We start from the raw sequence: 72,089 nt of genomic DNA, 5'->3' as shown, positions 1-72,089 counted from the left end.
CTGTGGCACGGGCTGATACATAACGTGTCTGCCCAGCACATATGCTAGCTGAGCGAATTGCAGGAAGATATGATCAGGTGCTGGTCGTGTTCCACTTCACTATTCAATCCTGCCAATAGTTGAGTGACTCCATCTTGATCTGCATCACGGTGAGAACTCCGAGAAACACGTCAATCTGCAAGAGAGACTCAGTAGACCGTTATATCTTCTACGCCCCATGCTCTCCCCCTCCCTTAGACGATTGAGCTATGAGCGCATTTAACGACCGTCTGTCCCTGGCTAGTGTGAGGGATACCGTGGCTCATTGCATGGAGATAGCTGGTCTGTCCATGACCCCCCCGGGCAGCCTGCTCCACTGTTTTTAATAACTCAAATTTTACTAACAAGCATCAGACCTCCATAATCAGCAGCAAAGCTAGCGTGTTTATAGGACTTCTAATTGGTCCTTTCTCTAAAAGGCAGCTGTAGTTTTCTGTGATAAGCCTTGCAGTTTCACACGCTGTCCCAGCCTCCTCCCTGCCCGAAGCTGCTATCTCGTATGCATTTTTGCTTCTTTGTTTCTCACAGTCGAGAGCAGCTCAAGGACAATCTGCACATTAGTTTAGCAGCTCATACCTGGTAAGTTTCTTCTTATCCACTGAAAAAAAAAAAGCACAGCTGACAAACAAAGTTATTATACTCGTGCTAAAGGGAAAATCCCTAGCAAGTCTATGTTGCAAAGTTGTATGGCTAATACTACTTAGATTACTAATGAAGTCTTTTAATGTCATTGAGGTTTGGTTAGTTTGTTTGCTAGGTCAGGATCCTGTGACTCTGTTGTCATTATTTGCAACCATGAAATGATCAAATCCCAGCTGTCAACTTTGCCATTACCCTTAACTAAGGGATTTGGTTTTAATGCATTTGGTACAGGCCATTGTGTCACATCTGATGGAACTCCAAAAAAATAGGTACAAAAAGAATTATCTGGAGTGGCCATTGATAAACATATTGTAGACTGATTGATTGCTTTGGCCATTGTAAGCCACATGTTTTGCTTGGTTTGTTGAAATTGCCTAAAACCATTTACCACAATCATTTGAAGCATCAACAGTATGACAAAATCCATTTTTTCACTCCTGTTTAAAAAAAGAATCCTTCACCAATGAGTCTAAAATACAAACCACCTTTTAACTTCTCAATGTCAAAATGTTCTGTTCTTCCAAGTTCCGTTCCTGACACCTAAAACAACTTAGGAAGTTTCCACTGTAAGAAAACCACTCTTCATCATCACCTTTACAGCAAAATGCATAACATCACGACCAACAGTTTTTATACTCGTTGAGGCAAGGGCCTGAGGATGGAAAGGACGAGCCCAGCGGTCCGTGAGGGCTGGGGCCGGTCGTGTCGGCGCGTGGTATGTGTGTGGGGGGGCACTCCGGAGACACTGACCGGGCGCGGGAAGCGGTTGCGCTGTGGCGGCGGCGGCTGCGGATGGAAGGGGCGGGGGGGGTCTGGCTCACTCTGTGCCGTCCCCGGCGCCGGCGACGCAGTTGGTATTAGTCTCTCCTGTGTTTTCTTTGTCTCCCCTCGCGTGTCCGATGGTGTCCAGTCTAACACGGGGTCGCGCTCCCCCACTCCTCTGATCGTCCTGCGCTGCAGCCCCGCCCGACTCTGCCCACTTGACATTCCCCTGCAAGTCGTCCCAGGGGTAACTCGGCGGGCTGGGCTCGAACGGGAAGCAGCTCTCCCGCGGGGGCTCTGCTCCGACGCCCCTTCGCCTCTCTGACTTTGTAAAAACTCTTGTGTAGAGAAGAACGTTTTTCTTTACTCCGCGTTACCGCACCACCCCCCGTCTCCTCAACAGACTCCATCTTCTAGCTCTCATTTCTGCCACTCCTCCACGTAGATCACTCATCTTCAGTGGCCAACGAGGTGGCTGACTTTTCCCCTTTGTCCCGTCTCCATTAATCAGGTCTCTCCAAAGGAGACCTAAATATTTACTGATCTTACTATTGTCCTTATTACCACTAATAGTGGCTTCATAAAGAAGGTTTCCAATTTCTCGCCACTCACCAGAAAAGGGAGGTGAGACATAATTAGTCCCGATAACAAACAGTCCAGCTGTTGACTCGGCTGCAGTCTCAGGCATATAAAGCCGCTGAGTAACAGCAGCAGCCAAATCCTTTTCCATCTTATATATCTTCAGAAATTTAATGACCTCTCTCCACTGTTTCATCAGTTTCTGAGCAGTCTTGTCTTCGTCTATAACCAAGTCTCAAAGACAAGTCTTATATACTCTCCACTCCTCCTCATCAAAATATTTCTCAGAGTCCTTAAAAAAGCCTTTAGAATTACCATATACAAGTAGACCAGACAAATCGGTCAATTTAAAGTCCACCCCCCGCTTTTCTAAAAAGCGATGTAAAAGTGAGAATGCTATCTCCTTATGCATGTTGCCGACTCCTCGTCTCACCGCAACCTATAGTCACTCCCCCGGGTACAGCAACCTCTGCTTGGTATCCGACAGGCTTCCTCCTCCTATGACTGCCTCTGCCTCCGAATTTTCAAGTCTCAACTCCCAGCAGGCAGGCTCTTTACCCGGTAACACACAGTGATGGTCCTGTTCGGGCGCCATTTGGGGCGAAGTTTTCTGCTCTTGGCCTAAAAACCAGACTCGAAGTCTGCAAACCAGGCTCGAAGCCTGAAACCAGGCTTGAAGCCTGAAAAATGAACCAGACTCGAAGTCTGAAAACCAGGCTCGAAGCCTGAAACCAGTCTTGAAGCCTGAAATATGAACCAGACTCGAAGTCTGAAAAACCTAGGCTCGAAGCCTGAAAAACCAGCTCCAAGCCTACTTCATGCGGCGATCAACCCAGGGTCCGATTCTCAGCTGGGTGGGAAGAAATCAGTCCTACTCAATGTTAGTGATAGCAGAAATCTTCTGCTTTATTGAGAGCATGCTCTAACTTATATACACAGCAGCTTCAAAGCTAGCTCAGCAACAGCAGCTAATAGATTACATTTTCTTGTTCATCCTACTTGCAGTTTCTGCAATAAGTAAGCTCCCTCACATTTTCCCATCTTGTTTTTCCCCAAAGTTGTTTACCACTTTTAGCCGAAAACAGTCCGACCTTGAGGGAACAGAAAGCGGCCTGCTGTCTACATGACAGTAACTGCTTTAACCATGGCTCTGACTCTGGTCTTCATTGTGCATTAAATTCATATAATTGGAGCTCAGGCTGCCTTGCCCCAACAGGCCTAACATTATACCCCGGGATCCATGTCCATGCTCTTTCATTTTTTCTCCACACCCATAGGAAAGCAGGTGCAAATATGACAGAGTGCTGGCTGATAGACTACATGAGGACCAACTTAGTACTGTAGATGGGGTCTGACTTCCTGCTTTCTTGTTGTTCCCATACGCAGTACTATAACTTAACGGAAAGCATTTATTTTTTCAATCAGACCTGAGCAGTCCAAGTGAGTGGGATTGGATATAGCTCCCACAGGAAAGCAGCTGCAAATTAGACACAGTGCTGGCTGATAGACTACATGGGAACCTACTTACTACTGTAGGTTTGGTCTGCCTTTCTTTTTTCTTGTACCTCCCATACGCAGTGTTATAACTTCATATGACAGCATATTTTTTTTCAGTTGGAGTAGAGCAGTCCAAGTGAGTGGGATGTGAGATAGCGCCAACAGGAAAGCAGCTGCAAATGTGATACCGTGCTGGCTGACAGACTACATGGGGACCTACTTACTACTGTAGGTGGGGTCTCCCTTCCTGCTTTCTTTTAAGTCCCATACTTGCTGAAGACGACGGGAGACAGTCATAACCTGTAGTGCTGAGCAAGTCTGAACTTTATTTGGAAAGATACAACTCTTTTAAAGATACAATAATCAGGCTCATACATATTGCAAAAGCTAAGCTCATCATTGGTTTCCAGTTAAATGTCAATCCTTCCCCTGTTTCAACATACTTCGGATGCTTGTGACTGCTCAACCCAAACTAAGTTCCTGTTTTCTCATCCTGTTATCATACAACTATCTTGTTCTCACGTCCCTGAGCAGGAGTCCAATATCTTATCGCTTAATGCTTACTGACTAACCAGCTGGATTCTATTATGTCCTCTTTCCTCTAGCCGAGTCTCCACAAAACTCCCCGCATTTCCCCCGTTTTCTTTTTGGAAAATGATATTAGTCTGCCACATCCTCTCAAGAGTTCTTTCTATTGTCCGTTGAATATAATTTATAAAACAGTGAAACACTTACAATACAAATAAAACAATACCCATAAAGCCAATTCCATACATTATTACATTTCGCAACCAAGGGCCTATTGCGAAAGGGTGGCAACTATGACTTGCTTCAGTTCACTCAAAAATCGTGGGGGACCAATATCAGTACTATCAAACTCATAATAACTACATTTTTTGCGAGAGCTATTATTATGGTCAGCAAGCTGCATTAGCGTGGTTAAGTTAGGGTGGAATAAAGAGTTTCCCCAAATAACAGGGTCAACCCGGGAGATTTACTGGTATTCTGTTCCAGGCCCTTTCTCCACAGATAAAAAATAAACCCGTGGGCAGTTTCTTGGGTGATGTAATACTAGAGACATTACAGCTGGAATACTTACATCTGACTTCAGAGTCTAAGGTGGCCCAATACCTTCGATTTCTATTAAAGTCTTGGATATCCTGTGACATAAAACTTATCCTATTTCCCCCAGTTCAATTAGTACCGAAGCTTGCATTGGCACTTCCAAACATGTCTATTTCCTCAGCGGGTGAGGCTAATGTGGCATTAAGGGACTTAATTATCTCACATTGACGTTTCCCGTCCAAATGATCGTGATCATCGCTAACTGTGTTCAGCCCCGTCCTATTACACAAGGTGTTATTGTCTACTAGTCCACAAAATTCCTCCGGATTCCACACGGGCAATCCTATGAAACATGTTTTAAAAGGATTAGTAACCCCTCCCAAACTAAGACAAAGAGATGATTGACCAGTTTGATTAGCAAAGGTTATCCAAATATTATCTCTAGGCTGATTAAAATGCATCAAGCTGTTAGCAATTATAGTTACACTAAAAGCTATGGTTATAACAAAACACCTAATTATTATTCATTAAACAGTCTTTTTGTTGCATAACCTTCAGTCTTTTGATTGTTAGTCAGTCCTCTAATGACCGCAAGACGAGGGTGTATTTATTCTTCAATCTCTTCTTGTCCTTTTTTGTCAGATGGTTTGATCTTCGCAGCTTCAAGGACAGCTGTTGTCCACCTGGCTGGCACCCAAATGGATCCTGTGAGAGAATCAACACACAAATACCCACGTCCACAGTATTATACTTTGGCCGGAGGCTGCCATATCCCTGTTTTAGGGTCACGATATTTAACCCATATTTATTTCTTTCTTCCGCTCCTTTTGTACCTTTGGATTATGATGCATTATTACAGGTGGTAGCTTCTGTTCCCCAAACACACACAGGTGGTTCATAACAAATAAAGCCTTCAACAATTTCATATGTGGGTCTTTAACATCCCCATATTTACCAAGATATCTTTTTAGAGGCCCATTAGCTCTTTCTATTATGGCCGTCCTGTGGGGGAATGGGGAATTCCTTTTACATATTCAACTCCCCATTGACTCGTGAACTGTTCTATGCTTTTACTTATATAGGCCGGCCCATGCTCTGTCTTTATTTTCTGAGGAATTCCCATTACCGCAAAACTACTATATAAATGACACTCCACATGTATGGCCCTCTCCCATGTCTGTGCTTTTGCCCAAACGAATTTGCTCCATGTGTCTATGGTTACATGCACATATTTTAGTCTTCCAAACTCTGCCACATGAGTGACATCCATCTGCCAAACTTCATTTGCAGATAATCCTCTAGTGTTCATCCCCAAGCCTAAGCCAACACCTCCATTTTGATGGCTACATATGGGACAAGCTCTAACAATAGCCTTTGCATCCTTTAGCGATAATTGAAACTCTCGGTGTAAGCCCCGTGCATTGTGATGAAAAAGGGAGTGCGCTTCTCTGGCTAGTATCTGTTTGGACAGATACGTGTTATGTGTCACTGTGACCAGCTTATCTGCCCTAGCATTACCTTCTCCCAGCCCAATGTCCCATTTATGGCTCCTGATATGTATAATGGCATAAACATGCTCCCTAAGCTTTCTTGCCTTCTGCAGCTGTATTAATAATTCAAATATTCTGGGATTCTGCACTTCCTTAATGGAGGCGTCCTCGATTCTCTCTACGATACCCGTGGCATAGAACGAGTCTGTAACCACATTCAGGGGCCCTTTCAGGTTCATCATGGCCCATACTACTGCCAACAGTTCCAAGGTTTGTAATGTGTCTTTCTCTTCTGCTTTTATTAGTTGGTGCTTCCACTCCCCTTCCTCTTGCCAGGTTATTGCCGCCGTTCTAGACTTTCTTCCTGCATTCATGTATGCTGTCAACGCATCCGCGATGGGGGCTGGCTCTTGTTTGGGTCGTACTAGCCAATTGCATTTTCCTAGCCATTGTAATGGTGCTTTTATTATTTTGTCTGTTGCTACTATACTGCCGTCACCTAAGAGCGCCTCCTGAAGATCTTCTGTATTGTCTAAATACCATGGTAAAGAGTCCTTTTTCATTGGTATCCTTATCGTATGCGGCTCAGCACCAGTTACTTGTAATGCTCTTTCACGACTCTTTTTTATTAGTCCCGCCAACATCTCGATTTTTTGAAAAAGGGTTTTTGTTTGTTGTAAGGCTGGGGAAATCCATTCTGGAACCCATACCTCCCCCATTTTCTTTTGAGATTGTGTCAAGGCCCCAAGCAAATACTTTGTGCTATACCAGATGGTTAAGTCAATAGGTAAGTCAACATCGTGACGTCGGACCTGCCCTTGTATGACACGGTCCATAATTTGTTGAAGCACATCCTGAAGCTCTGGTGTTACTTGTATTTGACGTATGGGGTTGCTTCCTTTCAAAAGTGGTCATAGTTTTTCTAACAACTCGTTGGGTATTCCCACTATTGTTTTTAGCCATTGCAGATCCCCTAAAAGCGTCTGAGCATCATTCGGGGTCTTTATTTGTAGTTGGAGCTGTAGCTTCTGTGGTACTACGAGCTGTTCTGATAAAGACCATCCAAGATATTTCCATGGAGCTGTACGCTGAACCTTTCCTGGAGCTAGCAAAAGGTGGCATTGAGCCAGTGCCTGTCGAATCTCCTTCACCTGTTGTTCCGTAAATGGTGCAGGATGAGAAAAGAGGATATCATCCATGTAGCTGATAGACTACATGTGGACCTTCTTACTTCTGTAGTTAGTGTCTGCGTTCCTGCTTTCTTGTAGCTCCCATAAGCAGTGGTATAACTTCTACCGACAGTCTGTATTTTTCCAATGGGAGCTAAGCAGTCCAAGTGAGTGGGATTGGAGATAGCGCCCACAGGAAAGTAGCTTCAAAGGTGACACAGTGCTGGCTGATAGACTGCACGGGGGACCTGAGACTACATGGGGATCTACTTAGTACTGTAGGTGGGGTCTGCCTTCCTGCTTTTTTGTAGCTCTCATCCACAGTAATATAACTTCTACCGAAATAATGTTTTTTTAAAGGGAGGTGACAAACCCAAGAGCGTGGGATTGGAGATAACTCCCAGGGGAAAGCTGCTGCAAATGTGACACAGTGCTGGCTGACAAACTGCACGGGGGCCTACTTACTACTTTAGGTAGGGTCTGCCTTCCTGCTTTCTTGTACCTCCCATATGCTGTGGTATCACTTAAGCGACAGCATATATTTTTTCAATGGCACCTGAGCAGTACAAGTGAGTGTTTTTGGAGATAGCTCCCACAGGAAAGCCGCTGAAAATGTGACACAGTGCTGGCTAATAGACTACATGGGAACCTACTTACTACTGTAGATGGGGTCTGCCTTCCTGCTTTCTTGTAGCTCCCATACGCAGTGCTATAACTTCTACCGAATGCATATATTTTTTCAATGGGAGTTGAGCAGTCCAAGTGACTGGGATTGGAGATAGCTCCCACAGGAAAGCAGCTGCAAAAGTGACACAGTTCTGGTTGATAGACTACATGGGGACGTACTTAACACTGTATTTCGGGTCTGCCTTCCTGCTTTCTTGTACTGTCCATACGCACTGGAATAACTTCTACCGACAGAATGTATTTTTAAAGGGAGCTGACGAGGACAAGACCGTGGGATTGGAAATAGCGTCTACAAGAAAGCAGGCGCAAATGTGACACAGTGCTGGCTAAGAGACTACATGGGGACCTACTTGCTACAGTAGATGGGGTCTACCTTCCTGCTTTCTTGTAGCTCCCATACGCAGTAGTATAACTTCTACCAACAGAATGTATTTTTAAAGGGAGATTATGAATCGAAGGGCGTGGGATTGGAGATAGCTCCCACAGGAAAACAGCTTCAAAGGTGACACAGTGCTGTCTGTCAGAGAATACATGGGGACCTACTTACTACTGTAGGTGGGGTCTGCCTTCATGCTTTCTTGTAGCTCCTATAGGCAGTGGTATAACTTCTACCAACAGCATATATTTTTTGAATGGGAGCTGTGCAGTCCGAGTGAGTGGCATTGGGTACAGCTCCTACAGGAAAGAAGCTGCAAATGTGACACAGTGCTGGCTGATAGACTACATGGGGATCTACTTACTACTTTAGGTCTGTGGAGAAAAAATGCTGGAGCATGGACATGGATCCTAAGATATAATGTTCAACGTGTTGGGGCAAGGCAGCCTGAGGTCTAGTTATATGAATTTAATGCACAATCAAGACCAGAGTCAGAGCCATCGTTAAAGCAGTTGCTGTCGTGTAGACAGCAGGCCGCTTTCTGTTCCCTCAAGGTCAGACAGTTTTCGGCTAAAAGTGGTAAAGAACTTTGGGGAAAAACAAGATAGGAAAATGTGAGGGAGTTTGCTTATGGCAGAAACCGCAAGTAGGATGAACAAGAAAATGTAATCTATTAGCTGCTATTGCTGAGCTAGCTTTGAAGCTGCTGTGTATATAAGTTAGAGCCTGCTCTCAATAAAGATGAAGATTTCTGCTATCACTCACACTGAGTAGGACTGATTTCTTCCCACCGAGCTGAGAATCGGAGCCTGGGTTGATCGCCGCATGAAGTAGGCTTAGAGCTGGTTTTTCAGGCTTCGAGCCCGGGTTTTTCAGACTTACAGTCTGGTTCATTTTTCAGACTTTGAGCCTGGTTTCAGGCTTCGAGCCTGGTTTGCAGACTTCGAGTCTGGTTTTTAGGCCAAGAGCAGAAAACTTTGCCCCAAATGGCGCCCGAACAGGAACCCTCACTGTGTGTTACAGGGTAAACAGCCTGCCTGCGGGGAGCTGAGACTTGAAAATCCAGAGGCAGAGACAGTCGTCGGAGGTGGAAGCCTGCCGGATCCCAAGCAGAGGTTGCTGTACCTGGGGGAGTGACTACAGTTTGCGATGATATGAGGGGCCGGCAACATGGATAATGAGGTAGCACTCTCACTTTTACATCGCTTTTTAGAAAAGCAGGGGGTGGACTTTAAATTGACCGATTTGTCTGGTCTACTTGTATATGGTAATTGCAAAGGCTTTTTAAGGACTCTGAGAAATATTTTGATGAGGAGGAGTGGAGAGCATATGGGGCTTGTCTTTGGGACTTGGTTATAGACGAAGATAAGACTGCTCGGAAACTGATGAAACAGTGGAGAGAAGTAATTAACTGTTTGAAAAAGTATGAGTTGGAAAAGAATTTGACCGCTGCTGTAACTCAGCAGCTTGATATGCCTGAGACTGTAGTCAAGCCAACAGCTGGACTGTTTGGTATCGGGACTAATTATGCCTCACCTCCCTTTTCTGGTGAGTGGCGAGAAATTGGAAACCTTCTCTGGGAAGCAAATATTAGTGATGATAAGGACAATAGTAAGATCAGTAAAGATCAAGGTCTCGTTTGGAGAGACATGATAAATACTTTAAAAGAAATGCCTGCAGCCCAGGCGTTGACGTTTGCACCGAGGCCGAAGGAGACAGACAAGGGAATGGACAGGTTCCTGCAGGAAGTATTAAAGAAACTGGAGCAACAAGAGAGCATCGAAACACAGCTTGTCGCCACTGAAAGCCATCCCGGTGAGCACCCCGTCGTTGAGCGAAGCGTGCTGCGAGGAAAAAAAAAAAAAAAACATTTCTCTACACAAGAGTTTTTACAAAGTCAGTGAGGCGAAGGGGCTTCGGAGCAGACCCCCCGGGGGAGAGCTGCTTCCCATTCGAGTCCAGCCCACCGAGTTACCCCTGGGACGACTTGCAGGGGAATGCCAAGTGGGCAGAGTCGAATGGGGGTGCAGTGCAGGACGATCAAAGGAGTAGGGGAGCGCGACCCCGTGTTAGACTGGGCACCATTGGGCATGCGAGGGAAGAAAAAGAAAACACAGGAGAGACTAATACCGACTGCGTCGCCAGCGACGGGGACGGCACGGAGTGAGTCAGATCCCCCTGTCCCTTCCATCTGCAGCCTCTGCCGTGCAGCCGCTTCCCGCGCCCGGTCAGAGTCTCTGCAGTCCCCCACACACACACCGCGCGCCGACACGGCCGACCCCAGCCCTCATGGACTGCAGGGCTCGTCCTTTTCATCGTCAATCCCTTGCCTCAAAGAGTGTAAAAACTGTTGGTCGTGATGTTATGCATTTTGCTGTAAATGTGATCATGAACAGTGGTTTTCTTACAGTGGAAACTTTCTAAGGTGTTTTAGGTGTCAGGAACAGAACATTTTGGCATTGAGAAGCTAAAAGGTGGTTTGTGTTTTAGACTCATTGGTGAAGGATTTTTTTTTTAATTAGGAGTAAACAAATGGATTTTGTCATGGATGGATTTTGTATGGATTTGATCATTTCATGGTTGCCAATAATGACAACAGAGCCACAGGAGTTAGAATTATTGGGATCTATAAAGATGTATTTTTGTGTTATGTTTAATTTTACCAGCAATACCAAAGCATTTGGGACAGAATGTGAATCCAATCCTGGGCATGTATAAGAACACAACATCTTGGTGCAATTATACTTCACCAAAAAGATCCAGGCCTAGTCTTGTGCCTATGCAGTTACCAAAGGGAATTTTTCTGATCTATGGGGACCAGGCATGGCCTGGAATACCCTCGAGATTACAAAGGGGATCACGCAGTTTGGGACAACTGACGATCTTGATGTCTAATCACACAATGATTTAGAAACATCATTGTCCAAAACAATTTGTGCATGCATTTACTGGTGAATGTGGTGACCATGTTACCTTTGGTGTCCCTCAGCAATAATAGCAACTAGTATATTTGCTCCAGGTGTAGGAGTATCTGCTTTATTAACTCAACTATGCAAATTAGGATGCTGGCTTAGCAAAGAAAGTAACCAAACCTCAATGACATTAGAAGGCTTGATTAGTGATGTAAGTAGTATTAGGCATGCACTTGTGTATCATTGTATGCATGATATCCTCATTGCTCAGGAGGAGGCATTTACTGTAGATCAAGAGAGAGATCTAGAAACCATATTACAAGCACAGGGACTGACTCTTGCTCCTGAAAAGGTACAAAGACGTCCAGCATGGCAGTATTTGGGCTGGAGTATTACAGAGGCTCATATTAGGCCGCAAAAGCTCCATATTCATACCAAGATAAAAACTGTAAATGATGCACAAAAATTAATGGGGGATTTGCAATGGTTGCGCCCTATTGTTGGAATCACTAATGACATGCCACAACCGCTGCGTCCCTTATTGAAGGGAACAGACCCATCGGCAAAAGTACAGCCGACAGCAGAACAACTGCAAACTATCACTGAAATTTCTGACTTCATTACCACTCAGCAAGTCGATCGTCGTGATCCAGATTGCCCCATTGATTTGACCATTTTGTAGGGCAAAGAACAGTTTCTTGGTGCATTAACACAGTGTAAAAAACAAAAAGAGAGGCTAATCGTCCTGGAATGGCTATTCACCACGTTACAGCCTAAATGGACAATTGAACAAAAAACTGTGGGCTTAGCAATGCTTATTAAAAAGGGACGCACTCGAATTTTACAGGTGAGCGGCCAAGAGCCAGGAACAATATATGTGCCTATAGCGAAAAGAGATCTGGAATGGATCATAGCAACATCGGAGCCTCTACAGCTTAGTTTATTGTCATCTGCCCAAAAAATAAACATACAGTCCCTAAAATCTAAGGTGCTGGCATGTATGACACAACAACAGTGGATTATTCGTCCTAAGCTAAGTGAGCAACCTTTGTCAAATGCCGTTACAGCATATACAGACGCAGGAAAGAAATCTCAGCGGGCTGTAACAGTCTGGGAAGAGGCAGGACAATGGAAACACCAGCTATTACATGCCACGGAAATGGACTCTTTACAGACTTTAGAACTTTGTACGGTTGTTCGGGCCCTTGAAATGTGGTGGTGTAAACCGTTGAATATTGTAACTGACTTTTTATGTTGCAGGAATTGCTCAGCAAATAGAAGATGCTCGCATTAAAGAAGTGCGCAATTAATGCCTCTTTGACCTACTTAGAGCCATGTAGGCCGCTATCCGGCAGCACACATCTCCATATTGTGTAATACACATCGGAAGTCATAAGTATGACATTGGTTTAGGAGCAGGAAATGCTAGAGTGGACAAGCTGGTAGCTTTGGGAGTGCCTGTAAATAAATTCAATCAGGCAAGAGAGGCCCATGCTACCTTTCATCAAAATGCCAGAGGCTTAAAGAGAAGTTTTGACCTCTCAATAGAGGATGCTTGAGCGATAGTGAGGGCTTGCCCGCGGTGTAGCCACTACGGCCCAGGGTTAGGTCTGGGAGTCAACGCCAGGGGTGTGGGACCATTAGAATTTTGGCAGATGAACGTCACACACATTTTTGAATTTGGAAGGCTTAAATATGTTCACGTAACTGTGGATACATTCAGTAAGTATATATGGGCAACGGCTTAAGCAGGAGAAAGGGTAACGCATGTAATGCGACATGCCACTGCATATTTTGCTGTTATGGGGGTGCAAGGCACCATTAAGACTGATAACGGCCCTGCATATGTTAGTCAACGGGTGAAACAGTTTTTCCAAACCTTGGGAGTGAAACACATTACAGGGGTACCACATTCACCAACAGGACAGGCTATAGTGGAACGAGCTCATCAAGTGTTAAAATCATATTTAAGATGTCCGACATACAGGACCCTCAGGAATGGTTGTCTAAGGTATTGTTTACTATAAATCATTTATGTATCTTTGGGGAGGAGAAAGAACCTCCAGCTCGACTACATCAAGGAATGGTGGAAACATCCAAAAGACCGTCGGCAATGTGGGTAACTTACAGAGATCCACGAACAGGTATATGGCAGGGCCCAGCTAAAGTGCGGTATTTAGGCAGGGGTTATATGTCTGTGCTTACATCTACAGGTCCAATATGGGTTCCTGTGAAATGGACTAGAGTGGCTGTTACTCCTAATAATCCTGATGATGACAGTTCACACATCGCCATTGAATCAAGTGAATCCACGTCAGAACATGTGTGTCACCTGGGCGAATCAGACAGGCCAAGTTGACTTTTGTCTGAGTCTTCAGTCGGTGAGTGATACATTCCGCACCTGCCTGGTTGGGATACCAGATTTTGATCCTAGTGATTTCCAGAAATATGTCAACGGGAGCGCCTCCTGTTCCAGCAAAGTGACATCAGACTGTGCCGTGGACTCGTTAAGTCGGCTCAAAGTCCCTCTTCCCTGGGACCCACAAGAGTTGGAGTTGCTGGGAAGTCAAGCAATCAGAAACATAACGAATGGGAGTTGGACTCGTACTTGTTTTAGCTTTGGGACTAAATATCAAGGACTAAGAGGAATGGAACAATATAAAAATATGGTTAAGCAGTGGACTGATGTTTCCCCCGAAGGGGCATATAGTCAATTTGTAGATCCAAAAGGAGGATATTGTGGATTGGCCATAAGAATATTTGGTGGGACTTGGATGGCCAACTTATCTGGGTTGATATATGGGGGAAGTAACGCTGGTTGGGAACGCGGAAACCCTCATGCGCCTATTCTGTGGAGCAATGGGTCTGCTAAAGCTCTACCCAATAACATCTTCTTAATATGTGGGGATCGAGTGTGGCAGGGAATCCCAGCTAACCCAAATGGGGGGCCATGTTATTTAGGGAAACTAAGTTTGTTTGCTCCTCGACAGCACGACTGGTTAAAAATTACCAACTTACGGAAAACAAGAGATACCCACAACTTAAAAGGAGATTGTGATGGTAAAGTACAATTGTGGTCCATTACGACAAATGTATTTGCTTCAGCATTCGTACCTGGGTCGGCTGCAGCCCAGGCCTTACGGCAGTAAGAAAAATTAGTGTGTTGGTCGGAGCAGCAAGCTAATGTTACTACTGATGTTATTGAAAAATTGTTGGCAGACCAGAAAAGCCTTAGACATGCCTTATTGCAAGATCGTGCAGCTATTGATTTTTTGCTATTGGCAGAAGGGCACGGATGTCAAGACTTTGAAGGCATGTGTTGTTTTCATCTTTCTGATCATAGTGAATCTATTCACAATGCTTTGGCATGTTTAAAGGCTCACGCTAACAATATTACGATAGGTTATCAGCCTTTTGATAATTGGCTTCAATCAGCTTTTGGGGGGTTGTCACCTGGGTTGACTATATTAATCAAAGAAGAGTTAAGATGTATATTGGTTAGTTTGCTTTTGCTTGTAATGTTTAGAATCATATATAGTTGTATTATGAAGGCAGTGCATAAATTGACTGACTCAGTCTTGATTGTGCAAAAACAAAACAGGGGAAATTGTGGAGAAAAAATGAGGGAGCATGGACATGGATCCTGGGATATAATGTTAGGTCTGTTGGGGCAAGGCAGCCTGAGCTCTAGTTATATGAATTTAATGCACAATGAAGACCAGAGTCAGACCCATCGTTAAAGCTGTTGCTGTCACGCAGACAGCAGACCGCTTTCTGTTCCCTCAAGGTCAGACTGTTTTCGGCTAAAAGTGGTAAACAACGTTGGGGAAAAACAAGATGGGAAAATGTGAGGGAGCTTGCTTATTGCAGAAACCGCAAGTAGGATGAACAAGAAAATGTAATCTATTAGCTGCTGTTGCTGAGCTAGCTTTGAAGCTGCTGTGTATATAAGTTAGAGCATGCTCTCAATAAAGCAGAAGATTTCTGCTATCACTAACACTGAGTAGGACTGCTTTCTTCCCACCCAGCTGAGAATCGGACTGTGGGTTAATCGCCGCATGAAGCAGGCTTAGAGCTGGTTTTTCAGGCATCGAGCCTGGGTTTTTAAGACTTCGAGTCTGGTTCATTTTTCAGGCTTTGAGCCTGGTTTCAGGCTTCAAGCCTGGTTTTCACACTTCGAGTCTGGTTTTTAGGCCAAGAGCCGAAAACTTCGCTAGGTGGGGATTGCCTTCCTGCAGTTTTGTAGCTCCCATACACAGTGGTATAACTTAACGGAAAGAAACTGTTTTTTCCATGGGAGCTGAGCAGTCCAAGTGAGTGGGATTGGAGATAGCTCCCACAGTAAAGCAGGTGCAAATGTGACACAGTGCTGGCTGATAGACTACATGGGGATCTACTTACTACTGTAGGTGTGGTCTGCCTTTCAGCTTTTTTGTAGCTCCCATATGCAGTGCTATAATTTAAGTGACAGCATATATTTTTTCAATGAGAGTTGAGCAGTACAAGTGAGTGGGATTGGAGATAGCTCCCTTCGGAAAGAAGGTGCAAATGTGACACAGTGCTGCCTGATAGACTACGTGGGGACCTACTTACTACTGTAGGTGGGATCTGTATTCCTTCTTTCTTGTAGGTCACATACGCAGTGCTATAACTTCTACGGTCAGCATGTATTTTTTCACTGGGAGTTGAGCAGTCCAAGTGATTAGAATTGGAGATAACTCCCATAGGAAAGCAGCTGCAAATGTGACACAGTGCTGGCTGATAAACTACATGTGTGTAAACTTAGTACTGTAGATGGGGTCTGTCTTCCTGCTTTCTTGTAGCTCTCATATGCAGTGGTATAAATTAACGGACAGTGTCTATTTTTTCAATGACCGTTGAGCAGTCCAAGTGACCGGGATTGGAGATAGTGCCCACAGGAGAGCAGTTGCAAATGTGACACAGTGCTGGCTGATAGACTACATGGGGATCTACTTACTACTGAAGGTGGGGTCTCTCTTCCTACTTTCTTTTAGCTCCCATACGCAGTACTATAACTTAACGGACAGTTAAGTTTTTTTTCATTCCTAATTGCGCGGTACAAGTGAGTGTTATTGGAGATAGCTCCCACAGGAAAGCAGCTGTAAATGTGACACAGTGCTGGCTGATAAACTACATTGGGACCGACTTACTACTGTAGGTGGGGTCTGCATTCCTGCTTTCTTGTTGCTCCCATAGGCAGTGGTATAACTTCTAACGACAGTCTCTATTTTTGGAATTGGGAGTTGAGCAGTCCAAGTGAGTGGGATTAGAGATAGCTTTCACAGGATTGCCTCATAAAATGGGGGTTTCATATAACTTTGGCAACAGCAGGAGAGTTAACCACTCCATCAGCCAGATAACAACATACCATCCCCAGATAATGGGTGGGGCCTTTATAAAATAAAATGGTACTTTCCTTTTTAGTTTTTCACCCCACATTCTTTTAGGTGCAACGCTTTTGCCCTTCTTAGAGGTAGGCTTGGGATCTTAGGATTCCCAGTTTGAGGCTTTGAGAGACTCTGTACCCCACTCCCAGTACGCCTCTGCCTCCTTCACCTACTCTTTTGCTTAGAGCAGTGAGGTTTATGATCTTCTCGGCAGCAGTCGTAATCTTCAGGGGTATTCTCTGTCTCCTTTTAGGCCTCTTTCCTCTTGCCTTTTCCTCCAGCACCCACGGGGTGCCTGAAACACTGACTTTCACATCCAGGTCTCGGTTCTCCGGGCCTTCTAAGTATAAAGCACCCTTTTATAAACTTAAATTACAGTCCCCACTGGACTCAGTTGTTCTATACTTCTAAGCTATTCCTATTCCACAATCTGTTACTTTAAAATAGGTATTACAGCCCTACTGATTATCTCACACCTTTCTGACGATCACAATGTAAACATTAAACTCTAATATTTTACAAAAAGGAAATCCCTACACTCCACTCCTCAGTTAACATGTCACTTTTTATGCAGCTGAAGTTTCAGTTCTCCTGGGACCTCTGCAGCTTCCCACTGATCCTGGGAAATTGGTCCTTAAATAAGACAAGAAAAGGAACCTCCCATCGGGGAGTTTAAAGATGATTCTTTCCAGGTTTTTATCAAGACTGTCCCCAGGATTAACCGTGTGGATAGAAATATCTAAGGGTGGTCTCTGTACCACCATTCCCTTTTTACAACATTTCAAACAGAGAAGTCCCCGTGTCTGTAACAAAGCTAAGGGGAAACATTTAATCCAGGACATTTCTGTTTCTAACATTAATTTCATTAGCTGTTTCTTAATTTCTCCATTCATTCTGTCCACTCTTCCGGAACTTTGGGGATACCATGGGGTATTGGCTCCTAATACTGGTGGTTTCTATTTCTAATTTCGGAGAGTGGATTAATATACCTTCATATTTTAAGAGCCTAGCATCAGTTATCCATTTTTCCGCCTTTTGTTGTAATATCTCCCACGAATGTTGTGGGGAGAAAACACCTTTAACTCCCCTCCAAAGGTAACAAATAAAAGGTTTTCTAACATCAGGCAGGCTAGGCAGAGGAGCATTAATCAAATCCACTTTTAAATTCACAAAGTCTCTTTCATCTTCTTTGGGCCATTTAACTAATCCATCTCGAGCTAATTTCTGGTACAAAAATTTTACCTTCTTAATAAAATTTTCAATACATTGTCTGCAATATCCAACAGACCTAAAAGCTGTCTAACTTGTCTCTTACACTTTGGAGCTTGTAGGGACAGTATCCCATTTACTCGATCTGGATCAAGTTTCTTACTTCCCTTTATAAACCAGTGTCCCAAATATTTTACCTTTTCTTCAGGAAACAGTAATTTAGATTTAGACACTTTCAACCCTTGTAAACTCAGGAAATTAAGCAATGTAATACTTTCCTGTCTAACAACTTCTTCATCTCTCCCTTCTAATAATAAATCATTTCCATATTGAACTAAAATAGCTTCTTTGCCTAACTCATAATTTCTCAAGATCTGTTCTAGTGCTTGTCCAAAAAGATTGGGGAACTGTGTAAATCCCTGTGGTAATAGAGTCCATCTCAACTGTTGTTTTTTATGGGTGTCAGGATCTTCACATTCAAAAGCAGAATAATCCCTGCACTCCTCTTTCAGGGAACATGCCTAAAAGGCATCCTTAAGGTCTACTCAACTGACTCAATAAGGTGTGCGGGTTAGCTACCACAGGGAACCTAGTAATAGTTTATCTCCCAGAGGTTATGTACTAATCTCTAAGTCCCATCAGATTTCTTTACTGGCAATATGGGAGTATTGTAAGGGGACATACAGAGCTCAAGTAGTCCCTTAGATATTAGTCTTTCTATTTCTGGTTAATCCTTGTCTACCTTCTTGTGACAAGGGGTACTGCTTTACCTTTACCGGCAGCCCAAGGTTTTTCCTAAGTCTATAATTAAGTCTCTCCCTACTAAATTATGATCAGCCTCCGGAACTAACAAAAATGATCCTACAGCATATTTTTGCTGCTTCAGATTCTATCAGTACCTCCTTCACAAGAGATACTTTAAATGGTTCCCCTTTTGCCCCTACTATTTGTGCATTCTCTGAAGATATCTTACACCCCTGGGGCAATCACTGGATTGTAGATCTCTCAGCCCCAGAGTCCACTAAAAATTCTACTTCCTGACGCTGAGGACCTAACTTCGGTTTTATCAAGGGCTCGACTACTCTTGTGGTCCTCAGCAAATAGAGACCCTGACTCCCCCTCTTCTTCCTTTAAAACATTCCATTGTCCTTTGATTCCTTTTTTTTTTTTTTTTTTCCTGATGAATGCAGCTGTCTCCCAGGCTTTTGTTTCCCTTTCTAGCCCTTTTTCTTGCCAATCTTCTAATTTTTAATGCTTTGTTAATATTCTGTCCTTGGGGAACAGACTCTGATTCCCTGCACAATGATGGCTCGGAGGTCTGCCATATGGGCTCTGTGCTCTGCCATCTGATTATTCCCCAGAGGACTTTCTGGGGGAATACCTGGCAGCCTATCCTTATGACCACCCATGGGATCAGAAGGCTTACACTTCCTCTGTCCAGTCTTCCAGAGTGCCCTTGACTCGATCTCACAATCGTTCCCCTCGGTGACCCACGCCCTCGTGGGCAATGGGAACTGCACTACTGGAGCGTCCGCACTCACTTGGTCTCCTTGAGACCTCTCAGTCACTCGCACTCTAGGATACCCACCCCGACCGAACGGAATCACGCAAATACTTACCCAATCCAGGGTCTTCGTTCGGATCTTCGTGGACAAAAATTATGGGGTACTGCAGGTTTATGTGCTTATTTGCCAAATTTAGAAGGGGTTCGGAATACAGAGTTTGGCAAGGGAATTTCCCACACCAGGGCCATCCGCAGATGGGACGCCCCCCTACTCTGGGAATCCAATATCAAATTTACCTGTATCGGAGTCACGGCACCAAATTGTTATAAGTTGCTGTGATAAAGATAACTACCCAATTTAAATGACTCACAGATCAAATTTATTAAGCAAGCAGCAAATAAGCAAAACAGCACTGGGCGGTCGGGAGACTCTGCTCCACCAACGACGTGCGGCCCCCCCCCCCCCCCCCCCGCCATATCACAGTCCTTTTATACAGTCCTTTTCGGTCGAGTGCATTGCTCCCTGGTGTACTCTGCCCATGTACCCGTCTTGTTACTAGGGGGTTTTCCACTGCCTCCTGGTGGTCGTAAGGTGGTCGCTGCGGTGAAGTCGGTAGTCTTCCTCTAGTGGCCCGCTCATGAATTCTTCTCTTGGCTCTTATCAGCTCATGCACAACGTATTGTACCTGCTATAAGCACCTTAGCCAACTGCACCTGTGCACATTGAGGGACTTTACAGTTAAGACTTTACGGTTAAAGTTTTACAAGACTTTTACAATTACTTTAAATTTTTCCTTGCACAACTATTCTTTCATGATTTGATCAACGAACATCACCTCTTCCATTAGAACCCCATGTAGTCTATCAGCCAGTACTGTGTCACATTTACAGCTGCTTTCCTGTGGGAGCTAACTCCAATCCCACTCACTTGCACTGCTGACCGCCCATTGAAAAAATACATGCTGGCGGTAAAAGTTATACTACTGCCGATGGGAGCTAAAAGAAAGCAGGAAGGGAGACCCCACCTACAGTACTAAGTAGGTCCCCATGTAGTCTATCAGCCAGCACTGTGTCACATTTTCACCTGCTTTCCTGTGGGAGCTATCTCCAATCCCACTCACTTGGACTGCTCAACTCCCATAGAAAAAACACAGACTATCGGTAGAAGTTATACCACTCCGTATGGGAGGTACAAGAAAAATGGAAGGCAGACCCCAAATACAGTAGTAAGTAGGTCCCCATGTAGTCTGCCAGCCAATACTGTGTCACATTTGCAGCTGCTTTCCTGTGGGCACTATCTCCAATCCCAGTCACTTGGGCTGCTCAACTCCCATTGAAAAAAATACATCCTTTCTGTTGAGTTATAGCACTGCGTATGGGAGCTACAAGAAAGCAGGAAGGCAGACCCCACCTACAGTAGTAGGTAGGTCCCCATGTAGTCTATCAGTCAGCACTGTGTCACATTTGCACCGGCTTTCTGTGGGAGCTATCTCCAGTCCCACTTACTTAGTCTGCTCAGCTTCCATTGAAAAAAATACATCCTTTCTGTTGAGTTATAGCACTGTGTATGGGAGCTAAAAAAAAGCTGGAAGGCTTACCCAAATCAAAGTCGTAAGTACACCCCCATGTAGTCTATTAGCCAGCAAATGGGAGCTACAAGAAACCAGGAAAGGAGAAACCACCTACAGTAGTAAGTAAGCCCCCATATAGACTATCAACCAGCACTGTTTCACGTTTGCAGCTGCTTTCCTGTGGGAGCTATATCCAATCCCACTCACTTGTACTGCTTAGGTCCCATTGAAAAAATATATGCGGTCGGTTAAGTTATACCACTGTGTAAGGGAGCTATAACAAAGCAGGAAGGCAGACCCCACCAACAGTAGTAAGTAAGGCCCCATGAAGTCTATCAGCCATCACTGTGTCACATTTGCACCTGCTTTCCTTTAGGAGCTATCTCCAATCCCACTCACTTGGAGTGCTCAACTCCAACTGAAAAAATATATGCTGTTTCTTAAGTTATACCACTGCGTATGAAAGCTATAAGAAAGCAGGAAGGCAGAAGCCACCTACAGTAGTAAGTAGGTCCCCATGTACTCTATCAGACAGCACTGTGTCACATTTTCAGCTGCTTTCCTGTGGGAGTTATCTCCAAAAACATTCACTTGTACTGCTTATGTCCCATTGAAAAAATGTATGCTGTCGGTTAAGTTATACCACTGCCTATGGGAACTAAAAGAAAGCAGGAAGGAATACCCAACCTACAATACTAAGTAGGTCCCCATGTAGTCTATCCGACAGTACTGTGTCACATTTGCAGCTGCTTTCCTGTGAAAGCTCTCTCCAATCCCACTCACTTGGACTGCTCAGCACCCATTGAAAAAATATATTTTTTCCGTTAAGTTATAGCACTGCGTATGGGATCTACAAGAAAGCAGGAAGGCAGACATCTCCTACGTTAGTAAGTAGGTCCCCATGTAGTCTATCAGTCAGCACTGTGTCACATTTTCGGCTGTTTTCCTGTGGGAGCTATCTCCAGTCCCACTCATTTGGGCTGCTTAGGTCCCATTGAAAAAATACATGCTGGCGGTAGAAGTCATACCACTGCCTATGGGATCTACAAAAAAACAGGAAGGGAGACACCACTTAGAGTAGCAAGTAGTTCCCCATGTAGTCTCTCAGCCAGCACTGTACCACTTTCTAAGCTGCTTTTCTGTGGGAGCTATCTCCAATCCCACGCTCTTGGCCTCGTCAGCTCCCTTTAAAAATACATTCTGTCGGTAGAAGTTATACCACTGTGTATGGGAGCTACAAGAAAGGAGGAAGGCAGAACCCAAATACAGTCGTAAGTTGGTCCCCATGTAGTCTATCAGCCATCACTGTGTCACATTTGCACCTGCTTTCCTGTGGGAGCTATCTCCAATCCCACTCACCTGGACTGCTCATTTCCCATTGAAAAAATACAGACTGTGGGTAGAAGATATACCACTGCGTATGGGAGCTACAAGAAAGCAGGAGGGAAGACCCTACGTATAATAGTAAGTAGGTCCCCGTGTAGTCTCTCAGCCAGCACTGTGTCACATTTGCAGCTTCTTTCGTGTGGGAGCTATCTCCAATCACACTCACTTGGACTGCTCACCTCCCATTGAAGAAATACATGCTTTCCGTTAAGTTACACCACTGCCTATGAGAGCTACAAGAAAGCAGGAAGGGGGAGCCCACCTAGGTAGTAAGAAGGTCCACATGTAGTCTCTCAGGCAGCACTGTTTCACCTTTGCATCTGCTTTCCTGTGGGAGTTATCTCCAATCCTACTCACTTGGACCGCTCAGCTCCCATTGAAAAAAAATATGCTGTCGTTCAAGTTATACTACTGCGTATGGGAGCTACAAAAAAGGTGGAAGGAATACCACACCTACAGTAGTAAGTAGGCCCCCATGTAGTCTCTCAGTCAACAGTGTGTTACTTATGAAGATTCTTTCCTGTAGGAGCTATCTCCAATCCCACACTCTTGTCCTCAGCAGCTCTCTTTAAAAATACAGACTTTCAGTAGAAGTTATACCACTGCTTATGGAAGCTACAAGAAAGCAGTAAGGCAGACCCCACTTACCGTAGAAAATAGGTCCCCATGTAGTCTATCAGCCAGCACTGTGTAACATTTGCAGCTCCTTTCCTGTGAAAGCTATCTCCAATCTAACTCATTTGGACGACTCAACACCCATTGAAAAAATACAGACTATCGGTAGAAATTATACCAGTGCCTATCGGAGCAACAAGACAGCAGGAAGGCAGACCACACCTAAAGAAGTAAGTAGGTCCCCATGTAGTGTATCAGGCAGCACTGTGTCACATTTCCACCTGCTTTCCTGTGGGAGCTATCACCAATCACAGTCACTTTGACTGCTCAGATCCAGTTGAAAAAATATATGCTGTCCATTGAGTTATACCACTGCGTATGGGAGCTACAAAAAAGCTGAAAGGCAGACCCCGCCTAAAGTCGAAAGTATGCCCCTATGTAGTCTACCAGCCAGAACTGTGTCACATTTACAGCTACTTTCCTGTGAAAGCTATCTCCAAACCCACTCAGTTGGACTGCTCAGCTCCCATTGAAAAAATACATGCTGTCAGTAGAAGTTATACCACTGCCTATGGGAGCTACAAGAAAGCAGGAAGGGAGATGCCACCTACAGTAGTAAGTAGGTTCCCATGTAGTCTATCAGCCAGCACTGTGTAACATTTGCAGCTGCTTTTATTTGGGTGCTATCTTCAATTCCAGTCACTTGGACTGCTAAAAGCCCTTTGCAAAAATATATGCTGTAGGTTAAGTTATACCACTGCGTGTGGGAGCTACAAGAAAGCAGGAAGGCAGACCCCATTTAAAGTAGTAAGTAGGTCCCCATGTAGTCTCTCAGCCAACACTGTGTCACATTTGCAGCTGCTTTCCTGTGGGAGCTGTCTCCAATCCCACTCACTTGGACTGCTCAACTCCCATTGAAAAAATACATGCTTTTTATTAAGTTATAGTAGTGCGTATGGGATCTACAAGAAAGCAGGGAGACAGACCCCACCTACAGTATTAAGTAGATCCCCATGTATTCTATCACCCAGCACTGTGTCACATTTGCAGCTGCTTTCCTGTGGTAGCTATCTCCAATCCCACTCACTTGAACTGCTCAACTCCCATTGAAAAAATACATGCTGGCGGTAGAAATTATACCACTGTCTATGGATAATACAAGAAAGCAGGAAGGGAGACCCCACCTACAGCAGTAAGTAGGTCTCCATGTAGTCTCTCAGCCAGCACTGTGTCAGCTTTTCAGCAGCTTTCCTTTGGGAGTTATCTCCAATCCCACACTCTTGGTCTTGTTAGCTCCCTTTAAAAATACATTTTGTCAGTAGAAGTTATACCACTGCGTATGAGAGCTACAAAAAAATAGGTATGCAGACCCCACCTACAGTAGTAAATAGGCCACCATGTAGTATATCAGCAAGCACCGTGTCACATTTGCACCTGCTTTCCTGTGGGAGCTATCTCCAATCCCAGTCACTTGTACTTCTCAACTCCCAATGAAAAAATATATGCTGTCGCTTAGCTTATACCACTGTATACGGGAACTACAAGAAAGCAGGAAGAGAGACCCCACCTACAGTCTAAATAGGTCTACATGGAGTCTATCAGCCAGCACTGTGTCACCTTTGCAGGTGCTTTTTTGTGGAAGTTATCTTCAATAACACTCACTTGTACTGCTCAGGTCCCATTGAAAAAATATATCCAGTCGCTTAAGTTATACCACTGCGAATGTGAGCTATAAGAAAGAAGGAAGGCAGACCCCAATTACAGTGTTACGTAGATCCCCAGGTATTAAGACCCCAAGTAGATTATTAAGTATGTCTCCATGTAGTCTCTCAGCCAGCACTGTGTCACCTTTTAAGCTGCTTTCCTGTGGGAACTATCTCCAATCCCACGCTCTTGGCCTCGTCAGCTCCCTTTAAAAATACATTCTGTCGGTAGAAGTTATATGACTGCGTATGGGAGCTACAATAAAGTAGGAAGGCATACCCCTACTACAGTGTTAAGTACGTCCCCATGTAGTCTATCAGCCAGCACTGTGTCACATTTGCAGCGGCTTTCCTGTGGGCGCTATCTCCAATCCTAGTTTCTTGGACTGCTAAACTCCCATTGAAAAATATATGCTGTCGATTAAGCTATACCACTGCGTATGGGAACTACAAGAAAGAAAGAATGCAGACCCCACGTACAGTAGTAACTAGGTCCCCATGTAGTCTATCAGCCAGCACTGTATCACAATTTTAGCTTTTCTCTCGTGGGAGCTATCTTCAATAATACTCACTCGTACTGCTTAGATCCCATTGAAAAAATATATGCTGTTGATTAAGTTATACCACTGCGTATGGGAGCTACAAAAAAGTTGGAAGGCACACCCCAACTACAGTGTTAAGTAGGTCCCCATGTAGTCTATCAGCCAGCACTGTGTCACATTTGCAGCTGCTTTCCTATGAGCGCTATCTCCAGTCTGTAATGGAATAGGTCATGTTTGTTAACCAAATCATGAAAGAATAGTTGTGCAAGGAACCATTTAAAGTAATTGTAAAAGTCTTTTAAAACCTTAACTGTAAAGTCTCTACAATGTGCACAGGTGCCAAGAGATGAGTTCATGAGTGGGTCACTAGAGGAAGACTACTGACTTCATCCCAGTCACCACCCTACGACCACCAGGAGGCAGAAGAAGACCCCCTAGTAACAAGACGGACACGTGCGCAGAGTACACCAGGGAACGATGCACTCGACCGATAAGGACTGTATAAAATTACTCTGATGGGGGGGGGGGACGGGGTCGCACACCGTTGGTGGAGCAGGGTCTCCCGGCCGCCCAGTGCCTTTTTGCTTATTTGCCGCTTGCTTAATAAATTTGATCTTTGAGTCATTTAAATTGGGTAGTTAACTTTTTCACAGCAACTTATAACAATTTGGTGCCGTCACTCCAATACAGGTAAATTTGATATTGGATTCCCAGAGTAGGGGGGCATCCCATCTACGGATGGCCCTGGTGTGGGAAATTCCTTGCCAAACTCTGTATTCCGAACCCCTTCTAAATTTGGCAAATAAGCACATAAACCTGCAGTACCCCATAATTTTTGTCCACGAAGATCCGAACGAAGACCCTGGATGGGGTAAGTATTTGCGTGATTCCGTTCGGAGGAAGAGCAAGTCCTCTGATCCCATGGGTGGCATAAGGATAGGCTGCCAGATATTTCCCCAGAAAGTCCTCTGGGGATGATGATTAAATTTTGGAATGATTCCCCCCTGTAGAAGACAAAAGAGTAAGGAAAAGATGGTACATTACTGTATGGAAGTCTGGGGTGCTGGGGAGAGTCATTAGAAAATCCCCATATTATTTGGCCCATATTTGGATCTCTTGAGGACTGTTTATGAGCAGACCTCAATTTGTGGGTAAATGATAAGAAGACAGTTACCCAAGAGGAAATTGAATATGCGAGTCTCTGGATACCCCAACTTTCTGATAAGGTATCCATGTTCGCTCTTAAGGAAAAGAAAGCTAAGAGCCCACCCGAAGAGGAGATTTGGTAGATGATTCTCTGGGTGTGTCTGAGAGATCAGATCAGTTCTTAGGGCTGAATCTCTATACCTGGGATGAACTATATTATTCACAAATGAGGAAAAGGAAATGATTCGAAGAGCAGGAATGAGAATCTGGGATCAACAGCACCAGGCAGGACCAGACGCACATGTGAAATGGCCCTTGCAAAGGCCCAATTGGAATAATCAGATGGCGGAGCACAGAGCCCATATGGCAGACCTACGAGTCATCATTGCGCAAGGAATCAGAGAGTCTGATCCCCGAGGACAGAATATTAAGAAAGCATTCAATGAGAGACAGAGAAAAGACAAAACCCCAACTGATTGGCTTGAGAGATTATGTAAAAGCCTTCAACTGTACTCTGGAGTAGATCCAGCAGCTCCAGTGGGACAGGCATTATTAAAGACCTAATTTGTGGCAAAATCATGGGTAGATATCTGAAAGAAAGTGGAAAAATTAGAAGACTGGCAAGAAAAAGGGCTAGAAAGGGAAATAAAAGCCTGGGAGAAAGGTGCATTCAACAGGGAAAAAAAAAAAGGAATCAAAGGACGATGGAATGTTTTTAAGGAAGAATAGGGGGAGTCAGGGGCTCTATTTGCTGAGGACCACAAGAGTAATCGAGCCCTTGATAAAACTGAAGTTAGGTCCTCAGTGTCAGGAAGTAGAATTTTTAGTGGACTTGGGCTGAGAGATCTACGATCCAGCAAAATATGCTGTAGGATCGTTTTTGTTAGTTCCGGAGGCTGATCATAATTTATTAGGGAGAGACGTAATTATAGACTTAGGAAAAACCCTGGGCTGTCGGTAAGGGTAAAGCAGTGCCCCTTTTCACAAGAAGGTAGACGAGGATTAACCAGAAATAGAAAGACTAATATCTAAGGGACTACTTGAGCCCTGTATGTCCACTTACAATACTCCAATATTGCCAGTAAAGAAATCTGATGGGACTTATAGATTAGTACATAACCTCCGGGAGATAAACAAGAGAACTATTACTAGGTTCCCTGTGGTAGCTAACCCGCACACCTTATTGAGTCATTTGAGTCCAGAGTACCAGTGGTATAGTGTGCTAGACCTTAACGATGCCTTTTTGGGCATGTTCCCTGAAAGAGGAGTGCAGGGATTATTCTGCTTTTGAATGTGAAGATCCTGACACCCATAAAAACCAACAGTTGAGATGGACTGTATTACCACAGGGATTTACAGAGTCCCCCAGTTTTTTTGGACAAGCACTAGAACAGATCTTGAGAAATTATGAGTTAGGCAAAGAAGCTATTTTAGTTATTTTAGAAAGAATCATCTTTAAACTCCCCGATGGGAGGTTCCTTTTCTTGTCTTATTTAAGGACCAATTTCCCAGGATCAGTGGGAAACTGCAGAGGTCCCAGGAGAACTGAAACTTCAGCTGCATAAAAAGTGACATGTTAACTGAGGAGTGGAGTGTAGGGATTTCCTTTTTGTAAAATATTAGAGTTTAATGTTTACATTGTGGTCGTCAGAAAGGTCAGAAAGGTGTAAGATAATCGGTGGGGCTGTAATATCTATTTTAAAGTAACAGAATGTGAAATAGAAATACCTTAGAAGTATAGAACAATCTGAGTCGAGTGGGGACTGTAATTTAAGTTTATAAAAGGGTGCTTTATACTTAGAAGGCCCGGAGAACCGAGACCTGGATGTGAAAGCCAGTGTTTCAGGCACCCCGTGGGTGCTGGAGGAAAAGGCAAGAGGAAAGAGGCCTAAAAGGAGACAGAGAATACCCCTGAAGATTACGACTGCTGCCGAGAAGATCATAAACCTCACTGCTCTAAGCAACAGAGTAGGTGAAGGAGGCAGAGGCGTACTGGGAGTGGGGTACAGAGTCTCTCAAAGCCTCAAACTGGGAATCCTAAGATCCCAAGCCTACCTCTAAGAAGGGCAAAAGCGTTGCACCTAAAAGAATGTGGGGTGAAAAACTAAAAAGGAAAGTACCATTTTATTTGATAAAGGCCCCACCCATTATCCGGGGATGGTATGTTTTTATCTGTCTGATGGAGTGGTTAACTATCCTGCTGCTGCCTATGTTATAGCATGAACTCCCCATTTTATGAGGCAATCGGACTGAACCAATCAGACCTGTGAATAGCTCAAAGTGGGTTTGTTCGAAAACCAGTGTAACCCCATGCCTCTTTAAAGGTATTTAATGCCAGCAGTGAATATTGTATTCAGGTAACCGTTGTTCCATGCATTTTATAATCACCCTGAAGATTTTGTCTATAATCATTGGAATACCAGCAGTGTGTCACATGTGCAGTTGCTTTCCTGTGGGAGTTATCTCCAATACCATGCTCTTGGCCTCGTCACCTCCCTTTAAAAATACATTCTGTCGGTCTAAGTTATACCACTACGTATGGGAGCTACAAGAAAGCAGGAAGGCAGACCAAACCGACAGTAGTAAGTGGGTCCCAATGTAGTCTATCAGCCAGCACTGTGTCACAATTGCAGCTGCTTTCCTGTGGGAGCTATCTTCAATTCCACTCTCTTTGACTGCTCAGCTCCCATTGAAAATATACATTTTGTCGGTAGAAGTTATACCACTGTGTCAGGGAGCTAAAAGAAAGCAGGAAGGAAGACCCCAACTACAGTGTTAAGTAGGTCCCCATGTAGTCTATCAGCAAGCACTGTGTCACATTTGCACCTGCTTTCCTTTGGGAGCTATCTCCAATCCCACTCACATGACCTACTCAGTTCCCATTAAAAACTACATGTTTTCCGTTAAGTTATACCACTGGGTATAGAAGCTACAATAAAGCAGGAAGGCAGGCCCCTCCTACAGTAGTAACTAGGACCCCATGTAGTCTATTAGCCAGCACTGTGTCACATTTGCAGCTGCTTTCTTTTGAAAGCTGTCTCCAATAACACTCACTTGTACTACTCAGGTCCTACTGAAAAAATATGCTGTCAGTTATACCACTGTTTATGGGAGCTACAAAAAAGGTGGAAGGCAGACCCAATCTACTTTAATAAGTAGGCCCCCATGTAGTCTATCAGCCAGCACTGTGTCACATTTGCATCTGCTTTCCTGTTGACGCTGTCTCCAATCCCACTCACCTGTACTGCTCATCTCCGATTGAAAAAATACATACTGTCGGTAGAAGTTATACCAATTCATATGAGATCTAAAAGAAAGCAGGAAGGCAGACTCCTCTTACAGTAGTAAGTAGGATCCCATGTAGTCTCTAAGCCAGCACTATGTCACCTTTGCAGCTGCTTTCCTGTGGGCGCTATCTCCAATCCCACTCACTTGGACTGCTCAGCTCCCATTGAAAACATATATGCTGTCAGATAAGTTATACCACTGGGTATGGGAGCTAAAAAAAGGCTGGAAAGCAGACCCAATCTGCAGTAGTAAGTAGGTCCCCATGTAGTCTATCAGCCAGCACTGTGTCACATTTGCAGCTGCTTTCCGGTGGGAGCTATCTCCAATCCCACTCACTTGGATTGCTCAGCTCCCATTCAAAAAATAGACTGTCTGTTAAGTCATACCATTGCGAATGGGAGCTACAAGAAAGCAGGAAGGCCGACCCCACCTACTGTATTACTACTGTATTAGTAGGACCCCAAGTAGTCTATCAGCCAGCACTGTGTCACATTTGCAGCTTCTTTCCTGTGGGAGCTATATCCAATCCCACTCACTTGGACTGTCCAATTCCCATTGAAAAAATACAGACTGTCGGTAGAAGTTATACCACTGCGTGTGTGAGCTGCAAGAAAGCAGGAAGGCATACCCCACCTACAGTACTAAGTAGATCTCCATGTAGTCTATCAGTCAGCATTGTGTCACATTTTCAGCTGCTTTCCTGCCGGAGCTTTCTCCAATAAATCTCACTTGTACTGCTCAGGTCTCAATTGAAAAAATATATGCTGTCGGTTAAGTTATACCACTCGGTATGGGAGCTACAAAAACGCTGGAAGGCACACCTAACCTGCAGTAGTAAGTAGGTCCCCATGCAGTCTAGCAGCCAGCACGGTGTCACATTTTCAGCTGCTTTCCTGTGGGAGCTATCTCCAATCCCACTTATTTGGACTGCTGAACTCCCATTAAAAAAATATAGACTGTCGGTAGAAGTTATACCACTGCGTATGAGAGCTAAAAGAAAGCAGGAAGACAGACCCCACCTACAGGAGTAAGTAGGTCCCCATGTAGTTTATCACCAGGCACTGTGCCACCTTTGCAATTGCTTTCCTGTGGTAGTTATCTCCAATCCCACGGTCTTGGCTTCATCACCTCTCATTGAAGAATTACAGGATGCCGGGAGTAGTTAGACCACTGCCTCTTACAACTTTAAGAAAGCTGGAAGGTAGATCCAACCTACAGTAGTAAGTAAGTCCCATGTAGTCTACCAGTCAGCACTGTTTCACATTTGCAGCTGCTTTCCAGAGGGCGCTATCTCCAATCCCACTCACTTGGACTGCTCAACTCCCATTGAAAAAATACCTGCTGCCGGTAGAAGTTATACCACTCCCTATGGGAGCTACAAGAAAGCAGGAAGGCAGACCCCACCTACAGAAGTAAGTAGGTCCCCATGTAGTCTATCAGCCAGAACTGTGTTTTATTTTCAGCTGCTTTCCTGTGGTAGCTATCTCCAATATCATTCACTTGGATTGCTCAGCACCCATTGAAAAAATACATGCTTTCCGTTAAGTTAAACCACTACTTATGGGATCTGCATGAAAGCAGGAAGGCAGAACCCACATATAGTACTACGTAGGTCCCCATGTATTGTACAAGCCAGCACTGTGTCACTTTTGAAGATGCTTTCCTGGGGGAGCTATCTCCAATTCCACGCTCTTGGCCTCATCAACGCTCTTTAAAAATGCAGACTGTCGGTATTAGTTATACCGCTGCGTATTGGAGGTACAAGAAAGCAGGAAGGCAGACCCCACCTACAGTAGTAAGTAGGACCCCATGTAGTTAATTAGCCAGCACTTTTTCACATTTTCAGCTTCTTTACTTTTGGAGCTATCTCCAATAGTACTCACTTGGACTGCTCAGCTCCCATTGAAAAAATATAAGCTGGTGTTAGAAGTTATACCACTGCTTCTGGGAGCTGCAAAAAAGCAGGAAGCAAGACTCTATCACATTAGTAAGTAGGTCCCCATGTAGTCTCTCAGTCAGCACTGTGTCACCTTTGAAGCTGCTTTCCTGTTGGAGCTATCTCCAATAACACTCACTAAATCTGCTCAGGTCCCATTGAAAACATATATGCTCTCGGTTAATTTACACCACTTCTTATGGGAGCTACAAGAAAGCAGGAAGGAAGATCTCATCTATAGTATCAAGCAGGTTAACATGTAGTCTATCAGCCAGCACTGTCACATTTTCAGGTTCTTTCCTTTGGGAGCTATCTCATAACCCACACTCTTGGACTGCTCAACTCCCATTGAAAAAATACACTCTTTCGGTAGAAGTTATACCACTGAGTATGGGAGCTACAAGAAAGCAGGAAGGAAGACACCTACCTACAGTAGTAAGTAGGTCCCGATGTAGTGTATCATCAAGCACTGTGTCACATTTTCAGCTGCTTTCCTGTGGGACCTATCTCCAATACCACTTGGACCGCTCAACTCCCGTTTAAAAAATACAGACTGCAGGTAGAAGTTATACCACTGCGTATGGGACCTATAAGAAAGCAGGAAGGCAGACCTCACCTACAGTAGTAAGTAGGTACCCATTTTGTCTATCAGCCACCACTGTTATATCTGCAGCTTTTTCCCTGTGGGAGCTATCTCCAGTTCAACGCTCTTGGCCTCATCAGCTCAATTAAAAATAAAGAATGTCGGTAGAAGTTATACCACTGCGAGTGCTAGCTACAAGAAAGCAGGAAAGCAGATCCCACCTATAGTAGTAAGTAGGTCCCCATGGAGTTTATCAGCCAGCACTGTGTCACGTTTGCAGCTGCTTTCCTGTGGGAGCTATCTCCTATCCCACTCACTTGGACTGCTCAGCTCCCATTGAAAAAATACATGCTGGCTGTAGACGTTTTAGCAGTGCGTAGGTGAGCTGCAAGAAAGCAGGAAGGAGGACCCCACGTACAGTAGTAAGTAGGTCTCCATGTAGTCTCTCAGCCAGCACTGTGTCAACTTTGCAGCTGCTGTCCTTTGGCAGTTATCTCCAATCCCACATTCTTTGCTTCGTCAGCTCCGTTTAAAAAAAAAATTTGTCGGTAGAAGTTATACCACTGTGTATGAGAGCTACAAAAAAGCAGGTACGCAGACCCCACCTACAGTAGTGAGTAGGCCTACATATAGTCTATGAGCCAGCACTGTGTCACATTTGCACCTGCTTTCCTTTGGGAGCTATCTCCAATAACACTCACTAAAACTGCTCAGGTCCGATTGAAGAAATATATGTTGTCGCTTAACTTATACCACTGTGTATGGTAGCTACAAAAAAGCTGAAAGGCAGAGGCAGCCTACAGTAGTAAGTAGATCCCCATGTAGTCTATCAGCCAGCACTGTATGACATTTGCAGCTGCTTTTTCTGTGGGAGCTAATTCCAATCCCACTCACTTGGACTACTCAACTCCCATTGAAAAAACAGAGACTGCAGGTAGACTGCAGTTATACAACTGCATATGGAACTAAAAGAAAGCAGGAAGGCAGACCCCACCTCCCGTACTATGTAGGTCCCCATGTAGTCTATCAGCCAGCACTCTTTCACATTTGCAGCTACTTTCCTGTGGGCACTATCTCCAATCCCACTCACTTGGACTGCTCAGGTCCCATTGAAAAAATACAGACTGTCGGTAGAAGTTATACCACTGAGAATGAGAGCTACAATGAAGAAGGAAGGAAGACCTCACCTACAGTAGTAAGTAGGTCCCCATGTAGTCTATCAGCCAGAACTGTGTCACATTTGCACCTGCTTTCCTGTGGGAGCTATCTCCAATCCCAGTCACTTTTACTGGACAACTCCCATTGAAAAAATACATGCTGTCGCTTAAGTTATACCACTTCGTATAGGACCTACAAAAAAGGAGTAAGGCAGACCCAACCTACTGTAGTAAGTAGGTCCTCATGTAGTCTATCAGCCAGAACTGTGTCACATTTTCACCTGCTTTCCTTCGGGAGCTATCTCCAATCGAACTCACTTGGACTGCTCAACTCCCATTGAAAAATACAGACTGTCGGTAGAAGTTATACCAATGCATATGGGAGCTGCAAAAAAGCTAGAAGGCAGACCCCACCTACAGTAGTATGTTGGTCCCCATGTAGTCTATTAGGCAGCACTGTGTCACATTTGCACCTGCTTTCCTGTAGACGCTATCTCCAATCCCAGTCACTTGGACTGCTCAACTCCCATTGAAAAAATATATGCTGTCAGTTAAGTTATACCACTGCGTAAGGGACTGGCAAAAAAGCAGGAAGACAGACCCAACCTACAGTAATAAGTAAGCCCCCATGTAGTCTATCAGCCAGCACTGTGTCACATTTGCAACTGCTTTCCTGTGGGTAAATAACACTCACTTGCACGTCTCAGGTCCCATTGTAAAAGTATATGCTATCGGTTAAGTTATACCACTGCGTATTGGAGCTACAAAAAAGCAGATACGCAGACTGACCTACAGTAGTAAGTAGGTCCCCATGTAGTCTCTCAGTCAGCAATATGTCACATTTGGAGCTGCTTTACTGTGGGAGTTATCTACAATCCCACGCTCTTTGCCTCGTCACCTTCCTTCAAAAATACATTCTGTCGGTCTAAGTTATACCACTGCCTACGGCCACTACAAGAAAGCATGAAGGCAGACCCCAACTACAGTGGTACGTAGATCCCCATGAAACCTATCAGCTAGCACTGTGTAACCTTTACAGCTTCTCTCCCGTTACACCTACCTCCAATCCGGGGAGCTTGGCTTGCTCTGCTCCCATTGAAAATACATTGAAAATTGATGTTTAAAGTTATGTCTCTGCCTCTGGGACCTTTAATAAAGGAGGTACGCAGACCCCATCTACAGGGATACGTAGATCCCTGTGTAGTCTATCAGCCAGCACTGTGTCATATTTGCAGCTACTTTTCTGTGGGAGCTATCTCCAATCCCAAGCACTTGGCCTGCTCAGCTCCCTTTTAAAAAATGAATGCTGCCGTTAGAACTTACGCCAGTGCATCTGGGCAGTACAAGAAAGTAGGTACGCAGACCCCACCTACAGTGGTATGTAGGTCACATTGGAGTCCATCAGCTTGCACTGTGCAACCTTTGCAGTTGTTTTCCTGTGGGCACTATCTCCAATCCCACGCACTTAGCCTGCTCACTAGCCTTTGAAAAACTACAGGCTGTCAGTAGAAGTTATACCACTGAGTATGTGCAGAGAGTTTTTTGGAGACTTGGCTAGAGGAAAGAGGACATGATAGAATAAAGCTGGTTAGGCAGTAAGCATTAAGCGATAAGATATTGGACGTGCTGTCCTTGAGCAAGCGAGTTGTATGATAACAGGATGAGAAAACAGGAACTTAGTTTTGGTTGAGCAGCCACAAGCATCCGAAGTATGTTGAAACAGGGGCAGGATTGACATTTAACTGGGAATCAATGATGAGTTTAGCTTTTGCAATATGTGTGAGCCTGATTACTGTAAAGTTGAGACTTGCTCAGCACTACAGGGTGTGACTGTCTCCCGTTGTCTTCAGAAAATGGTGACCCCGATGTGATAGACACTTGGCGTTACGGCAGAGCGACGAAGGGGTTCGGGTCCTATGCAGCAAGGATGGCAATAAGTGTGAAAATAAGGAACACGCCGTGCCCTGGGTGACCGTATAGACGAGCCCGGCCGATACGTGCTGCCGGACCTTGAAGGACTGCAACAGCGCGCTGACGATAATAGATATGGAAAGGCAAGCGGCATATGATTTATTTACTGCATTCTTGCAGAAGTGGCAGATAAAGGGTATAGATCTGCAAAAGGACCTACCAGGGTTGTTAGCTTATGGGTATGCTAAGGGAGTGTTTCAGAATCCACATACAGTGCATGAATTGAGCGAATGGCGTAAATTTGGGGATTTGCTGTGGGAAGCTACCCTGGAGGACGATAAGACAGCTAAAAAGTTAGGGAAGCTTTGGAGGATAGTGCACAATGAGTTGCTGCAACATTAGGCAGAAAAGAAGGCTTCTAAGCAACATCAGCAGCATAGAGTAAGAATAAAAACGACGAGCGTGACTGGTTCCAATCCACCCCGCTGGCTCCTACCGTCTCAAAAGTAATGCTCCCCCCCCCCCCCACCATGTAGAAAATGACCGTGGAGGCACGGACGGAGTACGGGAACCATATGAGCCATCAGCCCCTCCTGGGGAACGAGAGTGCCTAAAGAGCCCCTGCCTCCGCTCCCCCTACATGGTGAGCCTGTCCCTGGGGCAGAGAGAGAACTCTGGGAGGCCATCGCAAGGGAGCGGACGGAGGCTTGGGCTGCACTCGCAAAGGATTGTCTGGGAAAAGGGGATGGCGATGCACTGGATGCAGCCAGAACTTTGGCGTTGCCACTGCTATTCCAACCCATTGTGGGGGGAGGTATGCAAGCAACAATTTCTGCTCTGGATTGGAAGTTGTTATCCCAGTTGCGGTCAACGGTCAGTCAGTTTGGGGTAAATAGTGAACCAGTGAAACAAATGATTGACTATGTATGGGGAACCCAGTTGCTACTGCCCGCTGACTGTCGCGGCATAGTAAAACTTCTTTATAAACAACATCAGCAACTGTTATTTAATGCACATTGGCAGGCATTAGTGAATGAAAGTGTCGCAACTCAGCATCAGCAAGGTCGACCCTCTCTATGGTGTGACGGTGGAAGAGCTGATGGGTTTGGGACCCTTCCTCCATACGGAGGCTCAGGCTTTGATAGGGCCTGATAAGTGTAGAGAGGCAATGCGATTAGTAAGGGAGGCTATGGAAAACGTAAAGGACCCAGGTGGAGTGCCAATATATATGGGAATCAAACAAGGTCGGGATGAAACGTTCAGGACCTTTATTGATAAAGTTCCCTCCGCCATAGAGAGGGCTGGAGTTCCGGAATATATGCGTGGCGCCTTGCTAAAACAGTGCGCCCTACAGAATTGTAATCCAGCTACCAGGACAGTATTGAGTACGTTAGGAGCCAATTGGTCAATTGAAGATGCTTTAGAGCGTATGGCCCAGGTCCCGACAGGTCAACAAGCTTTTCTCGTGTAAGCTATTAAGGAATTGGGATTAGGATTAAAGGAACAGGCGAAAGCAACTCAGAATCAGGTGTTAGCCGCCCTTGCACCTTTTCAAGCATCCGCTGTGACCACTCAAAGGGGCTCTTCAAGTGGACGAATAAAGTGTTACCGGTGTGGCAAAATGGGACATTTCCATCGTGAATGCAATGCTACAGGAATCTGGTGTCAAAAATGCCAAACGCACAATCACAACACCGGGGCCTGTCGTCGCAGGTCGGAAAACTCCAATTCGAGCGGGTCGAATGGCAGTGGCAGCGCTCAGACACAAGTCGCCGCTGCAGCTCAACAGATGTCAGCAGCTGCCTCCAGCCAGCCACAAGTGGGAGCCTCAGAATGGACCTGGCAGCAGCAGTAGATGTTACCATTATGACAACAAGCCCACAGAAGATACCCACCGGAGTGAAAGGTCCAATCACTATAGGGGGACGAACAGTGGGCACATTGTTGTTAGGACGCTCGTCAACTACCATGTTTGGACTCTTTGTTCTCCCCGGAGTTATCGATGCATATTATTTGGGAGAAATTATGATCATGGCCCACACCCCCTTTCCACCCATACAAATTATGAAAAATCAGAGAACTGCGCAATTAATACCATTGGAACAAATGTCAAAAGGAATAAGACCAATAAAAGAGGACTTAAGAGGAGAAGGGGGATTTGGCTCCACGGGAGGACTTACACTGTTGACTATGGATCTCAGTGAAAGGGCTAGATGCAAAATAGACCTTGAATTTCAAGGACAAAAAAGGTCCTTGATGGGATTATTGGACACGGGGGCAGATTCCAGCATTATCAGTCCAAGATGTTGGCCACAACACTGGCCCCTGCAACCCGCAGCAACTACTGTGACTGGGGTAGGAGGACTTACTCTGGCTAGTCGCTCTCCACCCATCTTGGTTCATGTGGATGAGAAACCCATAACTGCTAGTTTTTCTGTTGTGCAACTGCCTCCAACCGTGCAATGTCTTATTGGTCGAGACATACTAGCCCAGATAGGAATGGTCCTAACAAATGAGCACCCTTTGGCATAATGGCCGTTACATGGACTTTCCCACTTCCTATTACCTGAAAATCAGCCGAGCCAGTATGGGTTAAGCAATGGCCTTTAAAAAGGGAAAGTCTTGAGCATGCTCATGAGTTAGTGCAAGATCAACTTGCCCAAGGACATTTAAACTTATCTACAAGCCCGTGGAACACTCCTATATTTGTTATTAAAAAGAGATCTGGCAAGTATCGTTTGGTACATGACCTACGTGTAGTAAATGAACAAATGGAACCTATGGGAGCATTGCAGCCAGGACTACCCAGTCCGGCTATGATTCCACAGGGTTGGCCACTGTTAATCGTAGATCTAAAGGACTGCTTTTTTACCATTGCCTTACATCAGCGGGATACACAACGGTTTGCTTTTACCTTGCCTGCAATAAATAGAGAAGGTCCCGACCATTGTTTTGAATGGACAGTTTTGCCCCAAGGCATGCGTAACAGTCCAACTATCTGTCAGCTGTATGTTGACGCAGCTTGACAACCCCTTCGATGACGATGGCCTAACGTTATCATCTACCATTATATGGATGATATCCTCTTTTCTCAGCCTGCACCATTTACGGAACAACAGGTGGAGGAGATTCGACAGGCACTGGCTCAATGTCACCCTTTGATAGCTCCAGAAAAGGTTCAGCGTACAGCTCCATGGATATATCTTGGATGGTCTTTATCAGAACAGCTCGTAATACCACAGAAGCTACAGCTCCAACTACAAATAAAGACCCCGAATGATGCTCAGAAGCTGTTAGGAGATCTGCAATGGTTAAAACTAATAGTGGGAATACCCAACGAGTTGTTAGAAAAACTACGACCACTTTTGAAAGGAACCAACCCCACGCGTCAAATACAGGTAACACCAGAGCTAAAGGATGCGCTTCAACAAATTATGGACTGTGTCATACAAGGGCAGGTCTGACTTCACGATGTTGACTTACCTATTGACTTAACCATCTGGTATAGCACAAAGTATTTGCTTGGGGCCTTGACACAATCTCAAAAGAAAACGGGGAAGATATGGGTTCTAGAATGGATTTCCCCAGCCTTACAAGAAACAAAAACCCTTTTTCAAAAAATTGAGATGTTGGCGGGACTAATAAAAAAGGGTCATGAAAGAGCATTACAAGTAACTGGTTCTGAGCCGCATACGATAAGGATACCAATGAAAAAGTACTCTTTACAATGGTATTTACACAATACAGAAGATCTTCAGGAGGCGCTCTTAGGTGGCGGCAGTATAGTAGCAACAGACAAAATAAAAAAAGCACCATTACAATGGCTAGGAAAATGGAATTGGCTAGTACGACCCAAACGAGAGCGGACCCCCATCACGGATGCGTTGACAGCATACACGGATGCAGGAAGAAAGTCTAGAACGGCGGCAATAACCTGGCAAGAGGAAGGGCAGTGGAAGCACCAACTAATAGAAGCACCTGCATTCCTGTGGGAGCAATCTCCAATCCCACACACATGGACTGCTCAACTCCCATTGAAAAAATACAGGCTGTCTGTAGACGTTATACCACTGCGTATGGGAGCTACAAGAAGAAAAGAAGGCAGATCCCACCTACAGTAGTAAATAGGTCCCCATGTAGTCTATCAGCCAGCAGTGTGTCACATTTGCACCTGCTTTCCTTTGGGAGCAATCTCCAATCCCACTCACTTGGACTGCTCAGCTCCCGTTGAAAAAATACATGCTAGCAGTAAAAGTTATACCACTGCCTATGGGAGCTATAAGAAAGCAGAAAGAGAGACCCCACCTACAATAGTAGAGTAGATCCCCATGTAGTCTCTCAGCAAGCACTGTCTCACCTTTGCAGGTGCTTTTTTGTGGGAGTTATCTCCAATAACACTATCTTGTACTGCTCAGGTCCCATTGAAACAATATATCCCGTCGCTTTATATTATAGCACTACGTATAGGAGCTACAAAAAGCTGGAAGGCAGACCCCTCCTACAGTGTTAAGTAGGTCCCCACGTAGTCTATCAGCCAGCACTGTGTCACATTTTCAGTTGCTTTCTTGTGAAAGCTATCTCCAATACCACTCACTTTGACTGCTCAACTTCCATTAAAAAAATACAGACTGTCAGTAGAAATTATACAACTGTGTATGGTAGCTACAAGAAAGCAGGAAGGCAGATCCCACCTACAGTAGTAAGAAGGTCCCCATGTACTCTATCAGCCAGCACTGTGTCAAGATTACAGCTGCTTTCCTGTGGGACCTATCTCCAATAACATTCACTTGTACTGTTCAGGTCCCATTGAAAAAATATATGCTGTAGATTAAGTTATACCACTGCGTATGGGAGTTACAAGAAAGAAGGAAGGCAGACCTCACCTACAGTAGTAAGTAGGTCCCTATGTAGTCTATCAGCCAGCACTGTCTCACCTTTGCAGCTGCTTTCCTGTGGGAGCTATTTCCAATAAGACTCACTTGGACTGCTCAACTCCCATTGAAAAAATACAGACTGTCAGTAGAAGTTATACCACTGCATATGGGAGCTACAAGAAAGCAGGAAGACAGAAACCACATACAGTAGTAAGTAGGTCCCCATGTACTCTATCAGCCAGCACTGTGTCACATTTGCACCTGCTTTCTTGTGGGAGCTACCTCCAAGTCTATTCACTTTGACTGCTCAACTCAAATTGAAAAAATATATGTTGTCCGTATAAGTTATACCACAGCGAATGGGAGCTAAAAAACACCTGGAAGACAGACCCCACCTACAGTAGTAAGTAGGCCCCAATGTAGTATATCAGTCAGCACTGTGTCACATTTGCAGCTGCTTTCCTGTGGGAGCTATCTCCAATCCTACTCACTTGGACTGCTCAGCTCCCATTGAATATATATAGACTGGCGGTAGAAGTTATACCACTGCATATGGGAGGAACAAGAAAACAGAAAGGCACACCCCATCTACAGTACTAAGTAGGTCCCCACGTAGTCTATCAGCCATAAGTGTTTCACATTTGCAGCCGCTTTCCTGTGGGAGGTATCTCCAATCCCAATAACTTTGACTACTCACCTCCCATTGAAAAAATACATGCTTTCTGTTAAGTTATACCACTGCGTAAGGGAGCTACATGAAACCAGGAAGGAAGACCCGACCTACAGTAGTAAGGAGGTCTCCGTGTAGTCTCTCACCCCCGAGTTGTTTCACATTTGCAGCTGCTTTCCTGTGGGAGCTGTGTGCAATCACACTCACCTGGACTGCTCAGCTCACATTGAAAAAATAAATGGTGTCGGTAGAAGTTACTCTGCCACAAAGTTTTCGGCTCTTGGCTTGAAAAACCCAGACTCGAAGTCTGAAAACCAGGCTCAAAGCCTGAAACCAGGATTAAGTTTGAAAAATGAACCAGACTCAAAGTCTGAAAAACCCAGACTCGAAGTCTGAAACCAGGCTCGAAGCCTGAAAAACCAGCTCCAACCATACTTCATGCGGCTATCAACCTAGGGTCCGATTCTCAGCTGGGTGGGAAGAAATCAGTCCTACTCAATGTGAGTGATAGCAGAAATCTTCTCCTTTATTGAGAGCAGGCTCTAACTTATATACACAGCAGCTTCAAAGCTAGCTCAGCAACAGCAGCTAATAGATTACATTCTTTTGTTCATCCTACTTGCGGTTTCTGCGATAAGCAAGCTCCCTCACATTTTCCCATCTTGTTTTTCTCCGAAGTTGTTTTCCACCTTGAACTGTTAGCTCGTTAGCTGAAAAATGCCCGACCTTGAGGGAACAGAAAGCGGCCTGCTGTCTACATGACTACGTGACAGCAACTACTTTAACCATGGCTCTGACTCTGACAGGAAAGCAACTGCAAAGGAGACACTGTTCTGACTGATAGACTACATGGGGGCCTACTTACTACTGTAGGTGAGGTCTGCCTTCCTGATTTCTTGTACCTCCTGTACACAGTGGTATAACTTAACCGAAAGTCTATATTTTTTTCAATGGTAGCTCAGCAGTCCAAGTGAGTGGGATTGGAGATAGCTCCACTATGACACGAAATTTTCGGGTCTTGGCGTAAAAACCAATCTCGAAGCCTGAAACCAGGCTCGAAGCCTTAAAAATGAACCAGACTTGAAGTCTGAAAACCAGGCTCGAAGCCTGAAACCAGGCTCGAAGCCTGAAAAATGAACCAGACTCGAAGTCTTAAAAATCCAGACTCGAAGCCTGAAAATCTAGCTGTAAGGTGACTTCATGCGGTGATCAACCCAGGGTCTGATTCTCAGCTGGGTGGGAAGAAATCAGTCCTACTCAATGTGAGTGATAGCAGAAATCTTCTTCTTTATTGAGAGCAGGCTCTAACTTATATACACAGCAGCTTCAAAGCTAGCTCAGCAACAGCAGCTAATAAATTTCACTTTCTTGTTCATCCTACTTGTGATTTCTGCGATAAGCAAGCTCCCTCACATTTTCCCATCTTGTTTTTCTCCATAGTTGTTTACCACTTTTAGTCGAAAACAGTCTGACCTTGAGGGAACAGAAAGCGGCCTGCTGCCAAACAGACCTAACATTATACCCCGGGATCCATGTCCATGCGTCCTCATTTTTTCTCCACATCCATAGGAAAGCAGGTGCAAATATGACACAGTGCTGGCTTGTAGACTACATGAGGATCAACTTAGTACTGTAGATGGGGTCTGCCTTCCTGCTTTCCTGTAGCTCCCATACGCAGTGGTATTACTTCAACCGACAGTCTTTATTTTTTCAATGGGAGTTGATCAGTACAAGTGAGTGTTATTGCAGATAGTTCCCACAGGAAAGCAGCTGAAAATGTGACACAGTGCTGGGTTATAGACTACATGGGGGCCTACTTACTACTGTAGGTTGGGTCTGCGTACCTGCTTTTTTTGTAGCTCTCATACGTAGTGGTGTAACTTTACCGACAGCATATATTTCTTCAATGGGACCTTTGAAATACAAGTGTGTGTAATTGGAGATAGCTCCAACAGGAAAACAGCTGAAAATACGACACAGTGCTTGCTGATAGACTACATGGGGGCCTACTTACTACTGTAGGTGGGGTCTGCCTTTCTGTTTTCTTGTACCTCCCATATGAAGTGGTATATCTTCTACGATCATTCTATACATTTTCAATGGGAGCTGAGTAGGATTGGAGATAGCTTCCACAGGAAAGCAGCTGAAAAAGTGACACAGTGCTGGCTGATAGACTACATGGCGATCTACTTACTACTGTAGATGGGGTCTGCCTTCCACCTTTTTTGTAGCTCCCATATGCAGTGCTATAACTTAAGCAACAGCATAGATTTTTGAAATGGGACCTGAGCAGTACAAGTGAGTGTTATTGGAGATAGCTCCTACAGGAAAGTAACTGCAAATGTGACACAGTGCTGGCTGATAGACTACATGGGGACCTACTTACTACTGTAGGGTGAGTCTGCGTTCCTGCTTTCTTGTATCTCCCATACGCAGTGATATAACTTCTACCAACAGCCTGTATTTTTTCAATGGGAGTTGAGCAGTCCATGTGTGTGGGATTGGAGATTGCTCCCACAGGAAAGTAGGTGCAAATATAGCACAGTGCTGGCTGATAGACTACATGGGGATGTACTTACTACTCTAAATTGGGTCAGCCTTCCTGCTTTCTTGTTGCTCCCCTACACAGTGGTATTACTTCTACCGACAATCTGTACTTTTTCACTGGGAGTTGAGCAGTGCAAGTGAGTGGGATTGGAGATAGCTGCCACAGGAAAGCAGGTACAAATGTGACACAGTGCTGGCTAATAGACTTGATTATCTCACATTGACGTTACCCATCTGAATGATCGTGATCACCGCTAATTGTGTTCAGCCCCGTCCTGTTACACAAGGTGTTATTGTGTACTAGTCCACAATATTCCTCCGGATTCCATACGGGCAATCCTATCAAACACGTTTTAAAAGGATTAGTAACCCCTCCCAAACTAAGACAAAGAGATGATTGACCAGTTTGATTAGCAAAGGTTATCCAAATATCTCTAGGCTGATTAAAATGCGTCAAGTTGTTAGTTTTTATAGTTACATTAAAAGCTATGGTTATAACAAAACACCTCATTATTATTCATTAAATTCACTGTCTTTTTGTTATATAACCTTCAGTCTTTTGATTGTTAGCCAGTCCTCCAATGACCGCAAGACGAGGGTGTATTTATTCTCCAATCTCTTCCTGTCCTTTTTCATCAGATGATTTGATCTCCGCAGATTCAAGGACAGCTCTTGTCCACCTGACTGGCACCCAAATGGATCCTGTGGGAGAATCAACATACAAATACCCACGTCCCCAGTATAATACTTTGGCCGGAGGCTGCCATATCCCTGTTTTAGGGTCACGATATTTAACCCATATTTCTTTCTTCCCCTCCTTTTGTGCCTTTGGATTATGATGCATTATTACAGGTGGTAGCTCCTGTTCCCGAAATACACACAGGTGGTTCATAAAAAATAAAGCCTTTAACAATTTCATATGTGGGTCTTTAACATCCCCATATTTACCAAGATATCTTTTTAGAGTCCCATTAGCTCTTTCTATTATGGCCTGTCCTGTGGGGGAATGGGGAATCCCTGCTACATATTCAACTCCCCATTGACTCGTGAACTGTTCTATGCTTCTACTTATATAGGCCGGCCCATTGTCTGTCTTTATTTTCTGAGGAATTCCCATTACCGCAAAACTACTATGTAAATGACGCTCCACATGTATGGCCCTCTCCCCTGTCTGTGCTGTTGCCCAAACGCATTTGCTCCATGTGTCTATGGTTACATGCACATATTTTAGTCTTCCAAACTCTGCCACATGAGTGACATCCATCTGCCAAATTTCATTTGCAGATAATCCTCTAGGGTTCACCCCCAAGCCTAAGCCAACACCTCCATTTTGATGGCTACAAATGGGACAAGCTCTAACAATAGCCTTTGCATCCTTTAGCGATAACTGAAACTCTCGGTGTAAGCCCCGTTCATTCTGATGAAACAGGGAGTGCACTTCTCTGGCTAGTATCTGTTTGGAGAGAGACGTGTTATGCGTCACTGTGACCATCTTACCTGCCCTAGCATTACCTTCTCCCAGCCCTATGTCCCATTTATGGCTCCTGATATGTATAATGGCATAAACATGCTCCCTAAGCTTTATTGCCTTCTGCAGCTGTATTAATAATTCAAATAGTCTGGGATTCTGCACTTCCTTAATGGAGGCGTCCTCGATTCTCTCTACGATACCCGCGGCATATAACGAGTCTGTAACCACATTCAAGGGCCCTTTCAGGTTCATCATGGCCCATAGTACTGCCAACAGTTCCAAGGTTTGTAATGTGTCTTTCTCTTCTGCTTTCATTAGTTGGTGCTTCCACTCCCCTTCCTTTTGCCAGGTTATTGCCGCCGTTCTAGACTTTCTTCCAGCATCCGTGTATGCTGTCAACGCATCCGCGATGGGGGCCGGCTCCCATTTGGGTCGTACTAGCCAATTCCATTTTCCTAGCCATTGTAATGGTGCTTTTATTATTTTGTCTGTTGCTACTATACTGCCGCCACCTAAGAGCGCCTCCTGAAGATCTTCTGTATTGTCTAAATACCATTGTAAAGAGTCCTTTTTCATTGGTATCCTTATGGTATGCGGCTCAGCACCAGTTACTTTTAATGCCCTTTCACGACCCTTTTTATATTAGTCCCGCCAACATCTCGATTTTTTGAAAAAGGGTTTTTGTTTGTTGTAAGGCTGGGGAAATCCATTCTAGAACCCATATCTCCCCCGTTTTCTTTTGAGATTGTGTCAAGGCCCCAAGCAAATACTTTGTGCTATACCAAGTCAACATCGTGACGTTGGACCTGCCCTTGTTTGACACAGTCCATAATTTGTTGAAGCGCATCCTGAAGCTCTGGTGTTACCTGTTGTCGTGGTTTTGCCCAGCCGGGGACAAAGAGCCACGAGGGTGCTCGCTCACTCCTCCCCTCCCGATGGAGTGGGAAGGGGAACCAGAGAAAAAGGGGAAAACCCGCGTAGGTTGAAATAAGAGCGGTTTAATAGAACAACAATAAGAAGAAACAGGTTCAGGGGGAAAAAGGAACAGTTTTAACAGTAAACGAGGGGAATATACAAAAGATATGGCGCGTGCCGCAGCTGCTCACCACTCGGGACCCGGCGCGACCCCCCCCCTTCCGACCGGCAGCCCCGCCTGTGCTCCCGAAGCCCCGCTCCCGACTAGCTCCCTGCCTCTAGGTACTGGTCATGATGTCAGTATGGTATCGAATACCTGTTGGCCAGCCCAGGTCAGCTGCCCATGCTGTGTCCCTTCCTACTTCCTCATCAAAGTTAACTCTATCCTAGCCCAAACCAGAACATTCCACCCCTTATTCTATACCATCTACATCATGCCTAGTTTCACAATATACGACATCTGAGCACCACATTTCCTCTCCCTGAAAAAATATGGGGACACACAGAGAAGTATATAATTCCCTCAGTTTATAGGCCACCCCCCTAACATTCCCGTTAAGTCCATTTAGCCGTTTAGTCCATAACGTCAGGTCTTATTCATCATAAATCTTTCACAGCAGGGTAGATGGGGTGTGTGTGTGGGGGATAGTTCACTGCATGCAGTATCAGGATTTTGCAGTTGGTCTTTTAGGTGTGTCTTATCTGTAAGTTGAAAGCGTCTATCTTGAGGATGTCACTGGGCACCAATTCACATTCTGCTATTCTGTATCTTGCTTGTCCATGTCCATCTTTCAGTGATCTGAGTGGTCCTTACTGTAGTGTCAGTAATATGGCATAGAGCAACTATGGTAATGACGACATACAACAACAATGTTATTTAACAACTAACATAATACAATTTGATTCATGGAATTCACAGGCTATTCTCACCCAAAATCAATTTTTCTTGAGGTACACACTGGGTTGTCCCATCCTTACACATCACCCACCAAGTGTACCCAGGTCCCTGAGCAAAAACAATCCCACGAATGAGTTTACCTTTACCCAAGGTAGGACTCACCCATACTGCTTTCCCTAACAGATCTTTTACGTGCACTACAGGGACTTTATCCCCTTCTACAGTATGTAAAAGTTCCGATTGGGCAGGGCCAGCTCTGTTCACAGATCCTCTGGAGTTGACTAGCCAGGTGGCCTTTTCTAAATTTGTGTCCCAATGTTTGAATGTCCCACCCCCCATTGCTCTCAGTGTGGTCTTCAATAGTCCATTGTGTCGTTCCACTTTTCCTGAGGCTGGTGCATGATAGGGGATGTGATAAACCCATTCAATGCCATGCTCTTTGGCCCAGGCATCTATGAGGTTGTTCCTGAAGTGCGTCCCATTGTCTGACTCAATTCTTTCTGGGGTGCCATGTCGCCAGAGGACTTTCCTTTCAAGGCCCTGGATGGTGCTCCGGGCGGTGGCATGAGACACAGGATACGTTTCCAACCAGTCGGTGGTCAACTCCACCATTGTGAGCACATGGCGTTTGCCTTGGCGAGTCTGTGGCAGTGTGATGTAATCAATCTGCCAGGCCTCTCTGTATTTATATTTCTGCCATCGTCCTCCATACCATATGGGCTTCCACCGTTTGGCTTGTCTGATTGTAGCACACGTCTCACACTCATGGACAACCTGTGCAATGGCATCCAAGGTTAAATCCACCCCTCGATCACGAGCCCATTTATAGGTGGCATCTCTGCCTTGATGACCTGAGGTGTCATGAGCCCACCGAGCTAAAAATAACTCCCCCTTGTGTTGCCAGTCTAAATCTATCTGAGCTGCTCCAATCTTTGCAGCCTTGTCCACTTGCTGGTTATGCAGATGTTCTTCAGTGGCCCTGTTCTTAGGTATATGGGCATCTACATGGCGCACTTTCACAACTAGCTTCTCCAGCCGAGCAGCAATGTCTTGCCATATTGAGGCAGCCCAGATGGGTTTGCCCCGTCGTTGCCAGTTGTTCTGCTTCCATTGCTGTAACCACCCCCACACAGCATTTGCCGCCATCCACGAGTCAGTGTAGAGATAAAGCCTTGGCCAGTTTTCTCGTTCAGCAATGTCTAAAGCTAACTGGATGGCTTTTACCTCTGCAAACTGGCTCGATTCACCCTCTCCTTCTGCAGCTTCTGAAACTTTGCGTAGGGGGCTCCACACAGCTGCCTTCCACCTCCGATGCTTCCCCACAAGACGACAGGACCCATCGGTGAACAGGGCATACCGCTTCTCATCTTCTGGAAGTTGCTCATATGATGGGGCCTCTTCAGCACGGGTTGCCTCCTTTTCTGGTGATATTTCACTGTCTTCACACTCTGGCCAGTTCGTGATCAGTTCCAGAATTCCAGGGCGGCTAGAACTTCCTACACGAGCTCGTTGTGTGATCAATGCGATCCACTTACTCCATGTAGCATCAGTTGCATGATGTGTGGAGGAGGCCCTCCCTTTGAACATCCAGTCCAGCACTGGCAGTCGAGGTGCTAGGAGAAGTTGTGTTTCTGTGCCGATCACTTCTGATGCAGCTTGAACCCCTTCATATGCTGCCAGTATCTCCTTCTCAGTTGGAGTGTATCGGGCCTCGGATCCTCTGTATCCCCGACTCCAGAATCCAAGGGGTCGGCCTCGACCCTCCCCAGGTGCTCTCTGCCAAAGACTCCAAGTAGGGCCATTCTCCCCAGCTGCGGTGTAGAGCACATTTTTAACATCTGGTCCTGTCCGGACTGGCCCAAGTGCCATTGCATGAACTATCTCCTGTTTAATTTGTTCAAAACTTTGTTGCTGCTCAGGACCCCATTCAAAATCATTCTTCTTCCGTGTTACGTGGTAGAGAGGGCGCACAATCATACTGTAATTTGGAATATGCATCCTCCAAAAACCCACAACACCTAGGAAAGCTTGTGTTTCCTTTTTGCTAGTTGGGGGAGACATGGCTGCAATTTTGTTGTTCACATCTATTGGGATATGGCGACGTCCATCCTGCCATTTTACTCCTAAAAACTGGATCTCCTGTGCAGGCCCTCTGACCTTACTTTATTTAATGGCAAAACCAGCCTTCAGAAGAATTTGAATTATCTTCTTTCCCTTCTCAAGAACTTCCTCTGCTGAGTCACCCCACACAACAATGTCATCAATGTATTGCAGGTGTTCTGGGGCCTCACCCTTCTCCAGCATGGCCTGGATCAGTCCATGGCAGATGGTGGGGCTGTGTTTCCACCCCTGGGGCAGTCGATTCCAGGTATACTGAACCCCCCTCCAAGTGAAAGCGAACTGGGACCTGCACTCTACTGCCAAAGGAATTGAGAAGAATGCATTGGCAATATCAATGGTGGCATACCATTTGGCTGCCTTGGACTCCAGTTCATATTGGAGTTCCAGCATGTCCGGCACAGCTGCGCTCAGCGGTGGCGTGACTTCATTCAGGCCACGATAGTCCACTGTCAGTCTCCACTCTCCACTAGACTTTCGCACGGGCCATATGGGACTGTTAAAGGGTGAGTGAGTTTTGCTGATCACCCCTTGGCTCTCCAGTTGGCGATTCAACTTATGAATGGGAATCACTGAATCTCTGCTGGTGCGATATTGCCGCCGGTGCACTGTTGTGGTTGCAATTGGCACCTGTTGTTCTTTAACCATCAGCAACCCCACAACAGAAGGGTCCTCTGAGAGGCCGGGCATGCTGGATAGTTGTTCAATTTCCTCTGTCTCCACTGCAGCCACACCAAAGGCCCACCGGTACCCTTTTGGGTCCTTAAATTACCCTCTCTTAAGGTAGTCTATGCCCAGGATACACGGGGCTTCTGGGCCTGTTACAATGGGGTGTTTGTGCCACTCATCTCCAGTTAAACTCACTTCAGCTTCTAACAAGGTTAGCTGTTGAGATCCCCCTGTCACTCCAGAAATACAAACAGATTCTGTCCCTTTACAACTTGATGGCATCAGAGTGCATTGTGCTCCAGTATCCACTAAAGCCTTGTACTCTTGTGGGTTTGATGTGCCAGGCCATCGGATCCACACTGTCCAATAAACTCGGTTGTCCCTCTCCTCCACCTGGCTGGAGGCAGGGCCTCCCTAGTACTGGCCATGGCAGTCATTGGATACCTTTTGTAGAAAAGAGCTAGAAGTCCCCTTGAGGGGACTAGAATAGAGCTCAACCCTTCTATTCTGTCTAGGGAGTTGCTCACTGGAAACTGGAGCAGCATCTTTCCAAGAGATATTGCTCCTTGTAGCGTTTTTTCCCCGTAACTGCCGTGCCTGTGCCCTTAAGGCCGAAGTAGGTTGTCCATGCCACTTGTTCATGTTCTCTCCCTGGTCCCGCAGGTAAGACCACAAAGCACCTCGTGGTGTCTGCCCTCTATATTCCCTCTCTTGAACAGAGGGACATCTACTAATAGCTGAAGTATGGACTTGGGCAGGTGGAGTGCGGGACATATCTTCTTTGAATTGGTGGAACTCTTTTGACATTTTATCTACAGCCGAGACAACAGCCTGTAGGGAGGAAGACAGACTTTCTTCATATTGCCGAAGTTGAACACCCATTTCCCCCACTGTTTTCCCCTCAGCTTCTTTCCAGGAGATGACTGCCAATGAATTAGCATAAGATGATGGTGCACTTTGCAGAAATCTTCGCCACATAGACTGTGTGCACTGGACCTCATCTGGGTCTGTTGGTAACTGCTCATTATAAATCATTTCCCGCACAGCTAACTCCCTCAGGTAGTGGATACCTTTGTCCATTGTGGTCCACTTGCCTGGGTGGCATATGATATTTTCTTTCCCTCAAACCAGACAGAAGTCTTCTCCAGAGGCTGAGGACTTCTGTCTTCCTTCCAATCGCCTTGTCAATGCCGCCATCCCGGGACAGAGAGCCCAGCTGCCTGGCTTCCCTGCCCTCCAAGTCCAAGCTGTGGGCCCCATTCTCCCAGCATCGGAGAAGCCAGACAACAAGGTGCTCGCTTGGGTGGCGACTGTAATCTTTTCGCACTTCTCGCAGTTCGCTCAGGGACAAGGATCGGGTGATTATCTCTGGCTCTGGCTCTGACTCTTCCTCCCGTTCCCGTGATGACACTGGTTCATCTTCATCCCTCACAAGGCGAACTGATTTTTTTATGTGTTTCTTTTTCTGTACAGGAGCAACTGACACTGCCACAGGTTGATCCTCTGATTCAGGATCAGTGTCTGCTGTTGGAGTTAGGGCAGCAACAGCATCAGTTGCCTCAGTTTGAATAGCCACAGTGGTTGCTAGGGTGGCATTCCTAATCTGTACAAGTAAAAAACTCTTCCAATACCTGTTCATATTCTTCTGTATATCAATCCCTCCATAGCTGCCTAACCTCATAACAGTCTGGAAAACACGTTTCACAACTCTACCCAAGAAAAACACCCTACCTAGAGGACAGAGCAATAAAACCACAATGGCTGGGACATCCCAAGTGCATTCTGAATTGTCAAAAGCTATTGCAGTTAACTTGAATGAGTAAGGGAGGATGGAAAAAATGGAAAAATTACGTCCCTCCATTTTTCCCATGAACTGAATGTCATTACTGTCACTACATTCTGAAAATAAATGTCCAAGTTGCAGAAATGCCAATCAAGTCATGTACAAGTATTGGCCTAGCTCCATACCCAGTGATACAACCATACCATAAGCCAGTAACAACCAGTATATCAGAACGAGTGCTTTCGTCCCTTTTCCAAAGGACATAAACACTATCAGAGAGAATACATAGTGCATATGTGTCGTGGTTTGGCCCAGCTAGCACAACAGCACCACGACAGTTTCTCGCTCGATGCCCCCATTCACCTCCACCCTCGTTAAGATGGCGGAGGACCCAGTGAAATGGGAGTAAAAAGATAAGCAAGATTGTTGTGGATTGAGACAAGGGCAGGGAGGGCTCACTGCCAATTATGGTTCTGGGCAAAACAGACTCCAGTACTCGACTTAGAGAGGAAAGTAGGAAAGTTTATTCTACAAGAAACAGAACAGAATAAAAGCAAAAAGGGAGTAGGATGATGAGAAAATTACAACCAGCACTTTAAGATCTCCCTCCCCCATCCCTCCTTTCTTCCCGGGCCCAACTCACTGCTCCCGATATTTTTACCTCCTCCCCCCACCAACAACTCAGGGGGGCAGGGAGTGGGGGATGTGGTCAGTCTCTCACAGATGGGCTTTGCCGCTTCTGTCTTCTCAGATGAGGATGACTCCTGGCATTCTTCCCCTGCTCCAACACGGGGTTCCTCCCCCGGAACACAGTCCTTAACAAACTTCTCTGGTGTGGGTTGTTCCCAGCAGCTGCGGCTTCTGCCGATACAGGTTCCCTCACACGGGACACAGTCCTTGGTGAATATCTCTGACATGGATTCTTCACCGCGGTTGCAAGGTCCCTCTCTCGGGACAAGGCCTCTTCTGGGCATAAGTTTAATGAGCTGCTTTGTCGTGAGTTCCTCCCCACAGTTGCAGCTGTGGATATTGGGTCCCTTCCTCGGGACAGGGCCTGCTCCGGCCACAGTGATAAAGGGCCCCTCCTTCGGGACAAGGCCTCCTCCGGCCAAAATCACTGTCCCTGGCTCGGGGCCTTTAATGAAGTGAATCGCTGCCCCTGGTCCGGGGTCAGCTTTAGCAAAATGAGTTTCTGCTTCTGTTGCGGGCTCATTATCAGAATGAGTCTGTACCGCTGATGCGGGGTCTTTAAAGAAATGAAAATAAATCTCAGCTTCACCAGTTCTCTCCATAGAATGCAGGGGAGTCTCTGCTACAGTACACCTCCTCCCTTTCATCACTGACCTTGGAGTCCGCATGGTTGTTTCTCTCACCGTTCCTACTCCTTGCACCACCACCAGCCAGAAGAAGAGAAGAAGGGGCAGAAGAAAGAAAGAAGATGGAGGAAGACACCTCCCCTTCCGGCTTCTTCTTAAAAAGTGATCGTGGAGGCGTCTAATTGGCTCAGCCCCAGAAGTGAGCCTTTTCTGAGCTGGGGAGAGTTGTGAGCAACTTCTTGCAGGAGCCATCTTTGCAGCCCCTTCCCCCATACCAGAAAAGGCTGTCATGTCAAACCATGACAATATGACAAATTATGGGCCAACAGCAGTTAAGCAAATACATCAACATTGTGACAATTGTTTCAGCCTACTGTGTCTTATTTCAGCCCTGCGGGCCCCACGTTGAGCGCCAAATAATGTCGTGGTTTTGCCCAGCCGGGGACAAAGAGCCACGAGGGTGCTCGCTCACTCCTCCCCTCCCGGTGGAGTGGGAAGGGGAACCAGAGAAAAAGAGGAAAACCTGCGTAGGTTGAAATAAGAGTGGTTTAATAGAACAACAATAAGAAGAAACAGGTTCAGGGGGAAAAAGGAACCGTTTTAACAGTAAACGAGGGGAATATACAAAAGGAATGGCGCGTGCCGCGGCTGCTCACTGCTCGGGACCCAGCGCGACCCTCCCCCCCTCCGACCGGCAGCCCCGCCTGTGCTCCCGAAACCCCGCCCCCAACTAGCTCCCTGCCTCTAGGTACTGGGCATGATGTCAGTATGGTATCGAATACCTGTTGGCCAGTCCAGGTCAGCTGCCCATGCTGTGCCCCTTCCTACTTCCTCATCAAAGTTAACTCTATCCTAGCCCAAACCAGGACACCTGTATTTGACGCGTGGGGTTGGTTCCTTTCAAAAGTGGTCGTAGTTTTTCTAACAACTCGTTGGGTATTCCCACTATTAGTTTTAACCATTGCAGATCTCCTAAAAGCTTCTGAGCATCATTCAGGGTCTTTATTTGTAGTTGGAGCTGTAGCTTCTGTGGTACTACGAGCTGTTCTGATAAAGACCATCCAAGATATTTCCATGGAGCTGTATGCTGAGCCTTTTCTGGAGCTATCACAAGGTGGCATTGAGCCAGTGCCTGTCGAATCTCCTCCACCTGTTGTTCCGTAAATGGTGCAGGCTGAGAAAAGAGGATATCATCCATGTAATGGTAGATGATAACGTTAGGCCATCGTCATCGAAGGGGTTGTCAAGCTGCGTCAACATACAGCTGACAGATAGTTGGGCTGTTACGCATGCCTTGGGGCAAAACTGTCCATTCAAAACAATGGTCGGGACCTTCTCTATTTATTGCAGGCAAGGTAAAAGCAAACCGTTGTGTATCCTGCTGATGTAAGGCAATGGTAAAAAAGCAGTCCTTTAGATCTACGATTAACAGTGGCCAACCCTGCGGAATCATAGCCGGACTGGGTAGTCCTGGCTGCAATGTTCCCATAGGTTCCATTTGTTCATTTACTGCATGTAGGTCATGTAACAAACGATACTTGCCAGATCTCTTTTTAATAACAAATATAGGAGTGTTCCACGGGCTTGTAGATAACTTTAAATGTCCTTGGGCAAGTTGCTCTAGCACTAACTCATGAGCATGCTCAAGACTTTCCCCTTTTAAAGGCCATTGCTTAACCCATAGTGGCTCGGCTGTTTTCCAGGTAATAGGAAGTGGGAAAGTCCATGCAACGGCCATTATGCCAAAGGGTGCTCATTTGTTAGGACCATTCCTATCTGGGCTAGTATGTCTCGACCAATAAGACATTGCACGGTTGGAGGCAGCTGCACAACAGAAAAACTAGCAGTTATGGTTTTCTCATCCACATGAACCAAGATGGGTGGAGAGCGACTAGCCAGAGTAAGTCCTCCTACCCTAGTCACAGTAATTGCTGTCGGTTGCAGGGGCCAGTGTTGTGGCCAACATCTTGGGCTGATAATGCTGGAATCTGCCCCCTGTGTCCAATAATCCCATCAAGGACCTTTTTTGTCCTTGAAATTCAAGGTCTATTTTGCGTCTAGGCCTTTCACTGAGATCCATAGTCAACAGTGTTGACATTTGTTCCAATGGTATTAATTGCGCAATTCTCTGATTTTTCATAATTTGTATTGGTGGAAAGGGGGTGTGGGCCATGATCATAATTTCTCCCAAATAATCTGCATCAATAACTCCGGGGAGAACAAAGAGTCCAAGTATGGTAGTTGACGAGCGTCCTAACAACAATGTGCCCACTGTTTGTCCCCCTGTAGTGATTGGACCTTTCACTCCGGTGGGTATCTTCTGTGGGCTTGTTGTCATAATGGTAACATCTACTGCTGCTGCCAGGTCCATTCCGAGGCTCCCACTTGTGGCTGGCTGGAGGCAACTGCTGACATCTGTTGAGCTGCAGCGGCGACTTGTGTCTGTGCACGGTCAGTGCGGTTCGACTCGCTCGAATTGGAGTTTGCAGACCTGCGACTACACGTCCCGGTGTTGTGATTGTCCGTTTGAAATTTTTGACACCAGATTCCTGTAGCATTGCATTTACAACGGAAATGTCCCATTCCGCCACACCGGTAACACTTTATTCGTCCACTTGAAGAGCCCCGCTGTGTGGTCACAGCGGATGCTCGAAGGGGTGCAAGGGCGGCTAACACGTGATTCTGAGTTGCTTTCGCCTGTTCCTTTAATCCTAATCCCAATTCCTTAATAGCTTCCACGAGAAAAGCTTGTTGACCTGTCGGGACCTGGGCCATACGCTCTAAAGCATCTTCAATTGACCAATTGGCTCCTAACGTACTCAATACTGTCCTGGTAGCTGGATTACAGTTCTGTAGGGTGCACTGTTTTAGCAAGATGCCACACATATATTCCGGAACTCCAGCCCTCTCCATGGCGGAGGCAACTTTATCAATAAAGGTCCCGAACGTTTCATCCCGACCTTGTTTGATTCCCATATATATTGGCACTCCACCTGGGTCCTTTACCTTTTCCATAGCCTCCCTTACTAATCGCGTTGCCTCTCTACACTTATCAGGCCCTATCAAAGCCTGAGCCTCCGTACGGAGGAAGGATCCCAAACTCATCAGCTCTTCCACCGTCACACCATAGAGAGGGTCGCCTTGCTGACGCTGAGTTGCAACACTTTCATTCATTAATGCCTGCCAATGTGCATTAAATAACAGCTGCTGATGTTGTGTATAAATAAATTTTACTATGCCTTGACAGCCAGCAGGCAGTAGCAACTGGGTTCCCCATACATAGTCAATCATGTGTTTCACTGGTTCACTATTTACCCCGAACTGGCTGACTGTGGACCGCAACTGGGATAACAACTTCAAGTCCAGAGCAGAAATTGTTGCTTGCATACCTCCCCCCACAATGGGTTGGAATACCAGTGGCAACGCCAAAGTTCTGACTGCTTCCAGTGCATCGCCATCCCCTTTTCCCAGACAATCCTTTGCAAGTGCAGCCCAAGTCTCCCTCCGCTCCCTTGCGATGGCCTCCGCCAGTTCACTCTCTGCCCCAGGGACAGGCTCACCAAGTGGGGGAGGGGGGAGGCAGGGGCTCTTTAGGCCGGCACTCCTGTTCCTCAGGAGGGGCTGATGGCTCACATGGTTCTCGTACCCCGTCCGTGCCTCTAGGGCCATTTTCTACATACGGGGAGGGGAACATTACTTTTGAGACGGTAGGAGACAGTGGGATTGGCTGGAACCAGTCAAGCTCATAGTTTTTATTCTTACTCTATGCTGCTGATGCGTGCTCAGCAGCCTTCTTTTCTGCCTAATGTTGCAGCAACTCATTGTGCACTATCCTCCAAAACGTCCCTAACATTTTAGCTGTCTTATCATCCTCCAGGGTAGCTTCCCACAGCAAATCCCCAAATTTACGCCATTCGCTCAATTCATGCACTGTATGTGGATTCTGAAACACTCCCTTAGCATACCCATAAGCTAACAACCCTGGTAGGTCCTTTTGCAGATCTATACACTTTATCTGCCGCTTCTGCAAGAATGCAGTAAATAAATCATATGCCACTTGCCTTTCCATACCTATTATCATCAGCGCACTGTTGCAGCAGTATTCATTTTATCAAAGGGAGCTGAGCACGCCAAGTGAGTGTTATTGGAGATAACTCCCACAGAAAAGTAGCTGCAAATATGACACAGTGCTGGCTGATAGACTACACAGGGATCTACGTATTCCTGTAGATGGGGTCTGCCTTCATGCTTTCTTGTAGTGCCCAGACGCAGTGGCGTAACTTCTACCGACACCGTTTTTTTTTTTTTCAATGGGAGCTGAGCAGTCCAAGTGAGTGGGATAAGAGATAGCTCCCAAAGGAAAGCAGCTGCAAATGTGAGACGGTGCTGGCTGATAGACTACATGGGGGCCTACTTACTACTGTAGGTGGGGTCTGTCTTGCTGCTCTCTTGTAGCTCCCATACTCAGTGGTATAACTTAGACTGACAGAATGTATTTTTAAAGGCAGGTGACGAGGCAACGACCATGGGATTGGAGATAACTCCCACAGTAAAGGGACTGCAAATGTGACATATTGGTGGCTGATAGACTACATGGGGAACTACTAAGTACTGTAGATGGGGTCTGCCTCCTGCTTTCTTGTAGCTCCTATACTCAGTGGTATAACTTAACAAAAAGCATGTATTTTTTTCAATGGGAGCTGAGCAGTCGGAGTGGGATTGGAGACAGCTCCCACAGGAAAGCAGGTGCAAATGTGGCACAGTGCTGTCTGAGAGACTCCATGGGAACCTACTTACTACTGTAGATGGGGTCTTGTGGTGAGTTTTGTGGAGACTTTGCTAGAGGAAAGAGGACATGATAGAATCCAGCTGGTTAGGGAGTGAGCATTAAGCGATAAGATAGTGGACTCCTGCTCAAGGACGTGAGAGCAAGATAGTTGTATGATAACAGGATGAGAAAGCAGGAGCTTAGTTTGGGTTAAGCAGCCACAAGTATCTGGAGTATGTTGAAACACGGGCGAGGTTTGCATCTAACTGGGAACCACTGATGAGCTTAGATTTTGCAATATGTATGAGCCTGATTATTGTATCTATAAAAGAGTTGTATCTTTGCAAATAAAGTTGAGACTTGCTCAGCACTACAGGGTGGGCTTGACCCCGACGTGATACATGAAGGACGTGATATACCAACTGGGCGCCACGGCGGAGCAACGAAGGACGGCAATAAGCGTGAAAATTGGGAACACGTTGTGCCCTGTGTGACGGTATAGACGAGCCTGTCCGATACATGCGGCCGGACCTTGAAGGGCTGCAACAGCGTGCTGAAGATAATAGGTATGGAAAGGCAAGCGGCGTATGATTTATTTACTGCATTCTTGCAGAAGCGTCAGATACAGGGTATAGATCTGCAAAAGGACCTACCAGGGTTGTTACCTTATGGGTATGCTAAGGGAGTGTTTCAGAATCCACATACAGTGCATGAATTGAGCGAATGGCGTAAATTTGGGGATTTGCTGTGGGAAGATACCCTGGAGGACGATGAGATAGCTGAAAAGTTAGGGAAGCTTTGGAGGATACTGCACGAGTTGTTGCAACGTCAGGCAGAAAAGAAGGCTGCTGAGCACGCATCAGCAGCACAGAGTAAGAATAAAAGCTATGAGCTTGACTGGTTCAAATCCCCCCCGCTGGCTCCTACCATCTCAAAAGTAATGCTCCCCCCTCCCCCTCCACCCCCCCCCCCCCCCTTCGCGTGTAGCGCCAGGAGCAGCACCGAGAGTAGTGCCGGGAGCGGCGCTGAGACGGATGATACCGAGAAAAGAGAAAAGTCAGCCACCCCACGATCCGCCAAAGTTGGCGCCTGACAGAAATGGAGGCGGGACAAAGGAGAAAAATTCAGTTGCCTCTTTGGCCACCGAAGATGAACGATCTACATGGAGGAGTGGCAGAAATGAGAGCTAGAATCCACAGATTAAAAATATACCCGTGGGCAATTTCTTCAGTGATGTAATACTAGAGACATTATAGCTGGAATGCACTTGGGAGTTGAGCAGTCCAAGTGAGTGGGATTGGAGATAGCTCCCACAGGAAAGCAGGTCGACAGGTGACACACTGCTAGCTGATAGACTACATGGGGTCCTACTTACTACTCTAGGTGGGGGCTGCCTTCCTGCTTTCTTGTAGCTCCCATAGGCAGTGGTATAACTTGTAATGAAGGAATGTATTTTTAAAGGGAGCTGACGAGGTCAAGAGCTTGGGATTGGAGATAGCTCCCACAGGAAAGCAGGTGCAAATGTTACACAGTTCTGGCTGATAGACTACATGGGGACCAACTTACTACTGTAGGTGGGGTCTGCCTTCCTTCTTTCTTGTTGCTCCCATAGGCAATGATATAACTTCTACCGCCAGCATATATTTTTTCAATAGGAGCTGAGCAATCCAAGTGAGTGGGATTGGAGATAGCTCCCACAGGAAAGAAACTGCAAATGTTACACTGTGCTGACTGATAGACCACATGGATACCTACTTATTACTGTAGTTGGTGCCTGTCTTCCTGCTTTCTTGTAGCTCCCGTACGCAGTGGTATAACCTAAACGACAGTATATCTTTTTTTAATGGAAGTTGAACAGTCCAAGTTACTGGGTCTGGATATAGCTCCCACAGGAAAGCAGGTACAAATGTGACTCAGTGCTGACTGATAGACTACATGGGGACCTACTTGCCACTGTACGTTGGGTCTGCCTTCCTGTTTTTTTGTAGCTCCCATACGAAGTGGTATACCTAAAGCTACTGACAGTCTGTATTTTTTCAATGGGAGTTGAGCAGTCCAAGTAAGTGGGATTAGAGATAGCTGACACAGGAAAGCAGCTGCAAATGTGACACAGTGCTGGCTAATAGACTACATGGGGACCTACTTACTACTGTATGTGGGGTCTGCCTTCCACCTTTTACGTAGCTCCCATACGCAGTGGTATAACTTAAGTGACAGCATATATTTTTTCAATGGGAGTTGAGCAGTCCAAGTGAGTTGGATTGGAGATAGCTCCCACAGGAAAGTAGGTACAAATGTGACTCAGTGCTGGATGAGAGAGTACATGGGGACCTACTTACTACTGTAGGTGGGGTCTGACTTCCTGCTTTATTGTAGCTGCTATACGCTGTGGTATAACTTCTATCAACAGTCTATATTTCTTCAAAGGGAGCTGAGCGGTCCAGGTGAGTAGGATTGGAGATAGCTCCCACAGGAAAGCAGCTGAAAATGTGACACACTGCTGGCTGATAAACTACATGGGGACCTACTTCACACTGTAGTTGGGTTTTGTTACTCCCATAAGCAGTGGTGTAAATTCTACCGCCAGCATGTATTTTTCCAATTGGATCAAAGCAGTCCAAGTGAGTGGAATTGCAGATAGTTCCCACAAGAAAGAAGGTGCAAATGTGACACAGTGCTGGCTGACAGATTACATGGGGACCTACTTAGTACTGTAGACGGGGTCTTCCTTCTTTCTTATAGCTCATATACGCAGTGTTATAACATAACTGACAGAATGTATTTTTAAAGGCAGCTGACGAGGCCAAGAGCATGAAAATGGAGATAGCTCCACCAGAAAAGCATCTGCAAATGTGACACAGTGCTGGCTGATAGATTACATGGGGACCTACTTACTACTGTAGGAGAGGTCTGCCTTCCTGCTTTCTTGTATCTCCCACACGCAGTGGTATTACTTATACCGTCAGCATGTATTTTTGAAGGCAGCTGGTGAGGACAAGAGAGTGCAATTGGAGATAACTCCTACAGGAAAGCAGCTACAAATGTGACACAGTGCTGGCGGATAGACTACATAGAGATCTACTTACTACTATAGGTGGGGTCTGCCTTCCTGCTTTCTTGTAGCTCCCATACGCAGTGGTATAACTTAACGGAAAGCATGTAGTTTTTCAATGGGAGCTGACCAGTCCATGTGAGTGGGATTGGAGATAGCTCCCAAAGGAAAGCAGCTGCAAAGGTGACACAGTTCTGGCTGATAGAATACATGGGGACCTACTTAATACTGTAGGTGGGGTCTGCCTTCCTGCTTTCTGGTAGCTCCCATGTGGAGTGGTATAACTTAACTGACAGCAAATATTTTTTCAATGTGAGTTGAGCAGTACAAGTGTGTGGGATTGGATATAACTCCCACAAGAAAGAAGATGCAAATGTGACACAGAGCTGGCTGATAGACTACATGGGAACCTACTTACTACTGTAGGTGCGGTCTCCCTTCCTGTTTTCTTGTAGGTCCCATACGCAGTGGTATAACTTCTACCGACCGTCTGTATTTTTTCAGTGGGAGTTGAGTAGTCCAAGTGAGTGGGGTTAAAGATAGCTCCCACAGGACAGCAACTGCAAATATGACTCAGTGCTGGCTGATAGATTACATTGGGACCTACTTAACACTGTAGTTGGGGTCTGCCTTCCATATTTCCTGTATCTGCCATACGCAGTTGTATAACTTCTACTGACAGAATGTATTTTTAAAGGGAACTGACGAGGACAAGAGCGTCGGAATGGAGATAGCTCCCACAGGAAAGCAGTTGCAAATGTGACACAGTGCTGGCTGATAGTCTACATGGGGACCTACCTACTACTGTAGGTGCGTTCTGCCTTCCTGCTTTCTTGGAGCTCCCATACACATTGGTATCACTTAACGTATAGCATATATTTTTTTCAATAGAGTTGAGTGGTCCAAGTGACTGGGATTGGAGATACGTCCCACAGGAAAGTAGGTGCAAATGTGACACAGTGCTGACTGATAGACTACATGGGGACCTACTTAGTACTGTAGGTGAGGTCTGCTTTCCTGCTTTCTTGTAGATCCCATACGATGTGTAATAAATTAACCGGCAGTTTTTGTTCTTTCATTGCTAGTTGAGCGGTACAACTGAGTGTTTTTTGAGATTCCTCCCACAGGAAAGCAGGTGCAAATGTGACACAGTGCTGGCTGATAAACTACATTGGGACCGACTTAGTACTGCAGGTGGGGTCTGCCTTCCTGCTTTCTTGTTGCTCCCATAGGCAGTGTATAACTTCTACTGAAGTGAGTGAGATTAGAGATAGCTTTCACAGGAAAACAGCTGCAAATGTGACGCAGTGCTGGTGTTCCAATGATTATAGACAAACTCTTCAGGGTGATTATAATATGCATGGAACAACGGTTACCTGAATACAATATTCACTGCTGGCATTAAATACCTTTAAAGAGGCATGGGGTTACACTGGTTTTCGAGCAAACCCACTTTGAGCTTTTTCACAGGTCTGATTGGTTCAGTCCGATTGCCTCATAAAATGGGGAGTTCATGCTGTAACATAGCCAGCAGCAGGATAGATAGCACTCCATCAGTCAGATAACAACATACCATCCCCGGATAATGGATGGGGCCTTTATCACTAAAATAGTACTTTCCTTTTTAGTTTTTCACCCCACATTCTTTTAGGTGCAACGCTTTTGCCCTTCTTAGAGGTAGGCTCTGTACCCCACTCGCAGTACGCCTCTGCCTCCTTCACCTACTCTGTTGCTTAGAGGAGTGAGGTTTATGATCTTCTCGACAGCAGTCGTAATCTTCAGGGGTATTCTCTTTCTCCTTATAGGCCTCTTTCCTCTTGCCTTTTCCTCCAGCACCCACGGGGTGCCTGAAACACTGGCTTTCACATCCAGGTCTTGGTTCTCCGGGCCTTCTATGTATAAAGCACCCCTTTATAAACTTAAATTACAGTCCCCACTGGACTCAGATTGTTCTATACTTCTAAAGTATTTCTATTCCACAATCTGTTACTTTAAAATAGGTATTACAGCCACATCGATTATCTTACACCTTTCTGACGATCACAATGTAAACATTAAACTCTAATATTTTACAAAAAGGAAATCCCTACACTCCACTCCTCAGTTAACATGTCACTTTTTATGCAGCTGAAGTTTCATTTCTCCTGGGACCTCTGCAGCTTCCCACTGATCCTGGGAAATTGGTCCTTAAATAAGACAAGAAAAGGAACCTCCAATCGGGGGGTTAAAGATGATTCTTTCCAGGTTTTTATCAAGACTTTGTCCCCAGGATTAACCGTGTGGATAGCAATATCTAAGGGTGGTCTCTGTACCACCATTCCCTTTCTACAACATTTCAAACAGAGAAGTCCCCGTGTCTGTAACAAAGCTAAGGGTAAACTTTTAATCCAGGACATTTCTGTTTCCAACATTAATTTCATTAGCTGTTTCTTAATTTCTCCATTCATTCTGTCCACTCTTCCGGAACTTTGGGGATACCATGGGGTATTGGCTCTTAATACTGGTGGTTTCTATTTCTAATTTCGGAGAGTGGATTAATATACCTTCATATTTTAAGAGCCTAGCATCAGTTATACATTTTTCTGCCTTTTGTTGTAATACCTCCCCCGAATGCTGTGGGGAGAAAACACCTTTAACTCCCCTCCAAAGGCAACAAATAAAAGGTTTTCTAACATCAGGCAGGCTAGACAGAGGAGCATTAATCAAATCCACTTTTAAATTCACAAAGTCTCTTTCATCTTCTTTGGGCCATTTAACTAATCCATCTCGAGTTAATTTCTGGTACAAAAATTTCACCTTCTTAATAAAATTTTCAATCCATTGTCTGCAATATCCAACAGACCTAAAAGCTGTCTAACTTGTCTCTTACTCTTTGGAGCTTGTAGGGACAGTATCCCATTTACTCGATCTGGATCAAGTTTCTTACTTCCCTTTATAAACCAGTGTCCCAAAATATTTTACCTTTTCTTCAGGAAACACTAATTTAGATTTAGACACTTTCAACCCTTGTAAACTCAGGAAATTAAGCAATTTAATACTTTCCTGTCTAACAGCTTCTTCATCTCTCCCTGCTAATAATAAATCATCCCCATACTGAACTAAAATAGCTTCTTTGCCTAACTCATAATTTCTCAAGCTCTCTTCTAGTGCTTGTCCAAAAAGATTGGGAGACTCTGTAAATCCCTGTGGTAACAGAGTCCATCTCAACTGTTGTTTTTTATGGGTGTCAGGATCTTCACATTCAAAAGCAGAATAATCCCTGCACTCCTTTCAAGGAACATGCCCAAAAGGCATCCTTAAGGTCTAGCACACTATACCACTGGTACTCTGGACTCAACTGACTCAATAAGGTGTGCGGGTTAGCTACCACAGGGAGTCTAGTAATAGTTCTCTTGTTTATCTCCCGGAGGTTATGTACTAATCTATAAGTCCCATCAGATTTCTTTACTGGCAATATGGGAGTATTGTAAGGGGACATACAGGGCTCAAGTAGTCCCTTAGATATTAGTCTTTCTATTTCTGATTAATCCTCGTCTACCTTCTTGTGACAAGGGGCACTGCTTTACCCTTACCGGCAGCCAGGGTTTTTCGTAAGTCTATAATTACGTCTCTCCCTAATAAATTATGATCAGCCTCCGGAACTAACAAAAACGATCCTACAGCATATTTTGCTGCTTCAGATTCTATCAGTACCTCCTTCACAAGAGATACTTTAAATGTTTCCCCTTTTGCCCCTACTACTTGTCTTACACCCCTGGGGCAATCACTGGATCGTAGATCTCTCAACCCCAGTCCACTAAAAATTCTACTTCCTGACGCTGAGGACGTAACTTCAGTTTTATCAAGGGCTCGATTACTCTTGTGGTCCTCAGCAAATAGAGCCCCTGACTCCCCCTATTCTTCCTTAAAAACATTCCGTCGTCCTTTGATTCCTTCTTTTTTTTTTTTTTTTCCTGTTGAATGCACCTGTCTCCCAGGCTTTTGTTTCCCTTTCTAGCCCTTTTTCTTGCCAATCTTTTAATTTTTCTAGTTTCTTTCAGATATCTACCCATGATTTTGACACAAACTGGGTCTTTAATAATGCCTGTCCCACTGGAGCTACTGGATCTAATCCAGAGTACAGTTGCAGGCTTTTACATAATCTCTCAAGCCAATCAGTTGGGGTTTTGTCTTTTCTCTGTCTGTCATTGAATGCTTTGTTAATATTCTGTCCTCGGGGAACAGACTCTCTGATTCCCTGGACAATGATGGCTCGGAGGTCTGCCATATGGGCTCTGTGCTCCGCCATCTGATTATTCCAATTGAGCCTTTGCAAGGGCCATTTCACATCTGCGTCTGGTCCTGCCTGGTGCTGTTGATCCCAGATTCTCATTCCTGCTCTTCGATTCATTTCCCTTTCCTCCATTGTGAATAATATAGTTCATCCTAGGTATAGAGATTCGGCCCTAAGAACTGATCTAATCTCTCAGACACACCCAGAGGATCCTCTACCAAATCTCCTCTTCGGGTGGGCTCTTAGCTTTCTTTTCCTTAAGAGCGAACAAGGATACTTTATCAGAAGGTTGGGGTATCCAGAGAGTCGCATATTCAATTTCCTCTTGGGTAATGGTCTTCTTATCATTTACCCACAAATTGAGGTCTGCTCATAACCAGTCCTCAAAAGACCCAAATATGGGCCAAATAATATGGGGATTTCCTAATGACTCTTTCCCCCCACCCCAAACTTCCATACAGTAATGTACCATCTTTTCCTCACTCTTTTGACTTCTACAGGGGGGAATCATTCCAAAATTTTATCATCATCCCCAGAGGACTTTCTGGCAGCCTATCCTTATGCCACCCATGGGATCAGAGGGCTTGCTCTTCCTCTGTCCCAACTTCTAGAGTGCCCTTGACTCCTCACAACCGTTCCCCTCGGTTGTGACCCACGCCCTCGCGGGCAATGGGAACTGCACTACTGGAGGGTCCCCACTCACTTGGTCTCCTTGAGACCTCTCAGTCACTCGCACTCTAGGATAACCACCCCGACCGAACGGAACCACGCAAATACTTACTCAATCCAGAGTCTTCGTTGGGATCTTCGTGCACAAAAATTATGGGGTACTGCAGGTTTATTTGCTTATTTTCCAAATTTAGAAGGGGTTCAGAATACAGAGTTTGGCAGAGGAATTTCCCACACCAGGGCCATCTACAGATGGGGCACCCCCCTAGTCTGGGAATCCAATAACAAATTTACCTGTATCCGAGTCACGGTACCAAATTGTTATAAGTTGCTGTGAAAAAGTTCACAGGCCAATTTAAATGACTCACAGATCAAATTTATTAAGCAAGTGGCAAATAAGCAAAGCAGCGCTGGGCGGCCGGGAGATCCTGCTCCAACAATGGCGCGCGACTCCCCCGTATCAGAGTCCTTTTATACAGTCCTTATAGGTCGAGTGCATCGCTCCCTGGTGTACTCTGCGCATGTGCCCGTCTTGTTACGAGGGGGTCTTCTTCTTCCTCCTGGTGGTCGTAGGGTGGTGACTGAAGTGAAATCAGTAGCCTTCCTCTAGTGGCCTGCTCATGAAATCATCTCTTGACTCTTATCAGCTCATGCGCATCCTATTGTGCCTGCTATAAGCACCTTTAGCCAACTGCACCTGTGCACATTGTAGAGACTTTACGGTAAAACTTTTAAACGACTTTTACAATGACTTTAAATGGTTCCTTGCACAACTATTCTTTCATGATTTGATTAACGAACATGACCTATTCCATTACAGAATGGAGATATCGCTCACAGGAAAGCAGCTGCAAATGCGACACAGTGCTGACTGATAGACTACATGGGGACCTACTTAACACTGTAGTTGGGATCTGCCTTCCAGCTTTTTTGTAGCTCCCATACTCAGTGGTATAACTTAATCGACAGGATATATTTTTTCAATGGGACCTGAGCAGTAAAAGTGAGTGTTATTGCAGATAGCTCCCACAGGAAAGCATCTTAAAGGATGACACAGTGCTGGCTGATACACTACATGGGGACCTACTTAGTACTGTAGATGGTGTCTCCCTTCCTGCTTTCTTGTAGCTCCCATTGGCAGTGGTATAACTTCTACCGCCAGCATGTATTTTTTCAATGGGAGCTAAGCAGTCAAAGTGAGTGGGATTGGAGAAGGGTCCCAAAGGAAAGCAGGTACGAATGTGACACATATCTGGCTGATAGACTACATTGGGTCCTACTTACTACTGTAGGAAGGGCCTGCCTTCCTGCCTTCTTGTAGCTCCCATACACAGTGGTATAACTTAACCGACAGTCTCTATTTTTTCAATGGGACCTGAGCAGTCCAAGTGATTGGGATTGGAGATAGTGCCCACAGGAAAGCAGGTGCAAATGTGACACAGTGCTGTCTGATAGACTACATGGGGATCTACTTAACACTGTAATTGAGTTCGGCCTTCCTGCTTTCTTGTAACCACCATAGGCAGTGGTATATCTTCTACCGCCAGCATGTATTTTTTCAATGGGAGTTGAGCAGTCCAAGTGAGTGTTATTGGAGATAGCTCCCACAGGAAAGCAGCTGCAAATGTGACACAGTGCTGGCTGATACACTACATGGGGACCTACTTACTAATGTAGGTGGGATCTGCCTTCCTGCTTTTTTTTTACTCCCATAAGCAGTTTTATAACCTCTACCGACAGTCTGTATTTTTTCAATGGGACCTGAGCAGTACAAGTGAGTGGGATTGGAGGTAGCTACCACAGGAAGCAGGTGCAAATGTGACACACTGCTGGCTGATAGACGACATGAGGACCTACTTATCACTGTACTTGAGGTCTGCCTTCCTGGTTTCTTTTAGCTCCATTACGCAGTTGTACAACTTAACCGACAGAATGTATTTTTAAAGGGAGCTGACGAGGCTAAGAGCGTGTGATTGGAGATAGCTCCCACAGGAAAGCATGTGCAAAGGTGACACACTGCTGGCTGAGAGACTACGTGGGGATATACTTAATACTGTAGGTGGGGTCTCCCTTCGTTCTTTCTTGTAGCTCCCATAGGCAGTGGTATAACTTCTACTGCCAGCATGCTTTTTCAATGAGAGCTGAGCAGTCCAAGTGAGTGGGATTTGAGATAGCTTTCACAGGAAAGAAGCTGCAAATGTAACACAGTGCTGGCTGATAGACTACATTGCGACCTACCTTTTACTGTAGGTGGGGTCTACCTTCCACCCTTTTTGTAGCTCCCATTCGCAGTGGTATAACTCAAGCGACAGCATATATTTTTTCAATTGGACCTGAGCAGTCCAAATGACGGGGATTGGAGATAGCGCCCACAAGAAAAGAACTGCAAATGTGAAACAGTGCTGGCTGATAGACTACATGGGGACCTACTTAACACTGTAGTTTGGGTATGCCTTTCTGTCTTCCTGTACCTCCCATAGGCAGTGGTATAACTTCTACGAACAGCCTGTATTTTTTCAAAGGAAACTGAGCAGGCCAAGTGCGTGGGATTGGACATATATCCCACAGGAAAGCAGTTGCAAATGTGACACAGTGCAAGCTGATAGACTCCAAAGGGACCTACGTACCACGGTAGGTGGGGTCTTCCTTCCTTCTTTCTTGTAGCTCCCATACACAGTGGTATAACTTCTAGGGACACTCTGTATTTTCAATGGGACGTGAGCAGGACAAGAGCGTGGGATTGGAGATAGCGCGCACAGGAAAACAACTGCAAAGGTTGCACAGTGCAAGGTTATAGACTCCAATTTGACCTACGTACCACTGTAGGTGGGGTCTGCATACCTGTTTTCTTGTACTGCCCTGATGCAGTGGCGTAAGTTTTATCAGCAGCATGTATTTTTTCAAAGGCAGCTGAGCAGGCCAAGTGCATGGGATTGTAGATAACTCCTACAGGAAAATAGCTGCAAGTATGACATAGTGCTGGCTGATAGACTCCATGGGGACCTACTTACTACTGTAGGTGGGGTCTCCCTTCCTGCTTTCTTGTAGCTCCCATACTCAGTGGTACAACATAACGGAAAGTATGTATTTTTTTCAATGGGAGCTGAGCAGTCGAAGTGAGTGGGAATGGAGATAGCTCCCACAGGAAAGCAGGTGCAAATGTGAAACAGTTCTGGCTGACAGACTACATGGGGGCCTACTTACTACTGTAGGTGGGGTCTTCCTTCCTGGTTTCTGTAGCTCCCATACGCAGTAGTATAACGTCTACCGACAAAATGTATTTTTAAAGGGAACTGACGAGGCCAAGAGCGTGGGATTGGAGATAGCTCCCACAGGAAATCAGATTCAAAGGTGACATAGTGCTGACTGAGAGACTACATGGGAACCTACTTATTACTGTAGGTGGGGTCTGCCTTCCTGCTTTCTTGTAGCACCCATAAGCAGAAATGTTACTTAACCGACAGTCTGTATTTTTTCAATGGGATTTGAGCAGTCCAAGTGAGTGGGATTGGAGATAGCTTTCACAGGAAAGCAGCTGCAAATGTGACACAGTGCTGGCTGATAGACTACATGGGGACCTACTTGCTTCTGTAGGTAAGATCAGACAGAATTTGGATCCCATCCTAGGCGTGTATAAGAACACAACGTCTTGGTGCAATTATACTTCACCGAAAACATCCAGGTCTAGTCTTGTGCCTGTACAGCTACCAAAGAGAATTTTTCTGATCTGTGGGGACCAGGCATGGCCTGGAATACCCTCGAGATTACAAAGGGGACCATGCAGTTTGAGACAACTGACGATCTTGATGTCTAATCACACAATGATTTAGAAACATCATTGTCCAAAACAATTTGTGCATGCATTTACTGGCGAATGTGATGACTATATTACCTTTGGTCTCCCTCAGCAATAATAGCAACTAGTATATTTGCTCCAGGTGTAGGAGTATCTGCTTTATTAACTCAGCTATGCGGATTGGGATGCTGGCTTAGCAAACAAAGTAACCAAACCTCAATGATATTAGAAGACTTGATTAGTAATGTAAGTAGTATTAGCCATACACCTTTGCAACATAGACCTGCTAGAGATTTTACTTTTAGCACAAGTATAATAACTTTGTTTGTCAGCTGTGTTTTTTTTCAGTGGATGAGAAGAAGCTTACCAGGCATGAGTTGCTAAACTAATGTGCAGATTGTCCTTGAGCTGCTCTCGACTGTGAGAAACGAAGAAGCAAAAATACCTACGAGATAACAACTTGGAGCAAGGAGGAGGATGCGGAAGCGTGTGAAACTGCAAGGCTTGTCACAGAAAACTACAGCTGGCTTTTGGAGAAAGGACCAATTAGAAGTCCTATAAACATGCTAGCTTTGCTGTTGATTGTAAGGGTCTGATGCTTGTTAGTAAAATTTGAGTTATTAAAAAGAGTGGAAAAGGCTGCCCGGAGGGGTCATGGACATACCAGCTATCCCCATGCATTGAGCCACGGTATCCCTCACACTAGCCAGGGACAGGCGGTCTTTAAATGCCCTCACAATTATTTAAAAGTACAGCTCAACCATCTTAGGGAGGGGGAGAGCATAGGGCGTAGAAGATATAACGGTCTACTGAGTCTCTCTTGCAGATTGACGTGTTCCTTGGAGTGCTCGCCGTGATGCAGATCAAGATGGAGTCACTCAACTATTGGCAAGATTGAATAGTGAAGTGGAACATGACCAGCACCTGATCATATGCCCGTGCCACAGGACACTGGAGTCATTGAGCATAGGGAGGGGGAGATGTGGTAGGCGTCTGGAAGATCTCGGGTTGTAACATGAGACCTGGAAGGTACAGAAGAGGTGGGCATGGGGTGGAGTGAGAGGAGGTGCTGGTGGTAGCAGATGTAAGCACATGGTGTAAACAAGGGGCCGGCCTATATAAGTAGAAGCATAGAACAGTTTATGAGGCAATGGGGAGTTAAACATGTAGCAGGGATTTCCCATTCCCCCACAGGACAGGCCATAATAGAAAGAGCTAATGGAACTCTAAAAAGATGTCTTGGTAAATATGGGGATGTTAAAGACCCACATATGAAATTGTTAAAGGCCTTATTTGTTATGAACCACCTGTGTGTGTTTGGGGAACAGAAGCTACCACCTGTAATAATACATCAATCCAAAGGCAGAAAAGGAGAGAAAGAAAGAAATATGGGTTAAATATCGTGACCCTAAAACAGGGATATGGCAGCCTCCAGCCAAAGTATTATACTGGGGACATGGGTATTTGTGTGTTGATTCTCCCACAGGATCCATTTGGGTACCAGCCTGTCCTGGTTTAGGCCCATCAGGGAACAAAGACCAGGATTAGCCTCAAGTACAGAAGAGGCTGAGAATTGCTCAAGGGCAGGGAGAGCTTAATTGCCCCTTAAGTTTCAGGACAAAACAGACCAGGCTACTCGGTTTGGGGAAGAAAACAGAAAAATAATTTAATGGAACATCCAGTAAAACATACTCCCAGAAACCCAAAACATAACCAAAATGAAACAACACAGAGTAATGCATCAATGAAGAGTCCAACCAGCCTTTTTAAGAAAACCTTCTTGCCACACCTCCCCTCTTTCCAGGCTCGGAGCCCTGATCCCTGTGTTTTTACCCTGTCCTCCCCTGAACGATTCGGGGGGCAGGCAGTGGGGATTTCAGTTAGTCTGTTCCTGATAACTTCTGCCGTTTGTCCCTCCTCAGGACGGGTGAACTCCACACCATTCCTCCCTGCAAGTCCGTGGGGTAACTCACACACACGACAGACCTGCATGGGCTGCTCCGACGCGCACTTATTCCAAAGGCTGCAGCTCCTCTTTGCCTCTTGTGTGGGACTACTCTGCGACGTGCAGACTCTCCAACACGGCCTGGGCCATGGCCGTCTCCCCACACAGTCCCTCGCCCGTTCGGCTCACTCACATGGAGCTGCTGGTAACTCTCGGTCCTGCCATGGATCTCCATAGGTTGCAGGGGCACAGCTTGCATTCTCGCCACGGCTTGCAGAGGAGTCTCTGGTCTATTGCTTCTCCTTCCTTTTTCACTCTCTGGCTGAAGGGTCCACGTGGTCGCCTCCATCTTGTATCACTCTTACACCTGCTGCATCACATTTCAAATTCCCGTCCCCTAAATAGTGATCGCAGAGGAGCCAGATTGGCCCAGCTGGGCCGGGGTGGGTGTGAACCCAAGAGCCGGGGGAGAGTCCGCAAACTCTTTACCTGGTCTTCACTGCAACCCGCTCCCCCTGTTACTAAGCCAAAAGCTGCTCCTTGCTAAACCTGAACACAGCCAGGTGGACAAGAGCTGTCCTTGAAGTTGCAGAGATCAAACCATCTAACGAAAAAGGACAGGAAGAGATTGGAGAATAAATACACCCTCGTCTTGCGGTCATTGGAGGACTGGCTAGCAATCAAAAGACTGAAGGTTATATAACAAAAAGACAGTGAATTTAATGAATAATAATGAGGTGTTTTGTTATAACCATAGCTTTTAGTGTAACTATAATTGCTAACAGCTTGACACATTTTAATCAGCGTAGAGATAATATTAGGATAACCTTCGCTAATGAAACTGGTCAATCATCTCTTTGTCTTAGTTTGGGAGGGGTTACTAATCCTTTTAAAACGTGTTTCATAGGATTGCCCGTGTGGAGTCCGGAGGAATTTTGTGGACTAGTAGACAATAACACCTTGTGTAATAGGACGGGGCTGAACACAGTTAACGATGATCACGATCATTCGGACTGAAACCTCAATGTGAGATAATTAAGTCCTTTAATACCACATAAGTCTCACCCCCTGAGGAAAAAGACTTGTTTGGAAGTGCCACTGCAAGCTTCGGTACTAATGGACCTGGGGGAAATTGGATAAGTTTTATG

Source organism: Colius striatus, chromosome W (genome assembly GCF_028858725.1).
Source record: "Colius striatus isolate bColStr4 chromosome W, bColStr4.1.hap1, whole genome shotgun sequence".
Taxonomy (NCBI): Eukaryota; Metazoa; Chordata; class Aves; order Coliiformes; family Coliidae; genus Colius; species Colius striatus.
This window is presented reverse-complemented; position numbering follows the sequence as displayed.